The 72,089-nt window shown below is 39.7% G+C and overlaps 1 protein-coding gene across 3 annotated transcripts; it reads left to right on the top strand.

Annotated features, from left to right (window-relative positions):
* The first annotated feature begins 371 nt into the window (after positions 1–371).
* On the top strand, positions 372–44,220 carry LOC103038683 (doublecortin domain-containing protein 2). 3 transcript variants are annotated; one of them, XR_002650342.2, is made up of 14 exons: positions 381–932; positions 2,341–2,389; positions 4,451–4,527; positions 4,788–4,919; positions 5,015–5,164; positions 5,952–6,006; positions 18,269–18,377; positions 26,273–26,373; positions 27,523–27,663; positions 28,785–28,877; positions 38,034–38,103; positions 41,010–41,049; positions 43,935–43,971; positions 44,068–44,220. XR_002650342.2 is itself a non-coding variant. In XM_022672876.2 (13 exons), the coding sequence occupies exons 1-13, from the start codon at positions 640–642 to the stop codon at positions 44,162–44,164; spliced, it is 1,374 nt and encodes a 457-aa protein (XP_022528597.2). In that variant the 5' UTR covers positions 372–639; the 3' UTR covers positions 44,165–44,220. The 3 variants fall into 3 exon arrangements, 2 of the variants coding, with proteins under 2 accessions (XP_022528597.2, XP_022528598.2); XM_022672876.2 differs by lacking the exon at positions 38,034–38,103 and having other exon boundaries at positions 372–932; XM_022672877.2 differs by lacking the exons at positions 41,010–41,049; positions 43,935–43,971; positions 44,068–44,220 and having other exon boundaries at positions 375–932; positions 38,034–38,141.
* The last annotated feature ends 27,869 nt before the right edge of the window (positions 44,221–72,089 follow it).

Genomic DNA, 72,089 nt, shown 5'->3' on the forward strand with positions numbered 1-72,089 from the left:
ATGCAAATAAATGACGACTAAAAAATGTAAAAGTAAAAAAGTAGAAAATGAATAAGTGAGAAAGGTAACTGAGGTCAGAGAATGACAGTTAAAGCAAATACAAACAAAGAAAACAAAAATAATAGATTAATAAATAAATGCAAATAAATTACTAGACTGAAAAATGTAAAAGGGAGAAAATTAATAAGTGGGAAAGGCTATGATAACTGAGGTCAAAGAATGACAGTTAAGCTAAAATATACAAAAACAAACAAAAAACAATTTTATAATCAATTAATAAAATTAAACAAACAAAAAAACATGCAAAAAAATTGTGAAAGTGATTAATTCATAAATTAAATAAAATTAAAATGAATTTCTAGACTATAGACTGAAGTAAAGTAAAGTAACTTAAAGTAAAAATTTTATTTATTTTTAATTATCGTTATTAACGTTTCCATGGAGCTGTAAATACTGAGTGCTGTTGTTGGAGCTCTGTGTTTGTTGTTTAGCTCACCGGCTAATCACCTGTAGCTGTTTACACCAGCCGGTCACCCGCCTCCAACACCCAACACCGGTCTGCTGCTCCTCTTTCACCTCCTCCTGAAGAGTCACTTACAGCTTCAGCCCGTGTTATTTAACGGCGTGCTGCCCAGAATAATGTCTGAGAGCTCCGGCCGGGGGTTTCCTCCTCAGCCTCCGCCGACCAAATCCATCCTCGTGTACCGGAACGGAGACGCTTTTTACCCGGGCAAGAAGTTCGTTATCAACCAGCGACAAACAGCGACTTTCGACAGTTTTCTGGGCTCCGTTACTCGCGGTATTGAGGCTCCGTTTGGGGCTGTGAGACACATTTACACCCCAAGAGAGGGACACAGGATCCGGTCTCTGGAGCAGTTCTCCCACGGGGAGAGATATGTGGCAGCTGGAGCCGAACGACTGAAAAACATCGAGTAAGTTTAGATACACATCTTCAGGGCAGCACAGCTTGAGCATCTTCAGGGCAGCACAGCTTCGGGGCAGAGCATCTTCAGGGCAGCACAGCTTCAGGGCAGCACAGCTTCAGGGGAGGGCATCTTCAGGGCAGCACAGCTTCAAGGCAGGGCATCTTCAGGGCAGCACAGCTTCAAGGCAGGGCATCTTCAGGGCAGCACAGCTTCAGGGCAGGGCATCACATCTTTTTGGCAGGGCATCTTCAGGGCAGCACAGCTTCAGGGCAGGGCATCACCTCTTTTGGGCAGGTTATTTTTAGGGCAGCACAGCTTTAGGGCAGGGCATCTTTAGGGCAGGGAATCTTCAGGGCAGGGCATCTTTAGGGCAGCACAGCTTTAGGGCAGCACATAATCAGGGCAGGACATCACATCTTTTGGGCAGGGCATCTTCAGGGCAGCACAGCATCAGGGCAGGGCATCACATCTTTTGGGCAGGGCATCTTCAGGGCAGCAGGGCATCACATCTTTTGGGCAGGGCATCTTCAGGGCAGCACAGCTTCAGGGCAGGGCATCTTCAAGGAAGCCCATCTTCAAGGAAGCACATCTTCAAGGAAGCACATCTTCAGGGAAGCACATCTTCAGGGCAGCACAGCTTCAGGGCAGGGCATCTTCAGGGCAGCACATCTTCAGGGCAGCACATCTTTAGGGCACCACAGCTTCAGGGCAGCACATCATTAGGGCAGGGCATCTTTAGGACAGGAGATCTTTAGGGCAGCACATCTTCAGGGCGTGGTGACTAACAAAAATAGATTATACTACTGATACTGATTCTTTTGCAAACTAGTTGAAATAACAGACTGAAGTGGGTATTAACTAGCTACTTACATTTGCTTTATCACAACTAGGACTGGGTGGTTAATCAGATTAATCTGATTAATTGAAGGACTGTTTTTAGTATGATTTTCAATATTGAATAATTAAAATGAATAATTAAATTAAAATTAAAATTAACTCTTTTATGTGGCAGTAATGTTTTATAATTTTGTGGCAGTGATTTTTTATAATTATTTTAAAGTAAAATACAAGGAGGTTATGTTTACACTGTGTTTAAGAAGAACTGTGTCAAGAGTCAGAATAACCTCATAGGTGACTTATTTGGAGATCAAATATTATCAGAGATTTAGATTAGATAATTAGATAATTTCACTTGCTAAGACTATTTTTTTTGTAGTGTACATCCTGTACTCTCTGCCCTTAATGGCCATGGAAGACCTTATTTTTATTTAAAAATGCCATTGATACATTAAACATATGGCAAACCTTATAGTTAATCGAATGCAGTGACTGTTTGTTTTGAATGGCCTGTTGTAGAAACAGCATTTCAGTAAATCTGAGAAATGTTTAAAATATTCTCTTTTTCTCTTTATAGTTATCTTCATATTACACCGAACAGACCGCAAAGAATGAAAAATAAACAGGTAAGATGTTATAGGAGGCAGGGTGTGCACACCAATGCTTTGTTGAACTGCAGCAAAAGCTCAAACATTACAAGCAAAAAAAGATGATGGTGTTATTGGTAGAGTTCAGGTAGTGGAGATAGTCCTGTTACAGACAATATGCAGTAAATCACTTAAGAACCACCAAGCTGTTGGATCTCTGCTTGATTCAGTGGAGCCTATAGATACATCATGTTTTGTGTGTCAGCATTATAGACCTAATTGAGAGGCACATTTCAGAGGCAGAGAGCCATAACAGTGGGTCAATGTGATTTGGGCTACTGTGCCACCATTACACAAAGATTCATCTGTGCATTTTTTCAGAAACGACTCACTTTCTCAGATCAATACGCTCCTCTAAATGAATTACAGTGCAGTGTGTGACCATTACATTGCCTGGCTGACTTCATGCCTCTCTGAGGCCTTAAAAAGTAGTACTGAAGACAGATGAGAGACTAACAAGTTAAACACTGCGTAGCCTTAGTCGAATAAATGGCCTTTGTCTATAATGATGCTTGCAGTAAAATGGGGCCTGTAATGCTGGTTATTACCTGTTGTTTTATACATGTTTTAAGGGAGGCTGTAAATGCTTGCTGTTGAAACAGTCTGTTTTAAATTAAGTTTTTCTGATGTCACATAACAAACTCGACTTGTTGCCATTTATTTAGCGTACCACAGTTTAGCCCCCATCCATTCATACTGCAGTTTCCAGGACTGTTTTAAAACCCATTAACAGGCATTGGCCTGAATACGAGTATAAATGAAAATGATACAAAACCCCTTTTCTCTGCAGTGAAATAAGTTTTTTACATTCTGAAAACTTCAAGAATTTGAGACTTTGGAGACTCCTATAGGACACTGAATTTCAGTTCAGTTGTGAAGTTCAGCATCCTGAGCAGACAGGCTGACAGCATTAGGACTGACATAATGAGGAGACATTTTGAGAAGAGGTTTTATAATAAACATGTATATGTAGTGAAGGGAGCACTGATGTGTTTTAAAAGGAGCGTTTATGGCAAACTGACTAGCTAAGTGGACATTTCTGAATTAATTATTTTTTACAACAATCCTAAGCATTCAGTGTTATAAATATTTAATAGTTTCTTAACTAGTGTTAATTAATAATAAGTTGAGACATTGCTTGCTTGAACATTTGACAATGTATATTACTGTTGTAAGTACTGTTATATGTGTGCCTTGTTGTAAAGTGTTACCAAAGTAGCATAGAGATGCTTTGCCAGTATAACTTTTTTAGGTTAAAGCTGATGTCTGTAAGTTTTAAAATTTGGGGGATTTAGGGCCCTCTCTGGTGAGAATGGGTAATTGCAGCGAGCATGCGGAAGAATCATTTTAAACTGGGCTGGTGTGATGCGGTTTCTTTTCAGAGTGGATGAATCCGATTTCAGGTTATGTTCAGTCAGAGAGAGAGAGAGCGCACAGTCAGAAACTTCGTCTCTTTGTTTCTTTGTTTTTACTATGAGTGAATGAGCTACTGAGCTCTAAGCTTAAGTTTCCCCTTCTGAAGTCTCCACTGCTCCACCAGCTGCTCGCGCTGGTTGACTGAGCCGGATCCTCTTTTAGTGGCTGTATATGCGATGTAAGTACGTAAAGACGTGTGACATGGCCAGAAGAACTCCCGCGATAAGTGACTCGTCAACCTAGTTTTTAGAATGAATATATATTAGGATTAGCAGAGATGGTCGGGATTTCAGCACACTGATACTATTAAATACAATATTTTGTCCCTTCTCCACTCAGAAACACTTCTGCTTTTAGTTTAGACACAAAATAATACGGACTGCCACTTTAATTTCTGTTAATTTATTATTATGTCTATTTTCTTTGTAATAATAATTGACTTGAGTCAGTTGAGTCAATCCTAGTGTTTGCTTACTGTCCAACTACCAAACAACAGCAAAGCTTGCACAACTCTGCTATCATAGCTTCAGCGTTTTGGAAGTGTGTCAGATGTCTAAATGAATGACAGAGCAATACGGTGTATGGGTGCTCAGTGGGGAACTGTTCATTTTGTCTCCATCACAGATTCGACCCGTGGTTCACAGCAAAATAATTGTCCCAGCACGCTGGAGGAAAAACATTAATGAGCCATGCACCATCAAGTGAGTTTTAATTTCAGTGTCTCCCTGTTGGAATTTCTTGCTGGCGAACCCTCAGGCAGGAGTGTGAGAGAGTGAAGTCTACTTCTAATGGCAAATGAATAACTTCAAATCAGGGCACCGTTTTCTGCTTTAGTTTTTCCGTTCTCTATATAATGTCACATTCGTATGCTTCTACTTATAAGAGGGTGTTGCTGCTTTTCAATCAGTATGAAGTTAAACAAATTTCCCAACTCACTTCCAAATGTGATCGTATTTCCTAGTGTTTTTGCCAATGGAGACATCTTGGTTCCTCCAGCTCGGATACTGCTACCAAAATATACACTCAACAGCTGGGAGAGCGTTCTGGCCATGGTAACGGAGAAAGTGCATCTTCGCTCAGGAGCTGTGCACAGGTAGGAAATGTGCAGATTCGTATCACTGGAGGATTTACTGTAGACTAGAATTGCTTGGCTAGAATTGATTGCATCGCACTGTGTGTCTCGTACAGGTTGTGTACACTGGACGGCACTCCATTACTTGGGACGGCTGAGCTCAAGAACAACCAGTATTACGTAGCTGTGGGAATGGAGAAGTTCCGTCATAAACCTTATGTCCAGAATATTCCAAACAAAGGACTAATCCTAGACATCAACCAGGCGTGAGATACATTTTTTACATTTATTTTCTTGTGTAAAATCAGATGCATGTTTTTTTGATTGTGTAAATTGTGCTAACAAAATTCTGTTATTGTGATACACAGCATTATTTCTGATCATATTACTGTAATATCACCAGTAAAAGCCTGAAAAATTCTAAGCAACTGCACGTCATTGGAAATAGTGTAACTAGTCCTCTTTAATTAAAGTGCAGCACATTTTGTATAAGTATCACTGTGTTTACAGCTCTGGAAAAAAATAAGAGACCACTTAAAAACAATGAGTTTCTTTGATTTTATCAAATTGAAAACCTCTGGAATATAATTAAGAGGAAGATGGATGACCACAAGCCATCAAACCAAGCTTAACTGCTTGAATTTTTGCACCAGGAGTGGCACAAAGTTATCCAAAATCAGTGTGTAAGACTGGTGGAGGAGAACATGCCAAGATAATCTGATTAAAAAACAGGGTTATTGTTTTTCCACCAAATATTGGTATGAATTCTTTGCATTATTTGATGTCTAAAAGCTCTGCCATTTCTCTTTTTTGCAAATAAATAGCAAACTGACAATATTTTTATTTGGAATTTGGGAGAAATGTTGTCTGAGGAAAATAAACATTGTTGTTTTATTCTATAAACTACAAACATATACATATAAACAGCAAAATCAGACAAACTGATTCAGAAACTGAAGTGGTCTTCTATTTTTTTCCAGAGCTGTATATACCCATTTAATACAATCCTTTACTTTGTCATTTTCATCTACTTAACAATTTTTTTTTTTTCAGCATCATCAATGAAATCCTTCCACCTCTAAAAAGAGGCAAGCCCCCACGAGACCTGGTAAGTCTAGCAGCATTATTTTGCAACACATTTGTACAGATTTGGGATGTTTTTACTGTGCCATTATGCTTTTACCTTGATATGCCAGAAGTCAAAATAAGAGACCACTTAAAAAAGATCAAGATAATATAATCAAGAGGATGATGGATGATCACAAGCCATCAAACCAAGATGAACTGCTTGAATTTTTGCACCAGGAGTGGCATAAAGTTATCCAAAAGCAGTGTGTAAGACTGGTGGAGGAGAACATGCCAAGATGCATGAAAACTGTGAAAAAACAGAAAAGCTCTGTATATTGTTTGTTATTTCAGCCATTTCTCATTTTCTGCAAATAAATGCTCTAAATATTTTTATTTGGAATTTGGGAGCATTGTTGTCCGTAGTTTATAGAATAAAACAACAATATTAATTTTACTCAAACATATACCTATAAATAGCTAAATCAAAGTGGTCTTTAAATTTTTTCCAGAGCTGTATGTTTTTAAAAACATCATTTTACAAGTTGTAAGTTCTACCTAAAAGCGAAAGCCAGTGTTTACAAGGCTCCGGTTTTCTGCTGTTCCTCTGTGTGGACCATCAGTTTGTTGAGAGACGTATTACTCTCCCAGAATCTCAATAACATCTCCAATCAGCCCAATCCCTGGCAGTTGGACTGGTGGACAGGGAGATTCCTTTCATCAATCACTGTCTCCAGCTCCGTCTCTATCAGGCAATCCCAGTGCTCGGAACCCGCTCCACTTGATCAAGTGCAACCAGTCTTACGGGCTTAGCACCATCACCGAGGGAGCGCGCTGAAACCCTCCCTCACTCCCACACAATGAGGATAAATTGTTTCGAGATGGAGTTGTGGGTGGAAGTACGCGCTCGGCGCTTCAGGACGGTCCACGCTAAGATAAGACCTCACAAATACGAGTTGGAGAAATAATGCACCCTCAGCAGTTTGGGACCTCCGACAAGATGTGTATAACATCTGTTTATGGCGAGTGAGAAAAATGACGGCCTCGCACGTGCCAGTTGATGTGACGCTGGAGAAGGCTCTCGTGGCCGCTCTATAGGTGTTGTTCTCTAATTGACTTCTCATGCATCATCAACTTGATTGAGAGGAGGAAATAATTTGGAGAAAGTGGCAAATTATCTTTGGTGGAATGAAGATGGAAGAGCCATCAAAGTCTCATTAAACTGTCATTAAACGCAAAGGTTTAGCTGTATCATCTGTTTACATTTACACGTAATAGGCATTTGTTCGCACTTTTATATATATATATATATATATATTTATTTATGTTTCACCGTTGCATCTCTTACAGTGCTTCCTAGAAGCTTTGCTGTTGTCCTTTGAACTTTCCCCCGTCTTCTCAAGTTGTTCTAGTATCAGCTTTGTTCTGTTTCTCCTTTAAAAAGCTGAGATAGTGGAGAAGACCCAGTGAGAATGAAGCTTGTTTTGATCTACTGGCTACGCAGCAACATTGAACAGCTTGGCAAAAAAAAAAACAAACAAAAAAAAACTCTCTGTTGATGAACTGGCAGATGTGCTGATTGGCTGATGAGAGGAGGCCATGAGAAAAAAAAAGAATGCTTCTTATCTACGGAGAGAGTTGAATGAACTCAAAATATTCTTTGATTTAATGTGTTTATTTGAGCTCAGAGAATAACAACATTTCAGAGCATATACCAGGGGTAGGAACTGCATGAGTAAAATCAGAGTTTATAAATATCTCAAATATCTAAAGTTTTTAGAAATTTAGCTCCATTCCACCCCTATTCACAGAGGACTCACTCGCTAGCTCCCTCTAGAGTTTAACAGGTATATATGTCGGATGTAACAGGGTGAGCAGAAAGTGTTCAGATGTCTCTGTCCATGCTATATAGATATTTATCATGCTAAATATTTGTCGAGCGAGCCCCGAGAAAGCCCAGATTTGCCTTTGAGCAGTATACAATATATAAATTCAGTTGGTGACTGGAAAACTGGGCTTCTAGTGTAAATCTAGCATAAGTTGCAAGACTTATTAAGTCTCTAGTCCAGGGGTGTCAAACTCATTTTGGCCGAGGGCCACATTGGCATATTGGCTGTCCTCTGAGGGCCAGATGTAACTTATCAATGTAATAAAATGTAACAAAATGTAATATAAAATGAATGTAATTACTCCTTAATGTTAAATAACTCTCAATATATTATTTATTCAATCAAATATTACAGTTGCATGGAAAAAATTTTTGCTTGTTGCTCTATTAACATAAATCCTTTTAATTTGTCATGTTATGAAATCCAAAAACTCCATCAATCAAGAACCAAACTATTCACGTGAATAGAAATGACATAAAATACAAGTTATATTATATATATACATTTCATATTATATTAACTTTGATCAAAACGTTTGATACTGAAATAAGGCTTAATAAATATTAAATCAAAAATTGTGAGCTGTTAAGAACATGCGACAGATTTAGCATTTCCTCAGATTTAGCAGTTCCTCATCCAACCACTAGTCGGAGCTGCAGCAGCAGCACAAGCCCGCAGTCTTTACTTAGTCAGAGCTACAGCCCAGCCACGGGCTACAGGGCTCAGCTGAGCCAGTCTGGAGCGTTTTTAAAATTTTTAAGTTCTTCTGTGTATGAAATAAAGGTTTTAACCCGACTAAACGGATAATACAGCTCTCTACAGTTCATCTTTCAGCCCAAGCAGCTAACAGCAGCAGTTTAGAGCAGCCGTCACGGAGTCACTGCTGGGATTACATTATAAACAGGTCAGTTAGCGCGCTGCTAACCTCAGGATGTTTATAACTACGGAGTTTATTGGACACACCACGGCTGCAAGGTTAGACTGTTGAAGGCTCCTGAAGACTATTAAAGGCTATTGGAGGTTATTGAAAGGGTTATTGGGGGCAGAAATCAGTAAAGGCTGGTTAGATAAGTGATTCACGTCCTCCTCCTTTGCTGTGGTGAAACTGTGACTAGCGCTGTCACAGTGATGTTTATTAACGTCTTTAAAACAGATTTTGTCAGGTATTGTCTTATAAATATTTACACATAACTTATATCTCTCCTAAAAAGCGTTTATTTTGGTCAGAAACACTCTTCGTAACACAAAAGGCATACCGGTCTTTTGCCTTGAAGCACAGCCGTCCGTCTGTATCAGCTTCTCTTTTTCTGGACATTATGGGATAAACATTTGTATGTCTCAAGTCCACCCGCAAAGTTACACCTTCCCTCCGGCAGGGTTTCCACATCAATGACTACACTGCCGTGTAGTGGCAGTAAGCCGTAACTTCGCGGGTAATACAATTGACAAGCATTGTGGGAAATGTAGTTTTTGGTCAAAGAACGCTTCTGACCTATTTATAATAGACACTAAGATCTTACAAGCTCCCGCGGGCCTTGTGTTTGACACATGTGCTCTAGTCTCAACACTCAAGTCCAAAGTCAAGTCCCACATCTCAAGTCAATACTGGCAAGTTATGTCCTAAATATTGAACGTCCATTCGTAGTCACCTAATGTAATATTATTACAATTGTATTAAACCCCAATAAACTAGTCGATTAGCAGTATATAAAAAAAGTATTTTAATTGAATCTTTTAAAAATGTATATTCACTGAGACAAAAACAAATTCAGTTATGATCAGTTATGTGGTCGGACATTTGTAGCTGAGTTGCTGTAGTTCTTGAACACTGCCACTTATCAATGTCACTCACATTTAAGGTGGAGCACCTATGAAGAAAATTAAGGAGGGAGAGAACTTCGTTCACATTACCTATTGTCTATGATTAGGTCGCTAAGTTAGCAATATAGCTTATCGCTGCATGTAACATATATGGGTGGGTCCCCTAAATATGTCCCTAGAATAAAAAAAAATTACCCCTGAAATAATATCACAACATTTCAGGGAATTTTCGCAAATATTGATATTCTTGAAGATATAAAAAAAAAGAGAAACAAACAGACATATTTGATTAATTCGAGAACCATCTATTGCAACAAAATAATAATAAAAAAAGTCTGTACAGCACCAAGAAAATATCTGTAAACTGTTGGCTATTTTTGTAAACAAAAGTATATAAAAATCCAAATTAACATAACATAAAAATAAGGTAATAAAGCAAAAACTAAATGCTGAATTGTTTATGCATGCATATAAACTGCAAACATAAACAATTACACAAAAAATACGCTTAAAGCTATGAAGTCTGCAGAAAATCAAACAGAATACTGCAATTATCATAATATAGATTTTTAAAATACTATATTACTGTTTTATGATATATTAAGTACAGTACCAGTCAAAACTTTATTTTTTATATATAGCAACTATTATCAGTACCTGCAGGAACTCCTGAGAAAACTATTCCAGGTGACACTGAGGAAATAAAAATACGAAGAGTGTGCAAATATGTCCACAAAGCTAAATGTGGTCAGAATCTAAAGTATAAAACATATTCTGGAAAAAATACATTGAGTAAGAGGAGCTGTGTCCAAACTTTTGACTGGTGCTGTATATATTGTTTAATTCCTCTGCTCAGAAATAAATATGTAAAACAATAGGGATGTTCATTTCATGTCCAAGTCAATGAGAGTTAAGTCAAGTCGCAAGTCATCAAGTCATTGTGACTTGAGAGTAAAGTAAAGAAGAAAAAATACATAGAACTTTTTTTTTTGAGAAACTGCTAGAATTCTTAGGTTTGACTTGTTGAGTCAACAAAATCTATTTTTTTTCAGTGTGTAGTGTCACTGCATTTAATAGGATGTGCATACATTCTCATTTACAGCATGAGTAACCTTAGAAACTGCGTTAGGTCTATGTGATCTAGGCTTAACGTAAGACTTCACGGCGAAAGAGAAGTCCGACAATGTTGGATGTTATTCAGATCCACTCTGGTCTGTCCTAACAGCTTAACACCTGACTGCCACTGTCTGGATTTACCCTCAGAACCACAAGGGGGAGACAGAGACACACAGCTCCATCCTTCCCCCGTCCGCCTCCACCGTATCACCCCCGCCGTGCGTTTCTCCCTTTCTCCAGCCTCTTACATCATTCGATGATGTCATGTTTTCGGGAGATATTAGACACGTTATCAACAGTTTGACAACCAACTGGAACATCACTGAAAGCGTTTGTCTTCTCCTCTCAGAATCATGAATGTGATGCATTCACAGCCCAGATTGCTTTGGTCGTGTGGGTTAAACGAATGTCTAGGTTGGGTCATTCAGCATCCCCGGAGTAAAAGCGGTGAGTAAATGTGGGTGTGGAGGTTGGATCTCAGCAGCAGCGTGGCTGAAGCTGGCACTGTGGTGGCAGATGAAAGCAGCGGCGCAGCATGTGGTGTTTGTTTTCCCACTGGCATGACAGATGTTGAACGAGGTGTCGGGGAAAGTTGAACTGGAGGGGAGGCTCTTTGGTTTGTCACTTCGGCAGCAATGGAAACGGTCACGCTGCCTAGATGGGAAGTTCCCCTGCCACATGTGCATTACGTCGCCTCTCAGAGGCAGACATCATCAGGTCATGTAGGCCAAACTTGAGCTAGAAAGCTGTGGAAGACACTGTCCCCTTCTAGAGCCCTCTCTCAGAATGGATGATATCCCAAGTGTGGCTTCCTGTTTTGAGGGAAGTGCCTCTCCCTTTGGGCGGGTTGCTGTTAACGCCCATCCAGCCGCTGCCTGTCAGGTCTGCTCAGTTCTACAGCAGGGGGTTCCTGCATGCCAAGCTCATGATCTGCTGTCATGTTACTCAGGTTGCAGGAGGAAGAGACAAAAGCTCTGGAAAAAGCTCTGACATAAAAAGAGACCACTTAAAAATGATGAGTTTCTTTGATTTTACCAAATTGAAAACCTCAGGAATAAAATCAAGAGGATGATGGATGATCACAAGCCATCAAACCATTTTTGCACCAGGAGAGGCATAACATTGTCCAAAGGCAGTCTGTAAGACTGGTGGAGGAGAACATGTCAAGATGCATACATTTTTCTGCAAATAATAAATAAATGCTCCAAATGACAATATTTTTATTTGGAATTTGGGAGAAATGTTGTTTGTAGTTTATAGAATAAAACAATAATGTTCATTTTACTCAAATATACACCGATAAATAGCAAAATCACAGAAACCGATTCAGAAACTGAAGTGGTCTCTTATTTTTTTCCAGAGCTGTATATTTAGGTCCATATGTAATTGCACATAAAAAGTAACTAAAAGAACCATCTGCATGCTTATGCAATGATTCTGTTCTGTGTATATTTTTTCTATAGTTGATTGTTTCTAAGAACCAAAAACAATCATAAAACAGCATTTATTTCCAGTATTATGTATCACTTTAAATGGAGTCATAAAACCCTTTTTTAATACTGATCATGAGAATTATTGTAAATTCATAATTAGTTTAGGAAAAAAAGGAAAATCCAAACTGAAGATAAATATATTGTATTATTAAGTAAGCAAAATTGTGTTATACAAACCAGAATTTACATAGGCCATGGTGGCCTATGGCCTATACATTTATATTATATATTTTAGATTCTTCAAAGGAGCACCTCTTGCTTAGATGGCAGCTTTGCACATCTTGGCTGGATTTTCTTAGTCAGCTTTATGAGGTAGAGTCACCTGGAATAGCTTTCATTTAACAGCTGTGCTAAACTTGTCAAGAGTTTATTTGAATTTCCTTGGTCTCTTAATGTGTTTGAGAACATCAGTTGTAAAGTTGTGAAGAGGAAGAGTTTGTATACAGTAAATAGCCCTATTTAAGTAATGTTCTAAACCACAATATGGCAAGAACTACTCAACTAAATAAAGAAAAGGTCAGTCAATCCAAAAAAGTTCAAGAACCAAGTGCAGTCGCAAATAAAAAATGTAATGATGAAACCTGGTCTTATTAGGACCGTCCCAGGAAAGAAATTTAACAGCAATTTATTTTTCAGTTCAATTAAATTTTATTTCTATAGCGCTTTTTACAACAGAAGTTGTCACAAAGCAGCTTTACAGAGAAAAACAGGTCCACACCTCTTATGAGCAGCACCACAAAGATGCCAATTAGATGACATGGTGGCTCCTTTTAAACTCCCTTTAAAGGACCAATATGTAGCAGATTTTCAGTAGTAAATGATAAAATAACCAGGATGTATCATCAGATATTAAGGAAACATATTGAGAGAAAGCACTGGCAGCTCTTGTCGGCAGGGCTTCAGCAGTACGTTCCTATTTTAAGCGTTCACTCCGTCCCGGAGTTTTGTGTCAGTTTTGTCCTCTGGCTCCTCCTGCTGCTCGTTCCCCAACACTAAGTCCACCCCCGAGATTGCCAGCACGTAACACTACACTAAAGCAATCGGTGCTGCAGCAAAGGAACAGCCAGCAGAGCTGCTTCAGTTAAACCTCAGCTACTACACAGCTTAAAAAAGCCTCAGCATGTCTCCAAAAAGCCGCCCGACCACTGCTCTTCTCTCCTACTACTCTAAACTTTGTGTAGCTTGTGTAGATTCGGCCTGCTGAAGTTGGCAACCCGAGGCAGTTTTGTGTTAGGGGAGGGGTGGGCGGGGCAGACTACTCTCTGCGATGTTTTGAAATTGGACTGCTGTAGCCATTTCACACGCTCGCTCTCAGTTCCTACAGAATATACCTTTAAGAGGAAGAGACCTTGGAAGGAACCAAGACTCAGTCAGAGGAACCCATCCTACTTGGGTTGACCAACAGCACCCCAGATAAGAGCCTTAATGCTTCACAGAGTATCTGTTTGTTTTACACTTAAGTTACTACATGATTCCTTATGTGATTCCTTATGTGACGTATTAATTAAGAATGTAGTAAAAAAAGTATAAAAATCAAAACTTTGAATCAGAAGGTTACCATATTATGGGAACTCTCAGTTCACAGTCAGAAGAGGTGTTGGTGTAGAAGAATACCCACCGCTAAAAAAAATGATCAGTCACTTAGTGGAATTTTAAAGAGTGGGCAGATCAGCAATTCTTTAGTGAAGGAACCCTCTTCCTGTGAAGAACACTCTTGAGGAGATAGACGTATCATTGTCTGCAATCAAAGAACACCTTCATGAATGCAATTACAGAGGGGTTTGTTTCCAATGCAAACCTCTGGTAACACCACAGAAAAGACCAGACTAGGCTTGAAACCATCTTTAAAAAAAAACTTATATTCCAGTTAGGTGGACGGAAAGATGACGAGTTATGTCAAACATGATGGAGGCACTGTGATTGCACGGGCAGCTATGTGTGTCAGTGAAACTGGGTCACTAGTGTTTATTGATGATATGAATGCTGATAGAAATAGCAGGATGAATTCTACAGTGCTATTTATTGAGCTATTCCTTCTTTTTAGATGGTGCTTCACAGTACAGATGGATAATGACCCAAAGCACACAATGAAAGAATCCTGACAGCTTCTAAAAGCAAAGTAATGAATGGGTGAATGTAAAGATGATGAGTCCTGTCAAACATGATAGAGGCAATGTTGTGGCATGGGCACGTATGACTGCCAGTGAAACTGGGTCACTAGTGTTTATTGATGATATGAGTGCTGATAGAGGTATCGGGATGAATTCTAAACTGTAGAGACCTATGTTTTTCTTCTTGTATTCAGTCAGCTGCTGCAGAACTAATAGGATTGTGCCTTTACAGTACAGAAGTACAGATAAAAAATGGCCTAAAACACACCATGAAAGGAACTGAGAGCATTTAAAGCCAGTATTTTGTGAAAATGGGTATTTTGTTGTTTGTTTCTGGGCTCCTTTTGAGCTCCTTTTGAAGGACATACTCTACATGTGCTTTTCTAAACATGCTGAGATATACAATGGAATCGAATATGTTGAAAAAAGTATTCGATCACTAATCACTTCCATGGCCACAGGTGTGTAAAATCAAGCACATAGACATGCAGGACCCAATTTTACACACTGTGCAAGGCACGTTGCAGTGCTCTTTGCTACCTTACACCTCCTCAACAGTCTATTTTCACGCCTTGTGACCTCTCCTACACCCCCGCTAATTAAACACACACACACACACACACACAGATGCGCAGAGTGCAAACCTGACTTTTAACTAAAAAATAAAAAACAGAATAAAGAATAAAATAACATTGCTGTTCCCTTAAATGAGCTTCTGGCATATCTTCACTGCGTGAACGTGCAGATCAGTATCCTCTGCTGAGATGCTTAAAGCACTGAGCTGTTAAGATACAAACATGCCAAAGTCAGAGCTCACCTGCCTCTTAAAGGGAATGACAATGGGCACACTGATTGGTTTATTGCACATTATGCCCATAATATACTCATGATTAATTAAGAGAATAAGTACATGCCTTGGCATATTTTTGCGCCCTCACGATTAGGGCTGCAACAATTAGTCAATATAATCGACAATGTTGATTATTTAAATGTGTCGACTACAAATTTCATTGTCGACTAATCGTTATCGACTCATTTGTAACAGTACCACATTACACAAAGTTCTGGGGACACGGGGGCGCCGAGTGGTCCAGCGGTCTAAAGTGCTGCCACTATAAGCGGGAGGTCACAGGTTCGAACCCCCACTCATGCAGCTTTGCCATTTTGCCGGCGCTCAGAGGGAGCACAATTGGCCCTGCTCCCTCCAGGTGGGTAGATGGCGCTCTCTCCCACATCACTCCTAGGGTGATGTCTGCAGCAATGGGCGTCTGTGAGCTGATGTATCAGAACCGAGTCGCTGCGCTTTCCTCCGAGCGCACTGGCTACTCTGCAATACTGCATCAGCAGCAGCTCGAAAAGAAGCGGTGGCTGACTTCACATGTATCGGAGGAAGCATGTGTTGGTCTTCACCCTCCTGGTGTGCTGGGGCATTACTAGTGATAGGGGGAGTCCTAATGAGTAGGTTGGGTAATTGGCCGTGTAAATTGGGGAGAAAATGGGAAAAACTCGAAGAAAAAAAAAAAAGAAAGTTCTGGGGACAGAAGCACAATAGGAGATAATAGGGATAACGGCTTATTCACACAGTTTACACTTAACTTGGTCTGTGTCTCCAAAAGGGCCCAAACACAACAGTTTACACATTTAATCACTAAATATCAGTATGTTACACGTTTAAACAACATCTGGATATTTACATGCCTTTTAAATCTCGTGTTCAGCTGTTTTTCTATTGTTTTTAAAGATGGAGGACAAGGCAGAAATAATTGTTGACTAATCGACTAATCGAAAAAAATAAATATTAGATTAGTCGACTACCAAAATAATCATAAGTTGCATCCCTACTCACGATACCACTCATGACACACTAACACGGCCTAAATCCAGCTGTTCGATACACAATTGATTGGTATGCTACAGATTGCTAAAATAGACTACTTCTGACCTCAGATGACTTCCTCAAAAATGAAAGAGGAAAGAACGGGTCGTTCTCAGGAGTCCAGTGAAATCCAGCAAGGTACAATGATAGGATTCCACTTGTGCAACAAGTCCAGTCAGGATATTGATTCGCTACTTTATATTCCACAGTCAACTGTCAGTGCTATTATAACAAAGTGGAAGCAATTAGGAACAAAAGCAGCTCACACTGCCAGTGTAAAATGACACCAGTAAATGCATATAATAAACAGTACATCCATAATTTCAGGTATTTGGTTATTTAGGAGTATTTTATCCTCATCTTAGAAAGTTGTCTTGTGAGAGATTCACAGTATTCATATATCATTGTTACTGTGGGCAACATGTCATGCAGTTTCTTGATAATGTCAGATTGTGATAATATTGCCACCCCTAACTGGAAGAAATAGAAATATAGAAATATATTGTCCATGTTTTTTCTACAGTCATTGGTTAGAAAGAGCTAAAATGAAATGCAGTGGGAATGTAGTGTTTTTTTTTGTTTTGTTTTTTTTGTAAACAAGAGTGACTTTGCAGCTTTGCAAGTTGTGGTTTGGAAGACTCAGGGGTCTCACCTTGACCTGACAGTGAATCAACCTGTCAGGCTGATCCGCGCCTGGACAGTCTGACAGAAACATGCTCTGCCTGCAGGGCTCAGACGATATGTAATCCGCAACCCAAGCACTGACTTCAGCTTTTCCGTGTCGAAAGTACTGGTGTTTCAGAGCGATGTGATTTTCGAGCAGTCTTCATTTCAGCTTATCGAGTTTGGCACTCTCAACGCACTCGTAGTCGTTTATAGTCCTTTTTGTTGTGTGTTTTTATTTCTTTATTTTAGACAGAGTTCAATGAACTTTTTTTTAACTCTGATAAAAACTGTATGTTCTTGCTGAACTATGGCTTGGACTGTTGTTTGGACTGTTTTTATTTTTTTAATTTCTTTTCTCCAGCACCAATGGCTGTTGGAATTCAGAAGGCCCTGCGGAGTTTGTCTGTGCATTAAAAAATAAGCAGGCGAGGGAACAAATATTGGGCTATTCCCCAGACCCTGTGTTAGTGGGCTTGCAAACTCTACGGCCTGGAGTGCGCTGTAGTGGAAGCCAGAGATCAGTGGAGTGCCCCTGAGCAGCCTGGCTGCGGAGTCAACTAACAGCAGCAACCAAGCTGAAGAAAAAAACGCATTAAGTCTTCTCTTGGCCTCACTTGGGGACAGAAACGGCTCACCTTGCCTACCTACGGTGGATATGTGCTGCCAGCTGGAGGAAAATTGCCTTTTGTGGGAGCATTAATGCAGACATGCATCCTGCTGTCAAAGCATCACTCTCCCTATAACTCCTCTCCCTACTGCGCTCTCCTTCCCTCTTTCCTTCTCTCTCTCTCTCTCTCTCTCTCTCTCTCTAGAGCCTCATCTCTCTCTTTCTCCATTCCAGTCCCTCCGCTTTTTTCTTTTCATTAATAACCGTCTGCCGTCTGCCTAGGAATAAGTTATTCCCCCCAACTGCCTCTCCTTTTAAGCCTGTTTGGACTCTCATTGTTTGATCTGGCGTGATAAATAAGACGAATGCAGTTAGAAATTCATGGCTGCTCTGTTTCATTAATAAATGATTAGTTTGCTGAGCTCTCTGGTGATTGATAGCTTGTGCAGGGGGGATGTATTGGAACCAGACGAATTCAATACGGCGTCAGTCACCGGGGAGCCACAAAGCATATCAGCTCGTGAAATATTGAGGTCAATAGAAAATATAGAGGAGGGGAAAAAAGAGAGCTGAGAAGGAAAGAGGAGGAACGAGTTTGAGTTCCAAAACAGTGTTTGTCTGTGATTAGAGATGGATTTTAAAATAACATTGTTGGCTTAGTAATCGACAACCTGAATCAAAGTTATAGGCTTCCTTTGATAGGCTGCTCCTTCTTCACCGCTGTAGTTCGCAGATCGACCGGAAGGCAACGCAGACACCCACTTCTATGCCCAGCCTGACAGAGGCAAACAGCGGGGGCGTGGTTTGAAAAGCCCACACCTCTACACAGCACAAGGTGAGTGTGACAGTTCTGTTCTGCAGAAGTTTCTTGTCTTGCTTTGTTTCTGTTTTTTTCGTTCCTCTGCAGAGCTAATGTGTTTTCCTCATTCCAGATGAATCGAGAAACTGTTGTTTTGGTGGAAAGCATCTTTATTTCTCATTCTCTCACTCTCTCTCTGTGTTTCTCTCTTTCTCTCTCTCTCTCTCTCTGTGTAAGTATATGTGTGTGCATGTGTGTGTGTGTGTATATGTGTGCACATGCAAGATATTTCATGCTCTTACATGTGTGCAGCGCAAAACAGATAACAAGGCAGTGTGTGGTAGGGATTACTTTGAATTTGCAAGCGGTTCTCTAAAGACTATCTATGTCAAGGGAGCTTGCTTCCATTCCTGGATAGAACGAGAAGCGCCTTACGAGATGAATATTAAAAAACGCTCGCACAAAAAAAAGAAAAAAAAAAAACTTCAGAGTGCTTCAGAGTGCTCTAAATCATAGATGAGTTCAATCAGGCCATTTTGCTGAAAATGTATGCAGTAAGCCTTGTTAGCTATGCCAGGGAAACAAAATGCTCCAATTTTCTCCTGATAGAGAGAATCAAAACCTTCATAAGTTATTCAGCACAAATAGCACAACAAGATCAGTGTGGTTTTTACACATTGCCTGCATTCTCCACCCCATCAAACTGTACACCAATCAAGCATAGAATTATGACTGCCTCCTTGTTTCTACACTCATTATTAATTTTTTTAGCTCCACTGAGCATATAAGTGTGAGCGCTTTATAATTCTATAGTTACAGGCTGTAGACATTTTGTGACTTTAGTCTCTTTGCATACTTTATAATCCTCCTTACACTCTGTTCTACAATAGTGATTGTATTACTATTTGAATGGATCAGACACAGCAGTGCTGCTGGAGTTTTTAAACACTCAACATGCCTCACCATTTATTAAGAGAAAAAAAGCTATCCGTGTTAAAAAGTAATTGCTGGTTGATTTCCAAGACTTAGGGAAATGATTCCCTGGGCTAATGAAACAAAAGTGGAACTTTTTGGAAGGTGTGTGTTCCATTACTTGCTGTAATTGATAGAACCATAAATTCTGCTCTCTACCAGAAAATTCTAAAGGAGAATATTCAACCATCAGGTTGTGACCTTAAGCTCAGGTGTACTTGGGTTCTGCAGCAGGACAATGATCCAAAGCACACCTGAGCTTAAGGTCAGAGCGAACCAATTGATAGAACTATAAATTCTGCTCTTTACCAGAAAATTCTGAAGGAGGATATTCCGCCATCAGTTTGTGACCTTAAGCTCAGGTATACTTGGGTTCAGCAGCAGGACAATGACCCAAAGCACACCAGCCAGTCAGCCCACCTTTTTCACATCACTGTATATAGTCAGTGGAGCTAAAAAAAGAATAATGGGTGCAGAAACAAGAAAGTAGTCATAATATTATTTTTGATTGTCGTTCCTACTGCCAAAACTGGACAGCCATATCATTTGTCTAATCATCTGTTTGGGTCATTTATCTAAGGAGCTTGCGTTTAAGAGCAAAAATGATATAGATAAAACATTCAGGAGCATATTTCCACTCTAAGTGCATCACCTCTCCCGGATCCTATGATAGAACCATACATTCTGCTCCCTACCAGAAAATTTTGAAGGAAAATTTTCAGCCATCAGTTTGTGACCTTAAGCTCAGGTATACTTGGGTTTTGCAGCAGGACAATGATCCAAAGCACACCAGCCAGTCAGCCCACTTTTTTTCACAGCACTGTATATGCTCAGTGGAGCTGAAAAAAAAAAAAAAAAAACGACATTGGGTGCAGAAACAAGGAAGTAGTCATAATATTATTCTTGATCAGTGTGTGTGCACATTGTAAAATTCCTACTGTCAAAACAGGACAGTCATATTATTTGTCTAATCATCTGTTTGGGTCGTTGTTTTTTTCTGAGGAGCTCGCGTTTAAGAGCAAAATTGATATAGATAAAACATTTTGGGAGCATATTTCCACTCTAAGTGCATCACCTCTCCCGGATCCTATGAGGTCATTCGGTGAGTAATTGCAGGCGCTGTGGAGCTGCCATCATTTCACACATAAGAGCCGAGCCAGCAGTCCTGGTGATGGAGTTGAATTTCCCTGGTCCGCGTCGAGGCCGCATTAATGCTGGCCGGGATGTCTGCAGCCAGGCTTGTAAAAAGCGCTCGTGCCTGGTCTCGAGCTCCTGCTCTGGACACTTGATCATCCCATGTGGCGAAAGCGTTCTCATAATGCCATCACTAATGGCAGGGCCTGAAAAAAGAAAAAAGAGAAAAAAGGAAAAGCCCAGCGCAGGCGTCTGCCTTCTTAACTACATCAGTTGCTGCAGAGGGATAATAAAGCATGCCACACGCGTGAGTGCTGCTGACATCACCAATTGCAGGAGGAGTGCATCTCCTCGCAGCCTATCATTAGTACAGATTGTCTTACCTTTGAATGTCAGAAGCAGTGACCAGTGTAGTTTGCATCTCAGAGAACAACAATAAAAAAAAAAATAGAGGCCATTGAAAGCGCTGTAAATTCTGTTTCGCTTGGGTGAAGCTAATTTGATGTTTGGGATGATGCTGAAGATTGTTATTGACTTAATCTAATGCTTCTGCACCACCAGGGCTTTCATTTTGGATTGATTTCACTTTTCATCCCTTTAGATTGTCCTCGTGTTCCACGTCTGAGTCTAAGCTATTGATACGTTTAGAAACTGTGTAAGCTGATTCAAAGTACGTGTCATGTCTGGTGCTGAAAGCACGTCTGTGTCTCCCACATCCAGCTCTATCTGCGATTCTCACAGTAACAACTACAATACCCAGAACGCACCACTCCATGACACAACACACACTCCCGATCACATGACACGTCACATGACGCCACCAGGAAGTCCCGAGTACTGATTACTCAGTGTATTTAAGGACCATGCTCACACTCACACCTCGCCGAGTATCTGTTTGGTAAATCCTACAATACAAAGCGTTTCTCTTGCCCTTGCTATTTTCCGTGTATGATCCTGTTTTTGTTTTCTACCGACTTTGATTTTTGCCTGCTCCCTTGTGTTGGATTACCGTGTATGACCTGGACTGTTTATTGTACTTTGGATTTTTGCCTAACCTGTGATACTGCCTTTCCGTGTATGAACTCTGGACTGTCCTCCGTTTATGGTATGGTTTCTCTACACTGTGCATTTTTGGTATTGACCCTGTTTCTGTTGACTACCCCTGTTTACTCTATAACTTTAATAAAAGTTATTTTATTGTATCTGCACCAGTCTCCTTCCTGTCTGGCCCTGACAAGATACTCGGCCGTAATGACAGAGACTGCGGATACAGAGTCTATTAAGTCTGGTTTGGCTAACCAGGGTCGGCTTTTAGGTCAGCACCAGCAAACGCTCGCTGGTGTGACCCAAGCTGTTGACGAGCTAGCACGCCACCAGGTTAACCAACAGCAGCAGCTAGCCGAGATTATAAGTCATCTCCGGGGTTTATCCACCCAGAACCCTAGCCCAGTGGTTAGTTCTGTAGCCAGCCCTAACGAAACCACTACTCCCTTTTTCGCTGTGTGTAAACCCGAAGTCTATGACGGTAACACTGAGAAGTGTAATGGGTTTCTGCTCCAGTGCTCCGTGTTTTTTTGCAACTCACCTCCTGCTTCTGATAAAGCTAAAATCGGGTTTATAATTTCTCGGTTGTCTGGCAAGGCTTTGGACTGGGCTACAGCTATTTGGGAGAACATTTCTGAATCCAGCTACGACACTTTTTTGTCTATTTTTCGCAGCGTTTTTGATCATACACGCTATGGGCAATCTAGTGGAGAGATTCTGATTACCTTGAAGCAAGGTAAACTATCTGTGGCAGCCTTTGCTCTGGAGTTCCGTACGTTAGCCGCTAGCAGCGGTTGGAACGATCCTGCTCTCATCTCCATGTTTCGACACGGACTTAACCCCGAGATTCAAAGAGAACTTGCATGCAAGGACGATTCACTCACCCTGGATCAGCTGATCACTCTGTCTATCCGTCTGGATCAGCTCCTTTCCCGTAAACTCAAAGCTGTTAGCCACACGCCTGTGGTTCGCCCTGCACTACTCCAGTCCGGGAATCCAGTTCCGGAATTTGCACCTGCATCCATCTCTGAACCTAGGGAGATCACACGATCCAGACTATCCGTCACTGAGAGGCAGCGTCGCATTCGCCTTCACCTGTGCCTCTATTGTGGTGGTCCAGGTCATCTGAGGGCTAACTGTGAACTCCGGCCCAATTCTGCTCAAGCGTCTGCTCTGGGACAGCGCGTGGAGTGTACTCCACGCGCTAACGTGGTATGTACCCCTGTTTCTGAACTTAAAGAAAAATGTTTCGTGTTGCCTGTTATTATCACCACTCCAACGGATGTGTTTTGTGTCTCAGCGCTTGTAGATTCTGGGTCGGAGGGGAACTTTATCAGCCTGGATCTGGTGGTGGAGTACGCCATACCCACGAAGGATCTCCCTAGGCCTATCCCCATCCATGCCATTGATGGAAAGACTGTACGCTCCAAACCTGTGACCCAGCAGACTCTTCCTCTCACCCTTCAGGCCAGCTTTCTACATGTGGAACAGCTCTCTCTCTATGTGCTCCCACGCACGGAACATCCACTGGTTTTGGGAGCGCCATGGCTAAAGACACACGACCCCGTCATTTCATGGAGCCTGGGAGACATCACTGCCTGGTCTCCTTTCTGTCGTGAGAACTGTTTATCTTTAAATTCACTCTCTTTGCAATCTACCTCTGTTGAAAGCCCTAATTCTGTAGATACCCCTGCTATTCCCTCCGAGTACTATGATTTTTCTGATGTGTTTAATAAATCTAAAGCTACCGAGTTACCTCCGCATCGCCCCTATGATTGCTCTATTGATTTAATAGAGGGTTCTGTACTGCCCAAAGCTCGTGTGTACCCATTATCTCGTGATGAGGAGAAGGCTATGGAAGAGTATGTTAGTGAAGCTCTGGCGCAGGGTTTCATCCGCCCATCCAAATCCCCTGTTGGTTCCGGTTTCTTCTTCGTGAAGAAGAAGGATGGGGGTTTGAGACCCTGCATAGATTACAGAGGCTTAAACGACTTAATCCGAGACAAGCACGTTGGTCTCTTTTCTTCTCTCGATTTAACTTCTCGATCTCGTTCCGTCCGGGAAACCGTAACACTAAAGCTGATGCGCTGTCCAGGGTTTACAGCACTGTGGACAGCGCATCCCAGCCCCAGGAGGCTGAACGCATTCTTCCTCCCTCTGTTCAGATCGCAGCCATTCAATGGGAGTTAGACGATCAGATTCGCCAAAGTAACGCTAATCAGCCCGATTCTGAGGACTGTCCTCAGGGTAAAACGTTCGTACCCGTCCAGTTTCGAGACAGGCTCATCACCTGGGCTCATTCCGCTTTAACCTCTGGTCATCCTGGTGTCACACGCACGTTACAATTACTCTCTGCCCGTTACTGGTGGAATTCTATGCGTGCTGATGTTCACTCATTCGTTACCTCCTGCTCTGTTTGTGCGCAATGTAAAACACCTAAAACCCTTCCAGCCGGTAAGCTACTACCTCTCCCTGTACCTGAGAGACCTTGGTCGCATATTGCTGTTGATTTTGTCACTGATCTGCCTGTATCTGAGGGTTATACTACAGTTCTCACTGTTGTTGATCGTTTCTCTAGAGGGGTTAAATTTATTCCATTCCCAGCTCTGCCTACTGCCTTCCAAACTGCTCAAGCTATTTATATGCATGTATTTAGACACTTTGGTATCCCCGAAGATATTTTGTCTGACCGTGGTCCTCAATTTACCTCTCGTGTGTGGAAGGCATTTTTTGAACATCTCGGTGTACATGTCAGTCTCACTTCTGGTTTCCACCCTACATGTAATGGTCAATGTGAGAGGGTTAATCAGGAACTCGGGAAATTCCTCCGCACATACTGCTTCAAACATCCCACCGATTGGTCACAATACCTCGTTTGGGCTGAAATTGCACAAAACTCCCTAGTTAATACTACCTCTGGCCTCACCCCCTTTCAGTGTGTTCTGGGTTTTCAGCCTCCTCTAGCTCCCTGGACAGCTGTGTCCACTGATGTGCCGGCTGTGGATGAATGGATGAAGCGCAGTGAGCAGGTGTGGGAAGACACGCATCGTAAAGTCTCTGAGGTACTGCGTGTGTACAAGGAGCGTGCTGACAAGCACCGTGGTGACAGCCCAGACTACCAACCAGGAGATCGGGTGTGGCTTTCTACCCGGGACTTTAGGTTTGAGGGTAGTTGTAGAAAACTCCTGCCTAAGTTTATTGGTCCTCTTAAGATTTTGTCACGTATTAATGAAGTTACTTACAAGGTGGAGTTACCCCCTCAGTATCGTATTAATAATTCTTTTCATGTATCTCTCCTCAAGCCTATGGTCCCGGGTCCGCTCGCTGACGCTGCACCGGCTGATGTTCCACCCGCGGCTGTGGAGGGGGAGGGGTCGTCCACGTATGCTGTCCGGGAGGTGCTGGATTCACGCAGACGTGGGGGTGTGCTCCAATACCTTATCGATTGGGAGGGGTATGGTCCGGAGGAGCGTTGTTGGGTGGCTGCCAAAGACGTGCTGGACCCTGCCTTGCTCGTGGAGTTTCATGCTCGTTTTCCTGGTAAGCCTGCTCCTAGGCCCCGTGGACGTCCCAAGCGTCCTCCGACCTCCTCTGCTCCAACTCGTCGGGTTTCTCGCTCTGGTGAGCCCCGTCTGTCTGGCACCTCCGCTCCGACACCTGCACCTCCCGCCGGTACTCCCTGTCCGCCGGGTGGTCGTCGCCGGGGTCGGCCCCGTTCTGCCTCCGCTCCGGGCCCTCAGGGGGAGGGTACTGTCATGTCTGGTGCTGAAAGCACGTCTGTGTCTCCCACATCCAGCTCTATCTGCGATTCTCACAGTAACAACTACAATACCCAGAACGCACCACTCCATGACACAACACACACTCCCGATCACATGACACGTCACATGACGCCACCAGGAAGTCCCGAGTACTGATTACTCAGTGTATTTAAGGACCATGCTCACACTCACACCTCGCCGAGTATCTGTTTGGTAAATCCTACAATACAAAGCGTTTCTCTTGCCCTTGCTATTTTCCGTGTATGATCCTGTTTTTGTTTTCTACCGACTTTGATTTTTGCCTGCTCCCTTGTGTTGGATTACCGTGTATGACCTGGACTGTTTATTGTACTTTGGATTTTTGCCTAACCTGTGATACTGCCTTTCCGTGTATGAACTCTGGACTGTCCTCCGTTTATGGTATGGTTTCTCTACACTGTGCATTTTTGGTATTGACCCTGTTTCTGTTGACTACCCCTGTTTACTCTATAACTTTAATAAAAGTTATTTTATTGTATCTGCACCAGTCTCCTTCCTGTCTGGCCCTGACAGTACGAGACATTAATTCCATCACCAAAGCTGTAAAACTGCCTGCCGATAAAAAAGGAAATCCGTGAAAGGATTTCGGCGAGTCAGCCCTTTTTCTGTTTACCTCAAGTCAGATGATTGCATCAATAGCCGTTTTTTGTGTCTCCTCATTAAGACTATTGAATATTGAAGTGCTATTTCAGTGAATGATCTCTTGTTTGATTGCTATTTAAGTACCTTTTTTTTTTGCCAGTACTTACTTTTTCACATTATCTGTAACAACCTAAACACTACATGATACTGATGCCTGAGATTCTTCTGCAAGAACTTCTGAATGAAGAACTTTCCGGAGCATTGTTTCAGCTCTAAACAAATAAGCACTCAGACAGGGGCATTGATCAGATTCTCCAAAGCAGGAAAAGGAAGACGAGATAGTGTAGAATGGCAGGATCTTCAGACCCATGCGTAACTGTGATTAATTACTCTCTTCAGAGGACAGTGTATTTCGAGCCAATGACAAAAGGAAGGAAGTCGTGGGCGTGTCTGAAGTGCAAGACGATAGTGACATGAAGGTGGATCTGCCCATAGATCAGGTGAGGAAGGCCAAAACACACCCACACTAGAACTGCTAGAACTGCATTATAAGTTGTTTGCTAAAAGTAATTGCTGTACTGACCTTTGCCACACTGATATATCATTAGACTATGATATGCAAATGAGCAGTTTAGGAATGTTTACTCTTCTACTGTTCTAAGAGTGTTTTTATACCAGGTATATCACAATTATTTTCCTTTTTAATTACGTTTTAAGTTTTGTGTGTTTAATATAGTGTCTCTCCCTGACTGTTCGGCTTTAAGTTTCTTTAAAACACTGCAGTCAAGTAACTTTTGTGTGTGTGTGTGTGTTAGTGGCATACACTCTGGACTCTAGACTTCTATTAGTAATTGTTTAGTGACTACTGGTGTTTAAACAGCTATAAAAATGTTACTGCAGACTCTAACTAAACTTTTTAATTTACTTTCTGAGAACTCTTCTCAGTTCTGCTAGTTGGACAATAATGTATGTTAATGGTGCCTTGGGCACACTTGATCTAAACACTGTGGCTTAAACTAAGGGCCCTATTATACAACCTGCGCAAGGTGCGTCACGATGCTCATTGCTATCTCACACCCCGTCTACATTCTATTTTAACTCCTTGCACACGCGCCGTTAAAATTGTGTCAGAGTTTAGGAATAAATCTACACTGATGGGCGTGGTGGTCTGGAAGGAAGGAAAACACAGGAGCGCCACTGACTGAAATTAACCTAGACAACAGTCAATCATCTAAGACACTCTGACACTCTGCAAAGCACAAACCCAACTTTTAACCTTAAAAATAAAAAGAATAATGAATAAAATATATTAATAAGCTGCTGGCATACCTTCACAGCGTGAATGTGCAGGTCAGTATCCTCTGCTGAGACGCACAAAAGTGTTGTGCTGTGAAGATAAGAATCCATAAGAAGATAAGAAGTCAACTGCCTCTTAAAGGGATTGATTTATTTTACATTATCCCCAAAACACACCCATGATTAATTAAGAGAATTAGTATATGCTATATACTTTTTGTGCCTTCTGACACACCAAAATGCCCTAAATCCAGTTACGCTATTGACCGATTCGCTAGAAATCGGTAAAACAGGGCCTGAGACTGGGTACCAGATTTATTAAAATATGCCTAAAATATTGCCTTTTCTCACAGACTGAAGCCAAGACGGTTGAAGAGGAACAAGTCGAAGACAAATATCCTCGACCACAGAATGGAGGTCAAAGCCCTCGCAGAGCAGTCCTCAGACGTTCTGCCTTGAATACTCCAAGATCACCCTCAGTCATCTCCTATAAGGTCACTGGTAGTTGATATCTTAATCATTAACATATTTCCAGAAGAAGCAGTACATTTAAAGTCCTCCAATACTAGTAGAGTTCACTATACTGGTTCATCCAAAATGTCTTTTGAAATTCTTAACACAGTGAACCAAACGTGGATCAACACCAGCAGATGACATGTCTCTCCAAACCATCACTGATTGTGGAAACTTCACACTAGACCTCAAGCAGCTTGGACTGTGTGTCTCTCCACTCTTCCTCCAAACTCTGCTCCCTTGATTTTTAAATGAAATACTGAATTACTGAAACAAAGTAACTTTTCAATGGTATCCAAATTTTTTGAGATGCACTAGTATATATATTTATTTTGATATTTGATCCAGTAATTTTGGCCAGTATAAAACTGATATCTATACTCATAATGAGAATGTAATGGCAACTTATTACCAATTCAGTGTCATTGAGAAGGTACATTTAGTCTGTATCTGTAATCTATTAAAGGAGAACTCTGGTGTAAAATTGACTTTTGGTGTAGTAAAACATGATAAAAAGTACTTACCTTTGATGAATAGCACAACTCCGTTCTCCAGCAGAGTTCCGAGACCCAGAAATTTTAACAGTTTGTCCAAACATCTTTCAGACTGGGTGACACGGGGCATAATTTGCCCCGATAAATTGCCTTTTCCACCGTTATCCAGGCTCAAAGTAGCTCCACAACTCCTTGCTATAATCCGGAGACATTTAAAACGAGGCAGTAAGAACTTTAAAACTGCAGAAGCAGTTTACAAAAACACTGTTTACATCCCATAGTTAGCTAATCGCCTGGCACCCTCATCTTAAGTTAAAGTAACTGAGGAAGAGGGATTTATCGGGGCAAAATATGCCCCGTATCACCCAGTCTGAAGGGTGTTTGGACAAACATCAAAGCTAAGTAAGCAAAAGTCCATTTTACACCGGAGTTCTCCTTTAAATCAAGTAATAGAGTTTAGTCTTAAAGCTTTAAAGTATTCTGGTTATGTAGACTGGAGTCTTTTGAGCTTCACTCTGATGTGTTCTGTCATTTACAGTTAAAAATAGCAGTGCATAGCTTTATAATGTTGGTGAGTGAAGTGTGTCTTTTTTTTTCTCGTCTGACAGACTTCAGTAAATGGCTCCACTGCAGGAGAGTCGGAGAGCGGCTCTCACCTTGCCATACCCAGAGGGGAGTCTGGGCTGGAGCCAGAGCACAAGGTACAGAACTCATAGCGTACGCTCCTCATAGCACTGAGAATTTATAGAGGTGGTTACCATTTCATTTGCGGCATATAGCCTGAGACTAATCGCCGTCTTTCATGTCTCCCGCTCTGCTCTACACATGCAGCGGCTGTGCTTATGGGAAGACGTCGCCCTGCTTTTTTTTTGTTGCAAAATCTAGTCCCAGAAAATTGGCCCATTTAGATAGCGGGCCCATTCTGTTCTGGTAATCTCTGTCTTTTAATGGTATGAATCTCATATTATAACATTATTGAACGTATACAACAGTGAATATTATATAACGCCAGGCAAATTTCACAATGCTTTGAAATGAAGGGAGATATCGAGTCTTATTTAAACAATCAATAACAGAGCGCATTGTGTTTAATGAAAACTATAATTTCAGACAAAGGCAATTGCACCACCGGGTACTGTTTTGGTAGGCGATTCATGCTGTACTCTGCATTTTCATAATAAAGATATTCTTATCGAAATAATTATTGACTGGGGACCACAGTTATTACCTTGTTAAAGGCCTCATCAATAGTCATATTCATTACTTATCACATTTAGTCACATGAGGAGATGGCTAAATCAGAGGGTGCTATAGATCCAGCGAATGGCAGACTTGTAATGGTGGCGGTTCTCCCCGCTCCTCACACAGCTAATTGGCAGACTCATGATTGCTGCTCAAAACAATATTTGATTTAGTGGCAGACGAGGTGGCCTTTTGATGACTGCGGCATTCAGCCCCATTCAATCCACTAAAGACATGTAAGTGCTAATCAAGTAGGGCGCACACAAAGGAGCTGCGGAATATTAACCATTAAGCATGTTCGCTCCACACCCTGCAATGCTCAATAAATATTCTCTCGTTGAAGGCATGTATTCCCCATGCACACATATCGGCTGAACAATACTCTCCGCCTGTCTGACCGTGTTTATTATCCAGCATCATAATACATGAGTATGGTCTGCGTGAGGAGCTATGTTTCAGGGGCTTGACAGTAATATGTATATCGTGCCACTAGTGTTGGAATCTTTGTGAGTTATTACTGGGCTAGATTTGCTTATGGCTGTGCGTGGTGAGATAACGTATAGCCCCAAATAAAGTTATGTGGATGATAGATCTGAGTGTATAAATCATGTATGAATTTACTGCATATATTCAGGGTCTGGAAAAGAAAAACATGTATACAGATGTATTCAATCTAAACAAACACACTCATAATTAAAGAAATAATTGTAAAAGTAGGTGCACCCTAAGGGAAGTATTGGATTGCAATGCTGTTCAGTCACCAGGAAGAATAAATGATTACAAATTTAGACTGATATGGGCTACACATACAGAGGTAGTGTGTAACATTATGCTGATGTGTAACGTACATGGAGTTACAGAAATTTCTACTGGTGTAATGCGATCAGGGCTGGGTATCGAAATTCAACACAAAAAAAGCACCGCCCGAAATGTCCTGATACCGAAAAGTACACAGTCATATGAAAAAGTTTGGACACCCCTATTAATCTTAATTATTTTTAGTTGTAAATATTTGGGTGTTTGCAACAGCCATTTCAGTTTGATATATCTAATAACTGATGGACACAGTAATATTTCAGGATTGAAATGAGGTTTATTGTACTAACAGAAAATGTGCAATATTCATTAAACCAAAATTTGACCGGTGCAAAGGTATGGGCACCCTTATCATTTTATTGATTTGAATACTCCTAACTACTTTTTACTGACTTACTGAAGCACAAAATTGGTTTGGTAACCTCATTGAGCTTTGAACTTCATAGCCAGGTGTATCCAGTCATGAGAAAAGAGTGGCATCATGGGCTCATCAAAACAACTCTCAAATGATCTAAAAACAAAGATTGTTCAACATAGTTGTTCAGGGGAAGGATACAAAAAGTTGTCTCAGAGATTTAACCTGTCAGTTTCCACTGTGAGGAACATAGTAAGGAAATGGAAGACCACAGGGACAGTTCTTGTTAAGCCCTGAAGTGGCAGGCCAAGAAAAATATCAGAAAGGCAGAGAAGAAGAATGGTGAGAACAGTCAAGGACAATCCACAGACCACCTCCAAAGAGCTGCAGCATTGCTGCACTGTGCATCAGTCAACAATACAGCGCACTATGCACAAGGAGAAGCTGTATGGGAGAGTGATGCGAAAGAAGCCATTTCTGCAAGCACGCCACAAACAGAGTCGCCTGAGGCGTGCTTTTGCTTCCTGAAATATTACTGTGTTCATCAGTTATTAGATATATCAAACTGAAATGGCTGTTGCAAACACCCAAATATTTAGAACTAAAAATGGTTAAGATTAATAGGAGTGCCCAAACTTTTTCATATGACTGTAAATTTGGTGCCTGTTTTCGATACTGTGAAACAACCTGAAGGCGCCCTTGGCACACACAAGCAGAGAGCGTGCAAAGAAACGCGGTTCATTCAAATAGATCTACACATCGCCGATGCTCTAAAATCTCTCAGATGCTCGCATTGTCTCTCTCGTCCTCTCTTGTCTCATCTCTCAACCACTCGCTCACTAACGGCGTCTTCCTCTCTTTCTCACCTGCGCTGTCTTCCTCTCTCTCTCTCATATTATAATACAGCACAAAATGATCTAGTCTGCCAGACCTAATGCACACTACCTTTTATTACTGTCTCCCTTACAATATTACTGGGAAATTCCAGCATTAAAAAAAATCATGATTTTAATTCATTTTTAAGCGATTGAAACCACTAATATAATCTAAATTTGCCAATCTAATGCTGATATTCCTTAAAGAGGACTTAAATGCATCTAGTAATATGCTTAGGAGAAAAATATTTATAGTTTAAGCAGTTTAATTAGTGCTGTTATTTTTGTTCTTAATAAAGTGCCACAATCATGCTCATTATTTGTTCCAACAAGATAGTATAAGAATGACAATATAAGAATGAGATTAGTAAAGTCGTTTGTTAAATAAATTCGATGTGTGAGAATAATTATTGCTTTTTTGTATTTTTTTGGCTGCAATTTAGAAAAAAAGGTATTCAAAAAAGTATAGTTTGCGTGTTGGTACAGAATTCAAGGTACCGTAGTGGGACTGGTATCAAAAACGTTTTAACGCTACCCAGCCCTATATGCGATAGGTGGAGTGGAGTGTTCATAGTGTGTCCAATCAGAACGCATTAAAGTCTCCTTTTAGAAAAGGTTCCTTAGTGTAATGTTAGGCAGTCATAATGCCTGTAATGAAGGCCAAAGATGATGAGGCAGCACAAGATACTGTATGTCTGGTGGAATGGCTGGCCATCACATAGCATCATAGAGTGTTCAAGGCAAGCTCTTGAGACAACAGCAGCAGTAAATAGACAAGCATTATCCTAGTGGAATAGCGCATCAGAATAGCAACACTGCAGTGAAGAAACATTATGAGTAAAATTTGCTTAAAAAAAGTTTCACAACTTTTTGCATTTGCTTTTTTTAAGTAAATTTAATTTCAGATAAATTTAAGTAACTTAAACTCGGTTTCAAGACTTAAATATCCGTTCTTTTACTAAACTTTACTTAATTTCTGCATACAATATTATCTAATTACAAATACTTAATTTATACAGTATTACTCAAATTATTTATGATACATAATATATTATAATTCCTGAAATTTAAATATTTTTAACTAAAACACACATATTACACTGTCTCAACACATGGATGGCATGTAATACATTCTTTTAAGTATACTAAAAAGAATGTATTACATGCCATCCATGTGAGACTTGGTCTGTTTACAAAATAAATCTTTGAGATTATGTAAATATTTGAATGTGTGTTTTAACTAAACATTTTTAAATTTCAGGAAATATAATATATTAAATATCATGAATTATTTGAGTAATATTGTATAAATTAAGTAATTTTATTTAGGTAATATTGTATGCAGGAATTAAGTAAAGTTTTGAAAAAAGTTTTGTAAAGGCTTGATTCAGCAAAAATAAATGAAGTAAAGTATACTAAAAGAAAGGATTGACTGAAGATCAGTTCACTCATTTACTCTATGTAACAATTAAGTCTTGAATCCGAGTTGAAGTTACTTAAATTTATCTGAAATTAAATTTACTTAAACAAAGCAAATGCAGGAAGTTGCAAAACTTTTTTAAAGTAAAATTTACTCATCATTTTTTAAGTGTGGTTGTACTCCTCAGTTTAAGGTTGGGCTGTCAAAATGCCTGAAATGAAGGCCAAAGGTGATGTTGCATCATATAAAATTGCACCCCACACCAGGCCTTCTTGACATGTGATTTATGACAACAAACCAGACATCTCGTCACTGACCACCGTTCCTCCACACACACACACACACACCGTCTTGTTGGTTGTCTCCACCAAGACAAAAGCAGTACTCATCATCACTCAAGTGCTTTGCTGCCATTCTGCATCATTTTATGAAAGTTGAAAGGCACAACTACCCACCAAGTTTCATTCTTAGGGGGGTTGATGTAGTTGTACTCAATGAACTAAACAAACATTATATCTTGTTATTTAATGAACAAGCAATGCTTTTAACATTGAGCTTTCAACAGACAACAACAGAGATCTCAAACTGTCCTCTCTCCAACAGTTTCGCACTAAGACTATAATAGACTACTAAGTAGAGCCTCCATTTCTTCTCCAAGAAGACCTAATACTTTACATTTTTGGTGGTATGGATTCTTCATCAAAAAATGGTCCATCGTTTATTTATTGTGTAGCAAAAATAGAACCATGTCTCAAGGCTTCCACGTTTGTTCTTGCTTTTGATGTTGGTGGTATGGATTCCACAGCATGTTGGACACATTTCTTTGAGATTCTTGTCCGTGCTGACATGATTTCATCATCCATTCCCGGAGCATTTTTCAGGAGTCTTCCGTGATGTGAATCTCCTGGTCTACTCGTCTTCTTTGGGATTCAGATCTGGTGACTGGGAGGGAAAAGCCACTGGATAACACTGAACTTATGATGTATTAGGATGAATTGTCATAAATTTGAATCCGAGTTGTAAAACTCGGATAAATTTGAATACATGTGTAAAAACGTAAAAAGAAATGTAAAAAAAAAAAAAGGAAAATATATAATATCACATGTTGAAATTGCAATATTTTACTATTTTAATGAAAAACATATACTGTATTTTTCCCCAAAAATTGTCAGTTCAGCACTGGGGCTGGAGTAGCATTAGCGTTCTCCGCTAACAGCTATTTACTCGTTCAGAGGGGAGTATTATCGGGCTGTAGCCTGCTCCTATCCCCTGCTAGCACTACTAGAGCGCTTAGCCGCTAATGCCAATGCTAATTCTCCAGTCTAGTGCTGGAGAAATTCGGTAATCAAAGCTTACTGTACTTAAACAAAATCGTTTTACTTACTCCAAAAAACAGTTTTTAGAAGAAAAATCTGTGAAGACTTAAAGTGCTAAAGTGCTTTAAAAGAAAGTTTTTTTATTACAGTTTTGTTTACTTAGCTTAGCTTTACTTAACTCAGTTAGCTACCCCACCACCACCACCCAGCGGCGAGACCTGCTGAATTAAAAGTTCTTTATAGTGTCTCTTAAAATACGCCTTATAATTCAGTGCGCCTTATGTATGAAAATAGACCAGAAAATAGACTTTTTTGATAGTGCGTCTTATAAATCGGTGCGCCTTATAGTGCAGAAAAATACAGTACTCATTTAAAAATTAATGGCACCAGCGCATCTCAAAAAATATGTTGCTTTCTTCCAGCAACAACAAAAAAGTACAATTAATTTGTACTTTGCATTTTAGAGATGGGCATAGGTTCACAAGGTTGTTAAAAACAGATTATACTACATAATATTTCTGCAAAGAAATCAGCCAATCTAGCGAAATCTCTGTACCCAAGGGACAAGACAGATGCTTATTATTGAATGCTAGTGATGCATTAAAAACAGACATGATTTTGTTCTGTGTTCCATTGTGATAAATATATAAATAAATATAAATAAGGGGTCTTTGAGATTTGCAGATTATTGTATTGTTACACAGGATTATCACCAACTTTTTTGTAACTGAGGTTACATTACCGTTCTGCATTGCTTTTGAATTTCCCAGCTGTCACATTAATTAAAGTGTAGGTGCCCAGGTCTTTTTAATAAATTCCTCAGTGAGGGTATTTTAGCTATAGTAAGGGAAAAAAATAACATTACGTCATGTCTGAAGCAAGTTTGAGTGATATTGCTTTTCACTGCTGTCTTATCAAAGAGACACCCTATGCTCTTTATTGATGACCAGATTCAATTATATGATTGTGCTCTCGTCAGAACAGGCCATCTGCTTAAAAAATACCCAGCTTGAGTTGCATTAACAGGGTTAATATTGAAGCACTAAAACCCACCTTCATGGAAATAGTCCATACGCAGCTATAATTCAGAAACCTCAACCTCTTCTTGCGGTAAAACTCATCAGTCCAGTAAATAAATTGCTGTACATGATGTACATGAAGAAAGAGAGGGAGGGAGCGAGGGAGTGAGGAAAGGAGGGAAATCGAGAGAGAGAGAGAGAGGGAACTAATACATCATAGTAAAGTTTACTACAAGATGTATTTCTGTTCAGGTTTATGTACATTTTCTCTGTAACAATCTTTCTTTTTGATTTTAATGATACAAGCCAATTCGTCAACGAGTCAGCTAAGCAGTTTTTCTTAATTAATATTGTTAGATATGCCAATGTGTCCACATGCGTTTGATCAATCGTCTCCCTCCCCCCATGCCCAGTTTTGCGATAAAAAAAAATCAAATACATATTGATTGCCTCATTGATCCTCCTTTTCTCTGCCAATACAATATCTGCTCATTTATCTTCTGTTCTTTCTGGCTACAGTTTCCCAGCTTAGGCTAGCTGTTTCACACGCAAGGTCAACTATAATCAACCCCAGACTGTGCCACGGGCTGTGGCTGCTGCACACAACTCCCCCCCAGCCCCCCCAACACACACACACAAGCACACAGCAGATAGGCTTTCTGCTGCCTACCATTCAATTACTGTTTATTAAGGAGAGAAAAGTCATTAATCAGGCTGAGATGCACAGGATTTCCTCATTGGACCATCGAACCACTTAAGAAAACATAGCCCATCTATCTCTGCTTCATGTTCCATAGACTCGTCAGTGCTAGAGCAGGTTCTGAGGCCGGTGTGTTTTTCTCTTGCTTAAATCACATTAGCTTTTATAGCCCTTGGTTGGCACTCTTTAGCACTTTTGTTATTGGTACTTTTGCAGGATTTTATTTAGCACCATTTAGTTTGATGCATCTTTTGAATCTAGCCTCTAGGATATTTTAAAACAGCAAACAACTTGCTAAATGCCCTAAATGTGAATCTAAATGACTCTAGAATACCCCTAAGTTTGAGTTGTTCAGTAACAGTACTGCTGCTTTTCTATTTTCTCATCTTAGCATTGACTTTATTACTGTACTTCACCTGTCAGACCTCTAATTCTTCTTTTCACTGCTAAACCTGAGACTTAGTCCAGTGTTAAGATGAGCTAAAGGTGTTGCCATGTTTTTGTTGCTATTTATTTGCAGAAAAAAAAAAAAAAGATGCAGAACTTTCAGACCTCAAATAATGCAAAGGAAACAAGTTCATATTCATAAAGATTTAAGAGTTCGGAAATCAATATTTGGTGGAATAACCCTGGTTTTTAATTACAGTTTTCATGCATCTTGTCATGTCCTCCTCCACCAGTCTTACACGCTGCTTTTGGATAACTTTATGCCACTCCTGGTGCAAAAACTCAAGCAGTTCAGCTTGGTTTGATGGCTTGTGATCATTCATCTTCCTCTTGATTATATTCCAGAGGTTTTCAGTTTGGTAAAATCAAGGGAACTCACCATTTTTAAGTGGTCTCTTATTTTTGTCCAGAGCTGTATATATATATATGTGTATCTGAACACATTCATTACACATTGTAATGCATTTTTAAGGCACTATAAGCGTTTAATAAAATGCCTTACAGACACATTACAGACAGTTTTTTTCACAGTTCTATCAGTAACCTTTTCAGTTTTTAGTTGATTTGTTTTTCAACAAAGGCCCTGGCAGTTTATGGCAAAATTTTGTACACTGGATTTTGTACCATTTCTAGTAACTGACTAGACCTGAAGAGCTTAAAATTGGCAAAAAAGAAAGAGAAAAATGGGGGTGTTCTAAAATATGAACCGGTAGTGTGCACTGAATCATGTTAAACATGTAGGTCTGATGTGAGGGGACTATACCCAGGAACTTTTATTAGTGTAGTCTTGATTGATGTCTTTCAGACTCTCTAAAACCTTTATTGTACATTTTAACAAATTATAAGCATTTAATAAAATGCCTTACCGAGACATTACATTACATAAACAATTTTTTGTATGCATAATTAATTAATTATAATGTGCTCCAAGCAAAGTGACAGCATTGTAGTATCAAAGTGCACTCAGAGGAAAGCGCAGCAACTCGGTTCCAGTACATCAGCTCACAGACGCCTTGTGCTGATCGAGATCACCCTAGGAGTAATGAGAAAAAAGAGCATTACTTCCCACCCAGAGAGAGCAAGGCCAGTTGTGCTCTCTCAGGGCTCTGGCAACTGATGGCAAGCTGCATGAACGGGATTCGAACCGGTGATCAAAATATTTTCTATTATAATTGAAATGAGAATTTTCAGTAATGTTTTTTTTTTTCAAACATAAAACATTTTATATGTAATGCTTGAAGAATTAGAATAGAAGGGAGGTGTGTCATTTCAGGCAGAAATTTGACAAAAATGTCTGCCTCTTAAGACAAGATTGGTATGCATTATTAATGAATTATAACATGTATTATAACATGCTCCAAGCAAAGTATTATAGTATTAAAGTATTATATAATATACTGTATTTTAACCCAGTTGTATAAAATGTTAGATCCACAGATCCACCTTATGATTGCAATATGTTATATGCTTGGGTCAAAATTATTATTCATCTATCAATAATAATTTATTACCCTGATAAAAGTGTTTCACTTTATTTGGAGTGTACAGAACATCAGATTAGACTCATTTTAAGGTGGACGCTGACCAGTTAACTGGCTGAATGAGGAATGTGCTTCATCGAAATGTAATTACATCAAAGAATGAGACTCTGTGATTTATGTTTGCAGGGCACTAAAGGGGTGGAGGCGTCCTCCGAGCCGCGTGGAGTACGGTCACGGATGTCAAAGTTTTTCAAGAGTAGGTTCATAAAAGCTGCGTAACATCATAGGCTGTGTTCCTGGCACAGCGCTATAAAGAGACCACTAATACACTCTGCGCTACCAATTTCCTTCACATGTCACCAGAGCCTCATCCACTGGGTAAAATCTTGGAGAGCTTCCATTCATTATAGATACCATCTGGGTTCCTCCTCGATCTCAGATGTCTTTGCCCTGTATTAAATGCACCTGTGTATGTCCAGAGGACACATTCATCTCAGCTCTTTCTCTCAGACCCTGCTACAGCTATCGCCACAGTAAGGGTAAATCTGTTAGGGCTTATGTGGTGAAAACACTTCATAAGACATGAACACAAAAAACAGCTCTTCTCCGTTTATTCTGTCTCTGTGTATCGACAAATCAGACAGCTTGAGAAACAGTGGATTTCCTAATTAAAGAGCATTTCTGAGCTCAGATCTTGCAACCAGCAGACCTCTTCCCCTTCATGATGGTGCAAGGCATTGCAATGCGGTGTGCCTTGCATCTCGTATCAGCAATTTATTCCTAACAGGTTATGAAGCGCAGAGGTAGCGGAGGAGGATGTCAGCTCGGCTTGTGGCTATTGTCCGCGGTGAATTCCGCAAGGTAACCTAAGTGAGGCAGTCCTGGCCTCCTGGGTGGACATTACCACTCTAATCTCAGGCCCATGATGTATGCCAAAACAATCCCAGCCCCCACTGAGCTCTGTCCTGTCTGTAAAAGCTCGGAGCGTGCTGCTACTGATCTCTTGAGTTTTGTATTCCAGCACCGCCATTAGCCATATTTCCCTCGTCCACCTCCTCCGTATCTCGGCTCGATTGGATGGACTTTAGGGCAGTCACGCACCCGGAAGGGACAACGTATGCAATTTGTGGACTTAGCTCCTGTCTACTGAGAACCCTGCTGTTGTGGCATATTTGACGCGCATTATTGTGCATCCTGGACAGTTTGTTCTCTGTCTGTCTCTTATCAAACGAGTACAGGATGTATATTCCCTGTTAATAACGATAAAAAAGGTTACTGTCACTATAGCAAAACATTGCATCACTAACAAAACACTGCATGTCTACCAAAAACTACAGAAAAAAAATCTCAATGTAAACATACAGGGGTTTGACAATGAAACTGAAACACCTGTCATTTTAGTGTGGGAGGTTTCATGGCTAAATTGGAGCAGCCTGGTGGCCAATCTTCATTAATTGCACATTGCACCAGTAAGAGCAGAGTGAAGGTTCAATTAGCAGGGTAAGAGCTCAGTTTTGCTCAAAATATTGCAATGCACACAACATTATGTGTGACATACCAGAGTTCAAAAGAGGACAAATTGTTGGTGCACATCTTGCTGGCGCATCTGGGACCAAGACAGCAAGAAAGTCTTTGTGATGTATCAAGAGCCACGATATCCAGAGTAACGTCAGCATACCACCAAGAAGGACAAACCACATCCAACAGGATTAACTGTGGATTGTATCCAAAAAACATAAAACCACGGCTGCCCAAATCACAGCAGAATTCAATGTGCACCTCAACTTTCCTGTTTCCACCAGAATTGCCTGTCGGGACAATAAATTATTGTGGTCTAAAACCAGGTGTTTCAGTTTTTTATTGTCCAACCCCTGTACATTTCCATATCCCTAGATAGTTTTTGTTACACATTATAAACTGACTGCATATCAACCTTGCTTTGGCAGACAGAAAGATCCCTGGAGTGATTTCTTCCATCCGTGTTTCTTTTTGGGGTTTTGATTGGGGCCAGGGCACTCTGCTCACTTTGTGCAATATTACAGGCTGCTGCAGTAGAGTAATATTACAGGACTTTACACAAATATGATCCCAAGCACGTAATATAGAGAAGCTCTTGCTAATATTATGTTTTGCCAAAGTTACATAGCGAAGTTAGCATGGTGCTGACACTGTTCTTTCTTTTACAATTCACTGGAGCATGAAAATGATTATCAAGAAGTTATTAGAACATGAAAATGGTATATAGTGTTACTTTAAAATGTTTGATGTTTTATCTTTAATTTAATTAGATTTTCAACCGAATTTTTGACAAGATTGCCCAAATTTAAGATTTTTTTTGTATTTGTAATTTTTGTATCTATAAACTGCGGAGCACCTGATGGGACATGGTGTCAATTTTATTTATGTAAAAACATAACATAACTAGCTAGCTGAATATAGTTAGCTCTGGGCTTTTAGCTACCTTTAGCTTCCTAGCTAAAACATTCCTCACTGAAATAAAGTAGTTACGTTAGCTAACCTAGCTAGCTAGCTAACAAATTTATTTATTATAACATCTACTCAGCAAGGCAGATTATTGTAAGTCGTTTAAACTATAGCTTGCTAGCTACCATTATTTACTGTTTAGTACAGATTTACTGTCTAGCTAGCTAGCATTAGCCAAGAAATCTAGCAATCTAGCTAACTACCTGCTGGGTTTGTGAAATTGCAGGTAAGTTACAACTTGCCCAGACGTGGCTATAGACACTATTATGCCTAGTCTTTGACGAAACTGCATTTTGAATAGTGTTTTTCCACAAAAAGGAAAATCTAATATACGACTAGGCTTAATTAGTTCTTGTGCCATTATGACTCAAAAAAGACCCCCCCCCCCCCTTTCATGATGAAAGGCTGGAGAATTGTAGAGCATGTGCACAGCACAACGTAGCAGTCTGTCAAGTCATGTTCAGACCAATGAATATACTATCTGGTGCTCACCACTTAGATAACAAGATAACAACTCACATCTTATTCAGGTGTGGGCATTACCATGCCATCCCTTTAGAAAACAATGCATTATCAATGTATGTACTGATATTCCATGACTGTTGGCATTCCAGTGTATTATCTATAGAATGAAAATGTTAATTTATGTTTTAATTAAGCTGTGTGTGTTCATTACAGACAATAGGAAGCAGTAACACCCATCCTAAATGCAAAAGAGGTAAGAATATTTATTTTTTATTGTTTCCATCAAATACAAAGGAATCACTTTGTGTTTGAAGTCTTTAAACTGAATTTCAGAAATTCTTCTGATTTTTCAGTTCTGAAGGGTACAAATCCTCACATCTAAAGGCTGTAGAAAATAACATTTATTGTATCATAAATACTGCATGACAGTCTGTTGTATTTATGACACTGTCGGGGAACTTGAGTTCTGAGATTCATCACTGTTTGGCTTAGTGGTTTGTGTGGTGTGATATGAATTAACACTGTATCTACAATTAATACAATGTTAAATGACTATAATTCAACATATAGCGTTGATAGAGTTGGCTGATCTGTGTTTTTGGGGCCGATACCTATTGCTTCTCATCTCATCTTTTAGCTCAATCAGCCATTTGCCAGGGCTCCTTGGTAATGTAGTTCACTTTTTGGAATAAAGCACATTTAGGACCTTGTCAAGCTCTGAGCAGCAGCAGCCGTGAGAGTCTGTGAATTTCTGTGTATAACTGCATTGTTTATCTATGTTTTGTTAGCTATCTTCACTAGTTCCACTTGTTCTCACTGTACTGGGCTCAGTGATGAACTCTTGAGAGGGTTATCCAGTTAGTGGTTTTAAAATTCTTTACTCTGCTTCCTCCATGAGATACATCAGATCCACACATTCTACAAATACCTGATTTTGAGTCAGATAAAGGTTTTCTCCTCATTCTATCCACACACAGAGTAGGGATTTAAAAACTGGCATAATTGAGTTGCTGCACCATGCAAAATTTCTAATGTCTAAAATGTCTTTAGTGTTTATTTAAAATAACTATTTTTATATTTGCAACTCTAGACAGTGCTACTTTAAATGTATTTACTCCACAGTGTTCATTTTAATTTACTATGGTATATTATTATTATTTCCTGAATGTTTCTCTTACTTTCTCACAACTACAAAATAAAATATCTATGAGAAACAGAAAAAAACATGCATACAATTGACAGGTACAGGATAAGAGGCTTAGAATTGAAAACTATAAAATAAGCAGTGATGGCATTGTTACTTTTAAAAAGTAACAAGCAACAAGGCAACAAGCAAGCAGTGATTCTCTCTTAAAATGGCAGCTCTCTAATGGTGGAGACCCTTATCCCAACATCAACGACTCTCTCATTATTTAACCACTTAATTCTTAATTCTTTACACTATCACTTCCCCAACCTCACTTACATTTAAGTACATTTTACTCATGATTGGGTATTCACATATTCACTTTTCAGAACTATATTTGTTACGTATGCATATTTATATTTATATTTATATGGCACATCAGTCACTTTCATGATCAATGTCATTGCACCTTGCACTTTGCTCTGTTAATTATTTAATTTCATTTTTCAATGAAAATGAAGCCAAAATCTTCCGCCATTTTGGCGATTCTGAGACCAGAGTCTGCGCAGTAGAGACCAGAGGAGGGAGAAAGACTGTGGAGAGCTCCTACTCATTCTACTGCTGCCTCGTGGTCACAGGCTGCAGAGCGAAGCGGAGCAGAGCTGACGGTCTGTTATTGGTCCCGCCCATAACCAGCCCTTTTACCATAACCACACCTTTTTTGAATAGAGCTAAATAACGTTTTAAAAAACGAATTCTGTGAGAATATAAAAATTTGACAATATAAGCAGAGGTTATACTAGCTGCTGCGTTTAAATAATGGAGGTAGAATTACAGCATATTAGAAAAAAACGTGATTAAAAGTTGTCTGTTTTGCCATTGAAACCTATGGGAATGGGTGGAGTTACACAGCTTTCTGCAGCCGAACAGCAGGGGGCGCCCGACCTGTGGTGGCTTCACTTTTTGAGAGACGATGCTCTGTCCAGCTATATACTGTCTATGATATATATATATATGTATATATATATATATATATATATACATATATATATATATATATTCTTTTATTCTGTTTTTTATGTTTGAATATGTTTCTTATTGTATTGTGTTGTTGCTGCTGGATGCCTTCGGGATGAATAAAGTATCTATCTATCCATCCATCCATCCATCCCTCCCTCCCTCCGTGAAACTACCTCCACTAAACAAACAAAGAATAATCCAAAACAAACCTCCCTACAACTTTCCCTACATTCAGAAACAGTTAACATATTAAATATACACTAAAACATAAAAATGAATTTTTTTTAAAAGTCCTTAAGATAACAACAAATTTTCTTATACATAGCAGACCGTTCCTTCCATCTTTAGGCACTCAATTATATGAAGGAAAACAAGCACATGCAAAACATGAACACACATTTTATTCTTGTTATTCTTATGTTAGCTATAGTGAAAGTATACATTGTAAATACATAACCAAACATGTGTATGAAAAACCTGCAGAAAACAAAACCCATGCCACGACCAATTGGTTTTGCCAATACTCACCTAACCTATTCCCTGTAAAATCCTGGAGGAGTTGATTAAAGGCCTTCAGAACGTCTCCCTCCAGCCATAGCTTTTGACTCGGAGAGAATACGGTTCTGCAGTGTAGACCTTGTGCTGGGGATCAGCCCTAGCAGATTGTGGAGACAGCTGCCTCTGTGTGATCTCAGCTGCTGTTCTGATGATGGGCCTTGTGAAGTTACCACTGCCCAGTTACACATTAGCTTTGATTGCCAGTTTGCTCTGTTCGAAGCCAGCTTTGAAGCGCATCTCAAGATTAAAGCCAAACTTGTCCAGCGTGTCCACTGTAGCAGCGCCCCCCCTATTTGCTTGGGGATCCATCAAGAGCTCGCAGACTTTTCCCATGCTGGGATAATGTATAATTTATCACACAATGCACATTGCACACAGACCATATCTCCGCCACACTCTAATCTTGATGCCATTCCTTTCTCTTCTGTTTGCAGACTTTCGAGACGGACGTTTCTTTTTCAGCGGTACAAGGTGGGCCTTTGTTGTGTTTCATGTGCTTTAATAATATTTCAGCAGCTGTAGATTGGAATGTATGTCAAATGTGTGCGTGTTTCTTTTCTTCCACAGGAATTATAAGGGAGTACATGGAAGAGGAGAGACACGGTGCATTCAGAAAACACACAGTCTTCTTTTTCTTCTTCTCAGTCACTCACTGACGGAATAAAGAAGAAATGATAGAAGAAGTGATACAAAGCAAATAAAAATATCTTCATATTGACAGCCCCGGTGCGGAGAGAACTTATATGCTAAGGAAAGTATTGCATAATTATGAATAGCTATGAATATTGCATGAGTTCTAACGCTCGGCGCATAGCAAGTTGCCTAATTGCAGGAATTAATTATTAAGAAGCAAAGGTCTTGAGTGGGCTTCACTGTGGCACATTCGATAAATGATTTTATGTATTTCTTTTTTAATCTGATGATCTTTCAGAGGTGGGGAGGTGCTGATATTCTGCTAAATCAGCAGGCTCCATGTGGAGGATGATAACGGCTCTACAGAGAGGCTTGGCATCCCTCGAGTGGGATTACTCCACTGATTAAAGCCAATAGAATCATCTAACAACATCGCTATTCTAGAGTGGAGCCGCAAATTAAGCATGCTGCTCACATACCCATGGACTGGTTGCTGTGTAGAATGAGGGCTTTTTGTCGACCTGCAGGTCATGGTTTAATATCTTTGTTTAACATCTTTACATTAATAGGCAATACAAAACAATGCACGTGCCCCCGGTACTCCCACCTAAGTAATTTGCTGCTTCTCGCCTTTGTAAATAAAGCGGTTTTTAGAAGGACAACTCTTGGCCTTCTACGCCTCGTCCTTATTAAAAGCCTGTTGACAAAGTATGCGGAGACGTGATAATTGAAGGCCCCTCTGCTAATAATAAACTTAATCCTGCACAGCACGCTGAAATAACTGTCCCTAGATGATCCCCAGTCACAGAAATAAGAAAAAACATTAAACATAAGAGAAATTAAGGAAATTAGCAAAAGATTCTTTAATTAGGGGGGCTTTTAGTTCCCTAGGTTATTTTACATTTGTGTGGTATAAGTGTGTTGAATGTTAATATGAGATGCTTTTCTTGTTCTTATGGACAATTCTAGCCAGATACTGTGGGTCACAATCATTTCCACCCACTGCACTGTCCACTGAGGGTGGTAATGCCTTCATTTAACATTCCTTGAACCACAGTATCATTAGTATGATACTGTGGGAGGTTTGATGGCTTTGATGGAGCAGCCTGATGGCCAATCTTCATTAATTACACATTGCACCAATAAGAGCAGAGTGTGAAGGTTCAATTAGCAGGGTAAGAGCACGGTTTTGCTCAAAATATTGCAATGCACACAACATTATAGGTGACATACCAGAGTTCAAAAGAGGACAAATTGTTGGTGCACGTCTTGCTGGCGTATCTGTGACCAAGACAGCAAGTCTTTGTGATGTATCAAGAGCCACGGTATCCAGGGTAACGTCGGCATGCCACCAAGAAGGACCAACCACATCCAACAGGATTAACTGTGGACGCAAGAGGAAGCTGTCTGAAAGGGATGTTCGGCTGCTAACCCGGATTGTATACAAAAACATAAAACCACGGCTGCCCAAATCAGTCCAGACCATAAAGTATTGTTTCAGTTTCATTGTCCAACCCCTATAGTTAAGATATTTAAGATTTTTTTTTTTATCTGCACAGCATTATTTTATTTTATATACAATGTACAGTGCATCCATTCCTACATTTCCACCCTGTTACACTTTCCAAAAAAAGCAAAGTATTGCCTACTTTGTCCTTCTCACAACAGCCATAATATGTTTTGGCACTGAGGATACTAAGATACTAAGAAGTCTTTGTGTTATTTTGTCCCATTCTTTCTGCAAACACATCATAAGTATTTATGTAATTAGTGTACTGACACAAGTTCATACCACAACCCCTCTGTATAGTTTGGAGCACACATTTCCAATTTTAAAAAATAACCAGCAAGACAATTTCATGATCAACAAATCAACACAGAATGTCACTGTTGTGGATTAATGTTTTATAAAGCTAAATATGTCATATTAAGCCTTGCTTGAGGTCGCAGCTGGAAAGGTGAGAATCATCTTATTCCATTTGTTTTGGGTTGGGCTACTTTCCTCTGTCTCTCACTGATTGGGGCACTGACATCACCAGGAGTCACGATGGAGGGCTGTTTTTCCACCCTGAGTTCCGCTCCCTGTTAATGGCTGGAAGCAGGGCTAAAAGCTCCCAGTGTCTGATAAGATGTGAGTCAGACGGCAGGGGGATTGTGTCACTGCGGCTCGTGCTGATTAGACTGTATGAGTCTAAAAATAAAAACAAATGGAAAAGTCTCAGGTGACATAATTCCTGCTGTGGTTATTGTGAGTGTTTTGAGGTGGGGAGCTGGAAAAGATGCTGCACAGTAAAAAGGTAAAATGGATTTCTTTAGGTTGTTCAGTATATGTTCCAATTTAAAATTGCAAGTATGGAAAGATTTAACTCATCACTTGACTCTAGTATCATTTAAATGATAAACTCATTTAATCCAGTAACAGAGCTGACATTTCATGTGACTTGTGGCTTAGATTTAAATCATTTATTTAAATTTGAATGAGAGATTCACGCAATATCACGCTATATGTTTTTTTTTTTTCAGAATAAATAAGATGCCGTTGATTTATCCTCAACATTTATGAGATTAAAAGTTTGACGTTTCTCACAGACTTTGATTCTTACCTTTTCTAAACAGACAAAGTGATGTACCTGGGTGAATCTCACATGTTTGGAGTTTTTATGCAGTTTCATTTTTATGCAGTTCCTTACCATAAGTCACATAAAGTTTTAATACACTTAAAAATGACGAGTTTCTTTGATTTTACCAAATTGAAAACCTCTGGAATACAATCAAGAGGAAGATGGATGATCACAAGCCATCAAACCAAGCTGAACTGTTTGAATTTTTGTTACAGGAGGGGCAAAAGTTATCCAAAGCAGTGTGTAAGACTGGTAGAGGAGAACATGCCAAGATGCGTGACAACTGTGAATAAAAAAACAGGGTTATTTCACGAAATATTGATTTCTGAACTCTTAAAACTTCATGAATATCGTTACTGTCCAATGAAAAACACTTATCTCCAAAACAGCAACTTTGCAGGAGAGAGAAACCTAGTAAACTTTCAATGGAAGTCAACGTAAAAAGAGTTTATTTCATTTTTTTTTTTTGAAGAGTTTCTATTGGTCCATTCATCAAGAAAGTTTGACACAGTGTAGAGGACAGTTTGTCTGTTTTTTCATAGGACAGCGATAATATGAACTTGATTTCTTTGCATTCTTTGAGGTCTGAAAGCTCTGCATCTTTTTTGTTATTTCAGACATTTCTCATTTTCTGCAAATAAATGCTCTAAATTACCATTTTTTTATTTGGAATTTGTGAGAAATGTTGTCTGTAGTTTATAGAATTAAACAACAATGCTCATTTTACTCAAACATAAACCTATAAATAGCAAAACCAGAGAAACTGATTCAGAAACTGAGGTGGTCTCTTATTTTTTCCAGAGTTCCCTTGTTTAAAGTATTTATAGAGAGAACCTGCAAGAAAGTTCAGCTGGGTGAAGAGTGTGGTGCACTGTTATACTGCGCAGCATTGCTTGTATAAATGTAATTCTGAGCATTGCCATAAGAGGAATTACAGCAACAGTCAACTGTCCTGGTGCTATGATACATCCTCTGTTGCCCATCTGACCTTCTGAGCACTGACAAGATTTTAACATGCATATTTACAATGGCACATGCATTTATACTTGATATTCACATGCAATTGGTGAGTACAGCTAAAATCGGACTGCTATGAGGGATGAAATTGATTGGAAATTGATAGACCAGATAAGTGTTGGAACTGTATGAACTGACTAAGCTGTGATCTGCTGAATCAAAATAATTCAAAGACATTTGGTCACAATCAGCAGGTGTTTGCTTGGAAAAAAACTGCAGATCAAGAACTGCAGTTCATGAAGAGAATGTCTTGTCAACTGTGAAACATGAGGGTGGATGTATCATGCCTTGGATTTGTCAATGGTTCTAAACATTCCTTAAAACCACCAGTTTCTTCCAAAAGCCTCGCAGTTCCCTGACCTGAACATCATAGAAACAAGCTATATGTACAAAATAACCAAATACTACATTAGAGCTTATATATTTATATATGTTTTTTGCTTTTTGCAAAGAAGAGTGAGACTGCAAGAACAAAAAGCATTTACAAGCCGTGATACTACATAAAGATGATCGCAATGCCTCCCCAATGTCTAAAAGGAAATGTATTCACTTGAACCTCTTCGAAAAACTAACTGGCTAAAATTCATAACTTTATTAAATGTGATTAATGATGCATTTAAAGTTTAAGGAAAAAGTTGAATTTCTTCAAAACTTTAAAATCTTTCAAGATGCTTCCAAACGGAATATGTTGCTTTAGGCCAAAACCTCTCACACTTCTAAAATCAGACTCAGCTCGGTCATAACAAATTTAGAACGTTTTGAAAAACTTTATTTTATAGTTTTTTTTTCTTTTCAATTATGAATTGTTGAATTATGAATTTTGCTGATCAGCAAGCAGGACTTAGTACAGTAGAGGGAGCCAGTTGCTTCAGATCTTGACGTCTTCCCATATATTCCCCTCTCTCTCTCTCTCTCTCTCGCTCTCGCTCGCTCTCTCGCTATCCCTTTAGGATTCGTCCATCCCTACACACAATTGTTGTTCTCTCAGAAAGATGGATGCGTGTGTTCCCAGGGCAGATGGCCGTGATGCTCCTCTGTGTGCACGGCTCACAGATTAACATCCTGTTCAGGTGTCAGAACTGATGAGGCAGCACTGGTTGGTGTACAGCATTGTGCCATTTGCATCAGCGCTGTACTGTTCAGCAGTGTGGGTGGTCACTTCATTTCCCACACTTGTCAGTGAGTCAACACTTAATGTTGTTAAAAATTAACCTAATGAGGTGCCATTATGTGCAAGTTGTCAAAAAAAAAGCCGTTTTGCTAACAGTATGCTGGGAATTAATCACTTTTTTGTGAAACATGGGCAAAGTCCAGGTGTTCTACTATAGAAAGTATTATGCTGTGTAATTTACATATAACGAATATGGAATTTGTACAAAAATGAATGTTCATAGACCTCAATTTGTAAAGCACTCACATAATCAGTGTATAAAATGCTGATTGTGTGCTTATTTTAAAATGATGTTGGAACACATTGAGTTAATATACCCTATTCTTCGCAAAAATTGTCAGTGTGCCTTTTAATCTTGTAAATATATTTACCAGTCAGGTTGTAAGGAACAGTAAGGTCACTCCGCTGAAATACAACGTTATACAGGAGTTCCAGTTTAGTTCTGCAGCATCGAGGCTGGAGCAGTATTAGCATTAATTGCTAACCACGCTAAGCGCTAGCCCTTTGCTGTTCAGAGGGGAGTATATGGGCCAGTAGCCTGCTTTTAACCCCGGCTAGCACTGCTGGAGCAGCATTAGCATTACCCACTATCTGCGCTAAGCACTAGCTCTTTTGCCATTCACAGGCGAGTATACTGGTCCTGCTAGCAGTTAGCCGCTAATGCTAATGCTAATGCTGCTGCACAAAGCCTTAGTGGAAATCTGGAAATCTAAGCATACTGTAAATAAATGGAAGCACTTTACTCACACAAAGATAAATCTGTGTAGATTAACTTTCAAAGCTTGTTTAACTTTAAAATAAATGTTTTTTTTTTTTATTACAGTTTTGTTTACTTTGCTTAGCTTAGCTTTACTTAATTTAGTTACCTCCCCATCACCACCCAGCGGTGAGACCTGCTGAATTAGAAGGGAAACATGGCAACACCCCTGTTCCTTACTAGTGTCACATAATGCGCCTTATAGTCCGGTGTGCTTTATTTATGAAAATATAGCAGAAAATAGAAGTTCATTGATAGTGCGCCTTATAATCCAGTGGACTTTATAGGTATGGAAAGGAAATCTTTACACAGACATGCCAAAAGTCATGGCATATCAGTTTCAATCAGTGGCATGATTATGGCATATCTGTGTAAAGATATATTACCTCACGGGATGGCTTGGGAACACTCACGCCATAATAAGTTTTGAGGTGTTATCTTGTCTTATTATGAGTGCTAGGCAACAGGTAATAGATAGTGTTACGCCCTCGCTATGTTTTCCTGTGTTTTCCCCGTTTCCTAGTGTGTTTCTCTAGTAATTGTCCGTCACGTGTGTCTAATTTGTAGCTCCGCCCCTCGTTACCTGTCTCCCCAGGTGTTCATTGTTTCATGTTTAGTATAAATAGTACCTGTTAGTCTACGTTTGCTGTCGGTCTTTGCACCTTCCTCTGTCGTTTGTCTCGCCACGTTTGCTATTGTTTGTTCACGGTTTCGTTACGCTCTATTAGTTTCTTGTTTATTTCTAGTTCCCTTTATTTCTTGTATATTTCTAGTCACGTTTCTTGCCTGTTTGTTTCTTTGTTTATTTTGTATATATTTACGTAGTTATCCCTGTATATATTCCCTAACCTTGTTTTGTACTTATCTGTTTAGTTTAGCTCTTTGTTTGTTTTCCTTGTTTGTTTATGTACATATTTATATTCGTTATTCCCCTGTTTGTTTATTTGTTTATTTGTTATTTATTAAAAGTTTGGTCTTACCCGCATTTAAATCCGCCACCCGTCTCTTCCCAGCGTCACAGATAGATAGATAGATAGATACTTTATTGATCCCCGATGGGAAATTCTTGACATCCAGCAGCAGGTGTGTATAGTACACAAAGTTACAAAAAGATAAAAAATATAAATGATACATATAAATACAACAAAATAAAAAATAAAATGAAATTATAAAAGTACAGTCTTTAGTGTGTGTGTGTGATGTAAAATGGAGGTAGTGCAGTTGAACACAATAGACAGCGAACACCAGTTGATGTGCATAAAGTAAGGATAAGGATAACTGATGTCAGCCATACAGAAAGTGCAAATACAGTTATATAATAATTTAAATTTAGCAGTGCAAATGATACGTAAACAGTAGATGAATGAATGAACTAGTGAATGAACTACTAGTGCAAAATAAGGTAGAACTATAAAAATAGTGTTATGGGCATCAAAAATAGTGTTATGGGGTGTTGCCATGCAAACATGGCAACACCCCTGTTCCTTACTAGTGTCACATAATGCGCCTTATAGTCCGGTGTGCTTTATTTATGAAAATATAGCAGAAAATAGAAGTTCATTGATAGTGCGCCTTATAATCCAGTGGACTTTATAGGTATGGAAAGGAAATCTTTACACAGAACTATAAAAATAGTGTTATGGGCATCAGCAAGATAGTGTGACCATAGATGGGGGTATGTCCATGGTGTGGCCAGAATTGCTGGAAAGAAAAGGTGTCACAGAGTCTTCAGTTTGCTGTGCTGAGATGAGTGGAAAGGCTTATGGCCTGAGGGACAAAAGACTTTCGAAGTCTGTCTGTGGAGAAGGACTGGGACAGCAGTCTGCTGCTGAATGAGCTCCTCTGCCTGGTGATGGTGCTGTGCAGAGGGTGGTGAACATTGTCCATGATGTTCAGCAGCTTGCTGAGGGCTCTCCTCTCTGCCAGTGGTGTTAAGGACTCCAGCTCTAGTCCCAACACAGAACCAGCTTTCCTCACCAGCCTGTTCAGTCGTCCAGCGTCCCTCTTGCTGATGCTGCCTCCCCAGCACACTACAGCGTAAAAGAGGACGCTGGCTACCACAAGACTGGTAGAACATCAGCAGGAGTTTCTGGCAGATGTTAAAGGACCCAAGCCTTCTGAGGAAGTACAGTCTGCTCTGGGCCTTCCTGTAGAGGGAGTCAGTGTTCACTGACCAGTCCAGCCTATCGTCCAGGTGCACACCAAGGTATCTGTAGGACTTGACCACTTCCACATTGACCCCCTCGATGAAGATTGGCTGCTGAGCAGAGGGCCTGGACCTTCTGAAGTCTATGCACATCTCCTTGGTTTTGGAGATGTTCAGCTGTAGATGGTTCGTTTTGCACCACACCACAAAATCCTCAACCAGGGTTCTGTACTCCCTCTCATCACCATTACGCACACACCCCACGATTGCAGTGTCGTCAGAGAACTTCTGCATGTGGCATGACTCCGAGTGGTATTTGAAGTCTGATGTGTACAGTGTGAACAGGACTGGAGAGAGAACAGTCCCCTGTGGTGCTCCTGTGCTGCTGATCACTGTGTCAGAGGAGCAGTCCCTGATCCTGACATGTTGTGGTCTCCACGTAAGGTAGTCAGTGATCCAGGTGACCAGGTGCATGTCCACCTCCATCTTCATCAGCTTGTCTCTCAGCAGTAGGGGCTGTATGGTGTTGAAGGCACTGGAGAAGTCGAAGAACATGACCCTCACAGCACCTCCCCCCTTGTCCAGATGAGAGTGAGCTCTGTGCAGAAGATAGAGGATGGCATCATCCACTCCCACCTTTTCCCGGTACGCAAACTGCAGTGGGTCCTCAGCATGGTGGACCTGAGGTCTGAGGTGGTCCAGCAGCAGTCGCTCCATGGTCTTCATCATGTGAGATGTCAAAGCAACCGGCCTGTAGTCATTCAGCTCCTTCGGGTGTGCCTTCTTAGGAACTGGAACGAGGCAGGTTGTCTTCCACGTGGCAGGAACTCTCCCTAGACGCAGACTCAGGTTAAACACATGTTGGAGGGGCTCACCCAGTTGAACAGCACAAGCCTTGAGCATTCTGGCGCACACTCTGTCCGGGCCAGCTGCCTTCCTGGGGTGAAGTCTCCTCAGCTGTCTCCTGACTTGGTCTGCAGTAAAGGTTGGTGGACTGGAGGAGCTAATTTGTCTGCTAGCTGATAGTGTTGATGGTGGTGATGATGATGATGATGAAGAAGATGGCGGGGGTGAGGGTGATGGTGGTGATGATGATGATGAAGAAGATGGTTGGGGTGAGGGTGATGGTGGTGATGAAGATGGTGGAGGTGAGGGTGATGAAGATGATGATGGAGGAGAGGGTGGTGGTGGTGGTGGTGAAGATGGAGGTGAGGGTAATGGTGGTGATGATGATGATGATGATGAAGATGGTGGAGATGGAGATGATGATGGTGGTGGCGGTGGAGATGGAGATGATGGTAAAGCTGCAGGGGGGTAGAAGGAGGGGGCAGCAGGAGCAGGACAGTCAAACCTGTTGTAAAAGTTGTTAAACTGGTTTGCTCTGTCCACACCCCCATCTGCTGGGTTGCCGCTGTTGTTCTTGCACCCAGTGATGGTTTTCATCGCACCCCAGACTTCCTTCGTGTTGTTATCTTGCAGCTTTCTTTCCACCTTTTTCCTGTAAGACTCCTTGGCCTCTTTAAGACGTACCTTGAGTTCCCCCTGTACGCGCTTCAGCTCTACCAGGTTTCCATCTTTGAACGCCCTCTTCTTTTGGTTGAGGAGGTCCTTGACGGTGCTGGTAATCCAAGGTTTGTTGTTTGGAAAGCAGCGTACAGTCTTTGTGGGAACAGCAACATCCATACAGAAATTCAAGTAGTCTGTAACACAGTGAGTCACCCCCTCAATGTCCTCGCCATGTGGGTGCAGCAGCACGCTCCAGTCAGTGGTGTCATAGCAGTCCCTTAGGGCTTCCTCTGCTTCAGGAGACCAGACTCTGAATGAGCGTGTGGTAGTGGGCTGCCTCAGTACCAGTGGTTTGTACTGAGGCTGTAGAAAGACCAGGTTGTGATCTGATCTCCCCAGCGGTGGTAGTGGAATAGCCCTGTATGCATCCCTCACATTAGCATATAGCAAGTCTATGGTTCTGTTCTTCCTGGTGGGACAGTCCACAAACTGGAAAAAGGCAGGCAGTGTAGAGTCCAGCGTTACGTGATTAAAATCACCAGTAATCACATAGAAGGCGTCAGGGTGCTGTGTCTGCAGCGCTGCGACGGTGGAGTGGATGACGTCACACGCCGCCTGTACGTCCGCTCTCGGCTGAATGTAAACACAGACGAGGATCGCGTGAGAGAGCTCCCGCGGCATGTAATAAGGTCGGAGACTCACCGCTAACAGTTCAATATCCCGACAGCAGATCACCTCCTTCACGTTTACATGTCCAGGGTTGCTGTTGTTAATGAAAAGCGCGATCCCCCCACCTTTCCGCTTCCCGCATAGCGCCGGGTCCCTGTCCGCTCTCACTGTAGAGAAGCCGGGTAGCTCCACGTTAGCATCCGGCCTGTCGGGGGTGAGCCAGGTCTCGGTGAAACACAGCACGCTACACTCCCTGTAGAGCTTCTGATTCTTCACCAGACACGCTAGCTCGTCGGTTTTGTTGGTCAGTGAGTTGACATTCCCCATAACCACCAACGGAACTGAGGGTTTGTACCTCCAGCGCTTCTCCGTACTCTTAGCCTTTAGCTTAGCCTTTAGCTTAGCTCCGGCCCTACAGCCTCGGTAATTCCTCCTTAGTTCCCCCGGTATTGTGTGGACAATGCCCCCACGTCCCAGCAGTTCTTCACGGGAATAAACACGATATTCCTTGCTGCCCCGCATGTTTACACTAAAAATATCCTTAGGATATAAATAAGATGCACACTGGACATGTGTAGTAGCACAGAGACAATAAATAAACGTAAAAACTCGAAAAAACACACAAAGGAGACGGAGCTACTGGAACAGGCAGCCACTCGCGTCGGCGCCGGAAGATGGAATGACCTCTACTTTACAAGTATTCCTGGGATTGGATCGGGCAACAACCTCCCACCAAAGATTTTCTGTGGGATTCAAGTCTTAGTACCTGTTACAGCTAGAATTCAGAATCTTCCAGGACTTCTTCTGCAACCAAACCATAGTGGAAATTAGGGTATGTGTGGTATCATGAAGGAAGTGCAATACTGTATTTTCCATATATGTTCCCATATCAAGATTGGTATTCATCCATATGTAATACATATAAGGTGATATAGTATTCTTTCTTTATTTTTTTCTACATAGTAAATGAATACTGAAGTCATCCATACTATGAAGGAACACATAAGGAACCATGTAGTAACATAAAAGTGTTAAACAAACCAAAATACTCTGTGAAGCATTTAGGTGTCTCTTATCTGGGGGGGCTGTTAACTTGTGGATTATGAGACTGGTAACTCTAATGAACTTATCCTGTGCAACTCTTATCCTGAGGTAACTCTTGGTCTTCCTTTCCTGGGGTAGTCCTGATGAGAGCCAGTTTCATTATAAAGTCTTCCGATAACTTTAGAGATATGTCTTTTATACAGTACACTTTTTGATTTCTGATTGAAATGAAAGGACTACCACTATAACTACTACTTGGCACAGGCATCTGTTGGCTGATGTATCAGAGCTGGGGACCTGGTGCTTTCTTCCAACAGTGATGCTGCATTTGTGGCAGCTTGAAAAAAGGTGGTTGACGATAGTGATCCAAAAATAGATAAGCATAATTGCATTATTTCATCTTATTACCTGGTTCTAGTTCTTGATCGGGGTCACAGTCAGTTTCTCTCTCACTGATACAGTTTTAGTAAGACTTACAGATCTTTAAATTATGTTTAAATTAATGAAGTCAATTTCTGAATAAATGAAGTCAGATATCTGAATAAAATGTCCTATTCATGGGCCCTAATAAACAGTCAGTAGTGGGTTAAGTGGTTGGAATGATGCTGATGCCGATCTATACATGTCCATATTCAGTTTACCTTCTTAATATTTCCTCAGGATCTGTTTGGTATATCAAGAAGACCCCTTGTCTTTATGAAAGATTTATGTTGTTTTATTGCTGCGCTATAAAATTTTATGAAGACCATCATTTACCTGCCACACATGTGGCTCTCTTTAGGAGGTTTTAGCTGTGATCATCGCCTAATAAATCTCATCCAGCCCGAGAGATGTCTTTGAACCTGGGGCTGACCGCGTCTACCTCGCTTAATTCATATGTAAATCCACTGGAGCTGTGACATCCTCGCGGAGACGCCTGCCTCAGATGTGCAGTTACTATTAGCTTGGTCTCGGGATCTGGACATGCGGGAAGAATATTGTCCTTTATCTGCTGCTGTCACGTTCCTTTCAGTGAAAGTATTGCTCCAGAGGTGACTGTAATTGATTAAAGAGCGCATAATTTTCACCGCTCCGGTTTATAGATGTCTGGATATGAAAACCTTTCAGAGCGTTGGAGCTTTACTCCCGTTCGCTTAATGAGGAAATATTGGAGAGTGCTCTGGGGTCACTGTAGGAGCGCATCTGGTGGAGTCACCTCAGAAAAGAAAAGTGACGAATTAGCTGTAATCGCAGCTTAGCCTAGTTTAGCTTAGCTTCGTTTATTTCTGTTAAGTCAGGAGCAAATAATTCAGGACCTTTAGGGATAAGGGTTGAGTCATATATTCTGTAAAATCACGTCTATGGTCTCTGCTGAGTTATGGTGTTCCTAAAAAAATAAGAGATAAAGAAAACAACTTAAGGGGTAATCAAAAGCTATTTTCAAAGGGAGCTGTGTGGAAAGAGCATTTTGCTGAATGGCTGCTGAAAAATGGTGTACTCGTAAGGATGGTTTGGGCAGTTTAAAAGGAAGAAATGGCTATTAACTGTGATGTCTGTGCTGTTAACTTAGCTTGACTGTCTGTGACCTTTTCCGCTTTAGAGTCTTGCCAGAGCCGCTACCTGTGAAATCACTTACCTGCGTAAAGCTAAAGGTTTGGCACTATAGGGAGGAAATTTATGAGCCTGTGGAAGAACCAGAATCAGCCCAACTACTAGATGAACTTTTTTTTTAAGCTTTTTAGAAAATATTTATTTTCATTTCAACATTTCAACTGGAAGCACACAGTGGTAGTTAAGGCAACTTAGGAATCAGAGTCAAGTCAAGTCAAGTACTTTTATAGTCAATACTGCAATTACGTTACTCTCCTTCCCAAAAATAATAGCAAGTACAGAAAATAGATATATAATACAAAAGAATGGGAGACACTATATGTACAATACAACAAGCACACAATAGAAATACGTGAGACAGAAGACAATAGTGCAATAGTGATGGGTGGTAAAAAATAAGATATATAATATAAAAGAATGGGAGACACTATATGTACAATACACAACTAGACATACATAGACAGAAGACATTAGTGCAATAGTGATGGGGGTGATTAAGATGAAATGACAGTGTCTTAAAGTTCACAGTTTTATGCGGTCGATAGGCAAAGAGATTAAAACAGCAAAATACAAAAACTTTCAGAAAAGTTTCAGAAAAAAGGGAAACAAAACTTCTTACACCATGAAATGATGTACAGTTTTTATTCATCAAAACCAGTCAACTGAAAATAAATGTTTAGAATTGTCAGGTTTGCGAAGCAGGGAGATGAGGATTTAACCCGAGAAATTGTCATAACACAATATAAATCTGGCAACATCTATGAAGATTGGATGGTGGATTTCATTTTCCAGCAGGACTTGGCACATTGCCCACACTGCTAAAAATACTAGTTGGTCTTACATAATGTTACAATATTTCTGAGACACTGATTTTTAGTTTTCTTTGGCTGTAAGCCATAGTCATCAACAGTAAAATAAATAAACGCTTACAATAGATCACTCTGTGTGATACATATCTATATCGTCGCTGTCCAATGAAAAACACTTATCTCCATTTTTGTCGATTTTTATTTAAACAGAGAAACTGTCCAAAAATTTCAAGAAAAATTTCTTGATGAACGGACCAATAGAAATTCTTCAAAATGACCAGAAATAAACTCTTTTTACATCGACTTCCATTGAAAGTTTACAAGGTTTTTTATTCCCCTCTCCTGTAAAGTTGCTGTTTTGGAGATCAGTGTTTTTCATTGGACAGCGACGATATAATATATGAGTTTCGTGGTTCTCATCTCTCTCATCTCTTGCTCTAAAGCACCTGATCAGCTAGGTTTTGAAAGTCGAAATCTTTTTTTTTTTAAGTTTGCTATATCCACAGAGGCTTCCAAAAAGTATAATTCATGCCATAGAGGGTTTACATAAAAATGTACATTAGCAGCAGCCTTTATAGCAACTGATGCTATCCATCCGAAACATACTGTCGCTAGTACTTGCTGAATATTACATGACGAATGAATGAACGAAGATCATGATGAACATAAGGATCGGGCAGATAATAACATAATCATCCCATAATCATGTTCATTGCAGTCATTACTGCTTTAGTCCTACAAACATACTGGCATATTAACCTACGCTCCGAATCTTCCCATCTAAACGACCTAACTGGGGTAGCAGTGGGATGTGGAGCAGATAACAGATTATCTCTGACCGTCCACTTGTGGCCCAGAGAGGGAAATCACATTCATTTGCTGCGGGCTCAGAGGTGGCGCTCATTACACCTGAGCTCCTCATGTTTAATTGGCCTCATTAAGTGATTAACTTAGCAAATTTACCTTTCCCCTCAAGGGCACCACACTGAGCACTATATCAAGCCGTGCCTCCTAAAGTCACTCCATTAAAAGGAAACCCATGTGTCAGCATCGAACCCTTCTGGACATTAGAGACACAGGGGACACTTTGCAGCAGCAGCAGTGTTCTGTCAGAGTACTTTCCCAGAACCTCGCTCTAACACAAAACAGCCTATTTACATCTGCTTTAAACATGTATCTGGACAGTTTCTGGATATACTTTGACCTAATTTTGACTTTTTTCTGAAAATGCAGTCAAGCAGTCAATCAATCACCACAGACCTCCAAACTTCACGTGGCCTTCATACTAACTCAAAAGTAGTACGTAAAGTGCTTTACGGAATGGGTGTCCATGCAGTCGTCTCAGTCGAACTCTAGAGCGGTGGACATGATAACACGTCTCTGGCGTGACGAATCACACTTCTCCGTCTGATTTCCGAGTCTGGATTTGGTGGTTGCCATGCAGGAGAACGGTCAAGTGCATTTTATGGTGTTAGTTCTTACTTATTAGGCTCTACATGGCGATGCACCAGAATACATTAGTGAACTGTTAGTTTCCCTTATGACCAACAGGTCTCTAACAAGGGACTTTTGGTGGTCCTTTGTGTGCTCCTAAATTATGGAACAGTCTACCTTTAGATATCAGAATCTTTTAAAAAACGTCTAAAAAACCCACTTTTACTTTTTGTCTTTCGAAAGTGATCATGAGAAATGTGCCTAATTTTTGTGGTTTGAATGTGCTGTGTTTTATTTATTTGATAATTATTTATGTATTATGTTTTAAGTATTTTAATGTACAGCACTTTGTGGCTCTGTCCTAGAAAAGTGCTGTATAAATAAAAAATAAATAAAGTTTTTTTTAATGACAGAAAATGTTTCTAATATTTCAAAGTTTTATTTTACATAAAATCATATTTCACAATCTCTTCTTGTGATACTAGGTTGATATTCAGCGAAGAAATGCACAACACAACTAAATACCAATTTCACTTACAGGATTAAATTTCTCCTCACAGATTTTTTTTTTTTTTACAACTTTAAAGAGTATTTCCACTTTCTCTCACTTTCCACTTATCTCTACTTTCAAATGAGGTTTGAGTGATCTGTTCGTAAACCAATCACAATGCATCCTAGGGGTGTTTTTACCCGGCTTTTTATGCAGTAAAGTGAAATCCAAAGTCAGATCTTTGATTGCACTGCACTGCACAAACAACACTGAAAACAGGACGTTCTATCCCTAATGATCCTTCACATTCTCTTTATTTTAATGTTGACCTTTTTTTTATGGCTATATGTACCATTGTCCTAGGTGTTCAACTGTCTGATGGGGAGTGACTTTTGTCCCTAAGGCCATCAGATTTAAAAATGAATTCATTGACATTAATTGCTTTTAGTGTTTCTTCCTTTTGTTTGTTGCTGTTATTTGATGTTGCGCCCAATATGAATTGTCCCTTGGGGATAAATAAAGTTGATTCAGTTCAATTCAATTCAGTTTGATTCATATCACCAAACAAATTACATTTTAATGCCAGGTGTAAACAGACTCAAATACTCCAGGATGGTTGCAGAGAGGTATTCATGTGCTGGCCTTGTGGGAGCTGGATGCTTGAACTCCTACTATCACTTCTCTAACACAGACCTAGACTATAAACATTTGAACTGCACGCCCATTAGTGCTTGTATACTGTATATATATATATATATATATATATATATATATATATATATATATATATATATATATATATATATATATATTGCAGGGGTGTATACTGTATAGAGGTGTTGTATGAGGAAGAGCGTTATTTGGAATAGTCTGCAGGTGCAGGCCATATCGTCTCTCAAGCCATATCACTGGGTATTTGTCACGGACGCTCTCTGCCCTTTAGGGAACGCAGGCAGATGAAGACGAGATGAAACAACCAAAGGCTGTTATTATTTTCAGGCATTTCACTTCTAGCTTGTCATCGCTGACACGTCCAACTCCTCCTCGCTGTCTACGGCGAGCAAATGAAACGGCAGGTAAAGTGCCAGTGGAAGCGGTTCAGACGTTAAGACGACTCCGCCGCCACAGTTACTGCCTCGCTTCCTCTTTTAATGACCGCCAGCACAGCCTTGGCAGTAGCGCCGCAGGAACGGAGCACGGGAGCGGACAAATTGGATCCATCATTTTTCATGCAAGCGGTGACATCGCCGTCAGCCAATTTCACTCCGATAGCCTCTCTCAGGGATCATTGATATCTGCATTAGAGACCTTTTGTTAAAGGTCTCATCTAAATGCATTGAAAAATGCCTCACTCTCCTGTGTACTTCCTGCTGAAAAGGCAAAGGGGGGGGCCAGCTGCGCGCTCGTCCCCAGATTTGCAGACTTGGCTCTGTCTACATTAAGGTTAGTTTGTGGCCACACTGTGCGGTGTCACTGAACTCTGAAGAAAACAGTTGGAGGAAAACAGCAAGCAGCCGAGGAGAGCGGCACGGCTCCAACCGGAGCGTTCACACAGTGCGCTTTTATTAGTCTGTTTGACAAGTCCTTCATCAAACCTGTGGCAGCAGCCCATCTGTCTGCATTTGCTCACATGTTTAGCTGTTTTGCTGGCAAAAATCTTGTGCATTGTATGGGGAAATACATATATACAGCACACATAGATGTTTCAGTGCTGAACAACAAACATATGAATGTCAAAAGAACAAGAGAAGGAAAAATGTCAAGGCAAAATGGCATTCTTCTGATGCTAACAAAGGGCACCCCATACAAAAAAGGGTGAGTTGAATAAGTATGTTTTAATTATTCAATCTAAACAATTAAGGTACTATACATTGTTCTTTGAGAGGTGCATTAATTCTCTAAACAAGAGATGTGTTACAGATGTACTTGTGAAAACCTTTTAGTGCCCTGAGCATTAGATATTTTTTTGAGATATAAACATAAGTTATATTAATGAGTAACCACTACAAATGATTCAAAAACTATTATAAATGACTCAAAAAGTTAATGGTTCAGTGACTGCTATACATTATGCTATACATCATCTACTATTTTGATACTATTCAGTATCTCTAAGAGATTATATGATTCAGTAACTGCTATGAATGTTTCAGTATGTATATAAATGATTCAGTAACTGTAAAACACAATCAGCCATACAGAATAATTGATAATATACACTAAATCATTTATAGTAGATGCTGTGTACTACAATGGATTCAGTAACTACTATACATTATTCATTACTATATTTATTGTTCATTATTATACATTATTTGTTATCTTCTATTACTTATTTACTATCTACTAGAGATGATTCAGATATTTCTATAAATAATTCAGTACTGTATATGAATGAGTCATTAATTCAGAATCAGACATGGTACAGAATCATTAATAATAAACACTGAATCATTTATAGTAGATAATGTGTTACAAGTGATTCAGTAACTACTAAAAGTGATCCAGTAACTCTTATAAATGATTGTCTACTAGAGATGATTCAGTATCTACTGTATATAAATGATTCATTAACTCAGAATGAGACACAGTACACAATTATTAATAGACAATGAACCATTTATAGTATATATTGTGTATTAAAAGGGATTCAGTAATTACTTATATATTACTATATATTAGTAGTTTATTAAAAAAAAAAAAAACTATCCTTGCCATTTGGGACCAGAAGGTCCCAATTATTCCAAAAAGAAAAATATATTTTTCTACAGTAAGTTAGTAAACTAGTTTTAAACTATGGAGCTAAATTAGTGCCAAAACTACGCAAATAAAGAAAACGTATTCTGTAAATATGATACTACTTGCAAACAAACACAACGCGTTTTACAAATACAAAACTCGACTCTCTAACACACACGGTGTGTTTTACAAACACAAAACCTGATGGTTGTAAATATATATGTAAACTTCAAATAAATACACAGCTGTTTTCTAATACATTGCTCTTTACAAACAAATATAACACGTTTTACAAATGCAAAAAGTAATAAATAAAACAAGTAAAACATTATTTTCAAACATTACCGTGTCATGACTCACGAACACGCACAGCCCATTTGTAAATCACGTGACTTTTGGCACAGTTTTAGCAGAGTCGCAAACTCGTGTTGAGATTTTCTCACAAATACACCCAACCCTCGTACAAATGCATCGCCCCAGAACAGCAGGTGGCGCTGTGGGCATTAATTTACACTTATTAAGGTGTTTAATACACCTTTAATAATCACAACTCTACCATTTTATACCCGATTTACACACGGTTTGGTTTGTTACAAACAGCAGAGATGTAATTATGATATAGGACGCTGTTACACATCACAAATATGAGCTTTCATGCTGAAATACTTTGTATTATGCTCTTTAAAAAAGAAAGAAAAAAATATTAATTGATGTTTAAATTGTAATATAGATAGATAGATAGATAGATAGATAGATAGATAGATAGATAGATAGATAGATAGATAGATAGATAGATCTGGACAAAAGGAAAGACCACCTAAAAATGGTAAAAAAAAAAAAACATTGATTTTACCAAATTGAAAACCTCTGGAAACTAATCTACAATTCTTTGCATTATTTGAGGTCCAATAGCTTTGCATCTTTTTTGTTATTTCAGCCATTTCTCATTTTCTGCAAATAAATGCTGCAAATTTACTGACAATATGAAATACTTTGTATTATGCTCTATCTATCTATCTATCTATCTATCTATCTATCTATCTATCTATCTATATAATTTAAACACCAATTAATATTTTTTTCTTTCTTTTTTAAAGAGCATAATACAAAGTATTTCAGCATGAAAGCTCATATTTGTGATGTGTAACAGCGTCCTATATCATAATTACATCTCTGCTGTTTGTAACAAACCAAACCGTGTGTAAATCGGGTATAAAATGGTAGAGTTGTGATTATTAAAGGTGTATTAAACACCTTAATAAGTGTAAATTAATGCTCTGGGGATAGCTGGACAGGAGAGCTTGCTTTGCTGTGCAGCCACCTCTCGTAAAGTGTCCCACAGCGCCACCTGCTGTTCTGGGGCGATGCATTTGTACGAGGGTTGGGTGTATTTGTGAGAAAATCTCAACACGAGTTTGCGACTCTGCTAAAACTGTGCCAAAAGTCACGTGATTTACAAATGGGCTGTGCGTGTTCGTGAGTCATGACACGGTAATGTTTGAAAATAATGTTTTACTTGTTTTATTTATTACTTTTTGCATTTGTAAAACGTGTTATATTTGTTTGTAAAGAGCAATGTATTAGAAAACAGCTGTGTATTTATTTGAAGTTTACATATATATTTACAACCATCAGGTTTTGTGTTTGTAAAACACACCGTGTGTGATAGAGAGTCGAGTTTTGTATTTGTAAAACGCGTTGTGTTTGTTTGCAAGTAGTATCATATTTACAGAATACGTTTTCTTTATTTGCGTAGTTTTGTCACTAATTTAGCTCCATATTAAACATACAATTCCATGAGAAATTTTAAATGGCCAATATTTCTGTCTGGACTGGCTGCAGAAACTTTTGACTGGGATTCCCACTACGTTGTTTTCAATTGACTGAGTGTAATGTTGTCACGCGACCACTAGATGGTAAGGCAGTGTTTTCATATATAAAGGGTCATCATATTAAAAGTTAATTATAATGGTGAAGGGAAGCTGAAATGTAACGTCCCCAGATGAGGGAGGATGCATGGTCTCAAGAGACTAAAATTAATAGATGTGTATAACACATGTTTTGTAATTTGCCAAAAAGTTTGCATATTTTCTGTATATGCCTAGTCACCATAATATAAGGCACCAGACTGTGGAACTGTATAGAATATATAAAAGCCAGCGGCAAAAAAAAAAAAAATAATGTCGTCTCAAGCCGGGCCCATTTGAGCACATAGCGCTCCAAAGCAAAAGTAATAACGCTCCAAAGCAGAAGTAAGGGCAGGGCTTTACTGCTATTTTCAACCCATCATTATTCCTCATAAATCCTAAACTAGCCCAGACCACTGCCTCTGACAGCATGACTGATGGGTTTGCTGTCGTGAATGTCAAGAGAAATGGTCTCTGGGCCCTTATCTCGCCATTTCTCATTGTGTGTGAGACTTAAGGTTTATGGAGAAATACAGCCATTCTGATGAGCATTACTCTCTGATAACCAAGGGAACGTTGATCTACTGTCTGCTGTTACGGGCTGGGAGGGGCTGTGAACGGGCGGCAGGAGTCACGGGTGGATTCTGCTGCTGTATACTGTAATATGAAGCCATGACGAATGTATATGTCTATGCTTTTTCCGTGTATTTTAAAGTGCATAAGACAAACTGTTCATACTCTATGTTGCTGGTCATGCACCATAAAAAAATCTGTTAAAAAAAATATATATATATATATATATATATATAATTTCTGGCAACAGGGAGGACAGAAAAAAATTGTGTGGGGGGAAAAAAAGTTCTAAATGTGTCCCAAGTGTAAATTAATGATCAGACGTGTTTCAAATACATCAGTAGCTTTTTTACATTTAGAATACTTTACAAATTACACAAATATATTATTTCACTGCTCATTTACAAGCTTTAATCTGAAACAAACATTACAGCAGTAATTTGAACACATGCTACCAGTACTACTACTATAATACTATAATAAAGAGTACTAAATTATGAAGATCTCTGCTTAACCATAAAGGGTTCTAACAGCAAAGATTAAACAACACATAAACCACATGGTTCTAGACTATGCAATGCTTGTGACTTTACAATACGTTACATATATGAGTTGTTTTATATTTGTATTGTCTTATACAGAACTGTATGAGAGATGTGTGTTCTCTTTAGGGCCCCCTGCCCCTGCACAGACACAGCACAAATCGATAGGTGAGTACAAGCCTAACAATGACTGACAGATATCTGTAGCCAATCAAAAACAATGTATTAAACTCTTGTGCATTGCATTCATTATTTCATCATTTTTTTATCTTGTCATATTTTTAGACACAAACAATTAATATATGAAATAAAACAATATAACCTCACAATATGTCCAACAATAATATTTCTAACAATTTTTGGTTATGTTGTAGAAAAGAAAATGAAAGGTGGGTTAACCCCCACCTCTCGTCCGGGGTACAACTCCCCTACGTGTTCGTTTGATAGAGAGTCGTAGACAGGTGGAGTGAAGTTGAAAGCAAACCAAGTATTTATTACTGAATTCAGGAGAACCAATACATACAAGACAGTTAACAGCCGTCCCAGTAAAAGTTCTGACCCCCCTCTGATCTGACTCCATGTTTATACCCCAAATGACGTGAACCCTGCTGATGAGGCGTTGCTAAAATCATCTCATGTTAGTATGCATATTCTCACGTGTTAGTGTTCAAGTTTCACAGGTCTGACCGGACCACTAATGTTTGGCCTTGATTGTGTCCAGCCGGACAGTGTGGTATTGTTTTAAGAATTGACTGGGTCCAGTCAGACAGTGTGATATTGTTCCAGTAATTAGACAGTGCCGCCCTCCCTATGTGCGCACGTCCTCCTCCCGCTTTGGTAGGTGAAGGACTTTGCACGCACAGAGAGAAAGGCCACACTGTTCGTCCTGAAGCCTCCTTTGTATCAATTTAGTTCATACAGAGTGCACTAGCTGATGATTGATGGCCGTTAGTCAGAGACATGCAGTAAACAAAATGCTTCAAGCATGAGCTACACAAGTCTCACAATAAATCTCATATGTTATATGTTAATGTGTTAGTGGCGCGTGGTTAGACCGCCATGCAATAGACCCTATGTGTTAGTAAACGCCTTATGTATCGTGTGGGTTAATTTGTCACAATAGAGTCTGTGTTAGTCACATGCCTGATCAAACAATGTTTTACTATATATGTAAAGAATATACTGTGATTATTGGTTAATCTTCTATATAAATGCGTGTAAAATGCACTGTGAGTAAAAATGATCAAATGTAAGGTGAGTATTGGTTAATGCATATAAAATACAAGGTTTCACACAATGATTATGTAATTATAGATACTAAGATAAGTAATCATAATTGAAAGATATTTGTCAATACACTCAAAGTAAAATAAACAGTTACTCTTCAGTTAGTAGTATGTTAATTAAAGTGATAGGGGCATAGCATTGCCAATGCAAAGAAATCAAAACTTTTACACCATTAACAAGCTCAAAGTAACTCCATACTTCATTTTTTTGAGAGCCCTGATTTTTTTAAATAAGGCAATGAGAACTTTGAAAGTGCACAGAGTTTATTACAAAAGACTGTTTATACTCCAAGTACCTTTAGATAGTTCTTTGGGTAGCGTCATCTTGAAATTAAGTCACAATAAGTCGACTGACAAGCACAAACAAATACATAGGATAAGGAAAAAGATAAAAAAATTAATTTAGTGGAAATGCATGAATATTTTGGGGCTGTAAGTGATCCTGTAATTGGGAAATCGCTGGTTCGAATCCTGTTCATGTAGCTTGCCATCAGCTGCCAGAGCCCTGATAGAGCACAATTGACCTTGCTCTATATGGATGAATAGATGGTGCTCTCTCCCCACATCACTCCAAAAGGGTGATGTCGATCAGTACAAGGCGTCTGTGAGCTGATGTATCAGAACCGAGTCGCTGCGCTTTCCTCCGAGTGCGCTGTGATGCTACACGGCTACCATGCTACATCAGCAGCAGTTCAAAAAGAGGAAGTGGCTGAGTTCACATGTATCGGAGGAAGCATGTGTTAGTCTTCACCCTCCTGGTGTGTTGGGGCATCACTATTGATAGGGGGAGTCCTAATGAGTGGGTTGTGTAATTGGCCTTGTAAATTGGGGAGAAAAAATGCATCAATATCATAAAAAGGAATTAATGCATTTTGACAGAAAATGTTTACATTTTAAGTGTTTTTATGACATAAGTATTTGTCTAGCTGTGAATGTTATTGTCACGGATGACCCAGGCAGGTAGACGAGGAAAGCGGACACAAGTGCAGGTAAGGGCGAAATAAATAAATAATTTATTAAATAAATAACAAAGAAACAAGGAAACGAGGAACAAGTAAACATGAAACAAAGAAACACAAATAACCAATAACAAACGAGCGATGATAATTATAAACAAACAGGGAATATATATATATATATGGGAAATAAACTAGAAAATAAATAAGGAAATAAACTATAAACGTGAAAACAAGAAATAAACGAGAAACAAATGACTAAGGTAATATACAGGGAACATAGAGCTAAACAAGAAACTAAACTAGACAAGGAGAACTAAACTAAGCAGGGCAAAGGAGAAAACAATGGAAATAAACAGGAAACCAGAAATATTCACGAGATAAACAGAGGTAAACACAGAGCAAGGACTTGGGCTATGAAACGTGGTGAAACAACAGAGAGACAAAACAACAGGGGAAGGTGCAAAGACCGACGGAGACAAAGTGGCAGTGGAGGGCTATTTAAAGAAACAGGAAACACTATAATTAGAAACACCTGGGGAAGGGGTGGAGCAACAAATGAGAAACAGGTGGAAAAGTACTGAGACGGGAGACACAGAGGAGCACAGGTCACGTGGGGAAGACACAGACACGAGACGAGACCAGGATGTGACAGTTATGTGAAAAACATTTTATTAACATTGTGATACAAACATTTCTGGAGCATTATTTTTGCAACATTACAGCCTAACTTTCCTGAAACCTTTTATAAACATTGCTAAACGTTCTTATAACATTTTGTGTTAGCTAGAAATGTGCATACAAATAATCCTACAAATACAGTACAATTCCTTCTTTGTTTTTCTCCAGTTCTGTGCAGTGTTTATTTTATATATGGGCGCTACAAACATATGTCTATGTTAAATCTGGCACAGTTTCCCGCAAATACATTCGCTCGCTCGCCATGGTTTAGTTGGGCACTTGATCAAAGCGAGGCAGAATTCTGCGGAGGCGAATGGAAAAGTTATTCCTCCTGCCCCCTGTGCCATGAAAACTCCCAGTGGGCTCCCGGGCTGATAGCGGGGGCCTGAAACAGGTTTTAGAAACAGCTATTAGCCTGCCGATTGCATATTTATGAAAGCTTTATGAAGCATTTACCGCTCCCTTTCCATCAGAGCGTTATGCGCATGGACTTGACAGACTTCCTCAGAGATTAGTCTCAGATACCCGGGCTAGATTGCAGCACGCGCATACGGATCGGCTTTCCCGCCGCTGTGAGCCCAAAGTCACGGGCTTTAACTGCTGTTAGAGAACTGATAGAAATCAGGGCCGACTCGAGCCGCGTGGTTTGCGGCAGTAATAAATGGCTGAAGCCAACAGGCTCATTCGGGCTGGAGCAACTAGGTTTAGGATTACAGTGGATAAAGGTTAGCTATAGTAGTAGCATCAGCTATAGTCATTTGTATTACATTACTACCTAGATATCATTTGATAAGTTGATTATTTGCCAATTATTTAAATAAAGGTGCTGAGTTGAGGAAAGAAAATAATAGATACATTCCATTAATTGCATTTTTTTAGCAAAGAAAAATAACAGCATTTTTTTTTTTATTAAACAACATTTTCATATTCCATGTACCCTACATCTTAAAAGGGATTCAGACTTGCATAGTCTGAAGAAGACTGTGTAGACTATAAGGCACACCGTATTATAAGGCACACTATCAATGAATGTATATTTCGGGCATGGTATCAGGCATGGTAAAAAAAAAAATATTTCAAAATCAAACGAGTGCTGGATGTTAATCTACACAGATTCTCTGCTGAAAACTCTTTATTCGGGTGAGCAAAGCACTTCCATTTATTTACAGTTAGTTTAGATTTCCAATATTTTCAACAGCACGATTAGCAGCAGCGCTAGCCACAGTTAGCAGCGCTTAGCACTAGTAAATGCTGACCGACAGCGATATCGGACTATTCCGGTACCCCAGGGCTATATTAGCTAGCGATTCGTCCCACGTAGCTTGTTTTAACATAGTAAACACATGCAAATTCACAATACAGTGTATTCCTGTTACACAAGCGTCAATGTGGATTGAGGAGTCTTGACTGAACAAATGCACAACTTTGAAACTTTTGGCACCCATCTGGCACTATCAGCTACAGGTATGGGCATTTCAAAACCATTCCTTGAGGTAACTGTTCTTCATCAATTTACGCACTGATATCCCATGATTTTTGACATGTCCAATATACTCACCTCGGAACGACGAAAGAGCTAACGCTGCAGATAGCGGCTAATGCTAATACAGCTTTACTGAAACCCCTTTATAAAATTGCACTTCAGCATCTTACAACCTGACTGGTAGATTTTATACATACAAGGTGCACTGACGATTTTTGGGAAAATTAAAGGATTTTAAGTTCGCCTTATAGTGTGTTTTTCATTATTTTATAATGTTGTGCAAATGTTCCAGAATATGTTTTACATTTTAGATTCCTCTTGCTTAGATAACAGCTTTGCACATCTTGGTAATGTGACAAAACCCATTGCCTATGTAAACAATCTCCTGTGACTCAGTTCTATTTACTTTATTTTTAGTTTATTGTTCTGTTGAGTTTCAGAAACTCTGCTAAGTTTTCCAATCTGAGCTAAGCTAAATGTGCTGTGCTAGAATTAGCATCAGTTAGTTGACTGACGGTTGACAGTAGGAGAATGGAGCTGTCGTTCACAGTTCTTCTCAGCTCCTATTTTGGAAGTATGGCGAGTATTTTTGCGTCTCACGTAGTGATTTTCTGGAGGAGTCTGTGGCAGTTTAAGCGGCATAGGGAATCTGATGTACCCTGAGGAGCTATAACTTGTTGGCAGTGGTCCTGGATTCTGCTGCACTGAATGCAGATAAAGTCCCAAAGAAGTGTATCATTTTGACTGGTTGTGTACTTCTCCAGAAGAAAGTCAATACTGTTTTTATTACTTTGGCAAAGCTTTTTCTTAAATGGTAAACATTATAGGCATCATGTTTTCTTGGATTGGTCAAAAGGTTAATGCAATTTACTCCAAGTTTTGTAAAAATCACATCTGGCCCCAACATTTGCACTGTTGTACCCTTGTTATTATTAATATTATAACAATTCTGGACACTTTTATCCATTTTTGGGTTATTTCCTCAAAAAATTGCAAAAATGAAAAAGTGCATGGGCTTGGGTGTGGTTCAGAGGCTACATAGCACCCACAAATGTAGGCAATAGTGGGGATAAATGATGTCCAATATGCACCAGATCTGGTTTGGTCATTAATCTCATCATGAAAACAGGGTTCACTTGGTTTTATCTGGCTCCACCCGACAGGAAGTCTGACTTTTGAACCCACTATTTAAAAAAAACTAAAACCTAAGGCCTACTCCTAGGTGTCTAAACATTATAGAAGCTTAATGTTTCTTTCTGATTCCTGTTTTACGCAACTAGCTATACATATTTTCGAAGTAATCAGTGAAGCACTTCTGTAAGTCTGCTAGATACCCAAACCATAAATGCAAATGAATTTGGCTTAGGCCATCCTTCAATCTCTTGGAACTTGGAATTTTGTATAAACATCATCAGCCGTACAGCGCCATATTTGCTTTCAGTAGAGGCAGTGAGGGGGAAAAAAAATAAGAGACCACTTAAAAATTATGAATTTCTTTGATTTTACCAAATTGAAAACCTGCAATATAATGAAGAGGAAGATGGAAACTGCCTGAATTTTTGCACCAGGAGTGGAATAAAGTTATCCAAAAGCAGTGTGTAAGACTGGTGGAGGGGGACATGCCAAGATGCATGAAAAACTGTGATTAAAAACCAGCGCTATTCCATCAAATATTGATTTCTGAACTCTTAAAACTGTATAAATATAAACTTGTTTTCTTTGCATTATTTGAGGTCTGCATCTGTTTTGTTATTTCATTATTTCTCATTTTCTGCAAATAAATGCTCTAAATGACAATTGATAAAATGAAAATTAAAATATTTTAATTTGGAATTTGGGAGAAATGTCTGTAGTTTATAGAATAAAACAACAATGTTCATTTTACTCAAACATAAACCTATAAATAGCAAAATCAGAGAAACTGATTCAGAAACTGAAGTGGTCTCTTCATTTTTTACAGATTTGAATTTTCTTGTATTTTATACAGGTGGCATAGATTTGAGGCTGGTGGGTAAACTAAGCAGTGCGCTACTATTATTCAAAAGCAGGGGTATAATATACAGACATGTCAAAAATCATGGGATATCAGTGCATAAATTGATGAAGAACAGTTACCTCAAGGAATGGTTTGGAAATGCCCATACCTGTAGCTGATAGTGCCAGATGGGTGCCAAATGTTTCAAATTCGTGCATTTGTTCAGTCAAGACTCCTCAATCCACATTGACGCCTGTGTAACAGGAATACACTGTATTGTGAAAGAGTGAATCACATATTGAGTGTTATTTTAATTACCTATTGGAGCTCTAAACATAAACAAGATTTGCATTAGCTGTGCTAATTAGCACACCATCTACTGCAGGATATAAAAGTATGTCTCTCATGTGTGAGTACTGTTGTGAATAACTCTGTTGCTCAGGAGTCATGGGGTGCAAAACAGGGCAGTACGGGCTGTTAGAGGTGTGGAGCTTGACAATGAAGCCTGCAGTCATGTCACACACTCGTCTGCAGCGTGCTGTGGGAGGAAAGGAAAACGC

This window comes from Astyanax mexicanus, chromosome 14, assembly GCF_023375975.1.
Source record: "Astyanax mexicanus isolate ESR-SI-001 chromosome 14, AstMex3_surface, whole genome shotgun sequence".
NCBI lineage: Eukaryota > Metazoa > Chordata > Actinopteri > Characiformes > Acestrorhamphidae > Astyanax > Astyanax mexicanus.

Bases quoted from the DNA above. Each gene is read 5' to 3' on its own strand.
- LOC103038683 (XM_022672876.2), top strand. From the start codon at position 640: ATGTCTGAGAGCTCCGGCCGGGGGTTTCCTCCTCAGCCTCCGCCGACC. The intron at 933-2,340 runs GTAAGTTTAGAT...TTCTCTTTATAG, and splicing joins GAACGACTGAAAAACATCGA to TTATCTTCATATTACACCGA. The intron at 6,007-18,268 runs GTAAGTCTAGCA...TCACCGCTGTAG, and splicing joins GCAAGCCCCCACGAGACCTG to TTCGCAGATCGACCGGAAGG.